This window comes from Dendrobates tinctorius, unplaced genomic scaffold (genome assembly GCF_039654945.1).
Source record: "Dendrobates tinctorius isolate UK_male_01 unplaced genomic scaffold, ASM3965494v1 ptg000075l, whole genome shotgun sequence".
NCBI classification, from domain to species: Eukaryota; Metazoa; Chordata; class Amphibia; order Anura; family Dendrobatidae; genus Dendrobates; species Dendrobates tinctorius.
In genome coordinates, this window is record NW_027361743.1 from 45,042,495 (window position 1) to 45,111,886 (window position 69,392).

General features: G+C 55.6%; 1 long non-coding RNA gene across 1 annotated transcript; it reads right to left on the bottom strand.

The window, feature by feature from the left end:
- Positions 1–18,393: 18,393 nt before the first annotated feature.
- On the bottom strand, positions 18,394–22,221 carry LOC141096542 (uncharacterized). Its single transcript, XR_012233710.1, has 2 exons — positions 20,449–22,221; positions 18,394–19,857 (listed from the first exon to the last, which is right to left on the bottom strand). It is a non-coding gene; the product is annotated as an uncharacterized lncRNA (long non-coding RNA).
- Positions 22,222–69,392: the final 47,171 nt, after the last annotated feature.

Here is a 69,392-nt window from a genome sequence, read left to right on the forward strand (position 1 = left end):
TATCTTGCTACTGGACTACATTCTTGTTCTGGACTATTGCATCCTCAGTGTGGTGGATTGTTTATGGACCTTCTAATTTTGCCTGTAGTAAAGGTCTTGGGATTGTTCACCCTTCCCTCGCTCTGTTGATTGTGTGGTATCGGAGGACCGCGTGACAGCTACAAACATAACATACTAGAAAAAACGAAACAAAACCACACCCAAATCACAAATGTCTGACACACACGTTGCTGAGTAGCCAATGGCAAGATAGGATGCTTAAGAAAAAAGACTATCTGTTTTTCTATTTAAGGAATTGCAGCATTTTCTGTGTCTTAATACAGCAGAGAATATGGGTTATTTAGCATGCCTTTTTATATGTTTGTGCTGAGTAGATGCATGACACTCCTAGTCTATGTGGGCAATTGCTTAGTTGCACTTTATTATATGAGCACTTTATTAAATATTGTAGGGTAAGCTCTTAGATAGTTGTTATTTAACATTATCTAGGTAGTGGAATTTTTGGCTAACCAGTATTTTATATGGCCCAGTATACGGGATAACTGGCTGGTTCAAGAATACCTTCTGGTGAGGGTCAGTCTAAACATTTACATTTTCTATTGGGTCCAATATCCCTACAAAGGAGTATGTGTATTATACCACAGTCAATTAAGGCATTTTTCTTGACTCAATCTAGGAGTACTATAGAATAATAGTCTTTTTTTCATAAGCATCCTAACTTGCCATTGGCTACTCAGCAACATATGTGTGTCAGACATTTGTGATTCAGGTGCGGTTTTGTTTCGTTTTTTCTAGTATGTTATGTTTGTAGCCCTTTATTTATAAGGGACTACTTATAAGATATCCATAAATAAATAAACGAGAAAGATTAATTGTGGGAAATAAATTATCCCTACTTGTGGTGACTTTTTTCAAATCCTACCTGAGAAATAGGTGCTGTTAATATTTTTTGTGATATATCTAGTTAATTGAGGAAATAATAAAGATCATTTTTTATGGGTGTTTTCTCTATGGTGTTGTAGTCAAGTATACCCAGCTGATTATAAGTGATTGAGGTGTTTTTTTGAAGTGTCACAGCAGCAGTGACCTGGTCTGTGGCCCTGGGCATCCAATAAAAGGGATAGTGAAAAAGGGATAATAAAGTTTGTAATAAAGTGTTCGTGACGCCACCTGTGGTATTCAGTCAGGGGACCGATGCTGCTATGCAGATCCTCTGGGATGATGATAGGGCAGCAAAGATGGTAAAGCTCTCCACAGGTAGAGCTGTATCCCAGGGCAGTTTGGATGATGATGTTAAAGGTGAGGTTGGTGAATGCATTGCAGGGCAGGTGACGCAGGAATGATTAGGCTGGAGGCGCTGTGTGAGGCTGGGGGGCGCTGTGTGAGGCTGGGGGGCGCTGTGTGTGAGGCTGGGGGGCGCTGTGTGAGGCTGGGGGGCGCTGTGTGTGAGGCTGGGGGGCGCTGTGTGTGAGGCTGGGGGGCGCTGTGTGAGGCTGGGGGTTGCTGTGTGAGGCTGGGGGTTGCTGTGTGAGGCTGGAGGCGCTGTGTGAGGCTGGGGGGCGCTGTGTGTGAGGCTGGGGGGCGCTGTGTGAGGCTGGGGGTTGCTGTGTGAGGCTGGGGGGCACTGTGTGAGGCTGGAGGCGCTGTGTGAGGCTGGGGGGCGCTGTGTGATGCTGGGGAGGCGCTGTGTGTGAGGCTGGGGGGCGCTGTGTGTGAGGCTGGGGGGCGCTGTGTGAGGAATGAAGTATGGTGCGGTGTAATGCTGGGTCACCTGGGTGCGCTACATGCAGTGTCTCTGTCGGGGCTTATGTACAGCCCAGTACGGTGACACCAGTGGACATTGTTATGTCATCCTGTGAGGATGAATGAGGAGAAATCAGGCGCCATGATGACATGTACCGCAAGTCTCCGGCACAGGCACAGTGCCGGACAGTGGACACACATCGCAGCTCAGAAGAGGGGCGGGACACAGCATAGGCTCCTCCCCCTACAGTACCGCTTGTGGGCGGGGCCTGCCGCTCGCTAATTATGGGGAAGCCGGGCTGATTTCTAGGGACGCCAGTGAATGCGGCGTGATTTCCGCTCCGGGGGAGACTCGGGCTCCCTGGATACTCTGGAGGAGGCGGCCCTTATCCCCTGCAGTGACTGTCAGCGTCATCGCTCTGCTGCCGCATCTCACTGTCTCAGGAGTTGTGATCCTTGTCAGAGTGTGTGCACACACTGCGGATTCTGCTGCGGGTCCGCAGCAGTTTTTTCTGAGGTGTACAGTACCATTATACCCTATGGGAATAAAAAACCGCTGTGCATGTCAATTCATTCTGCACATTCTGCTGTGGTTTGCCATCTCCTCCATTGAGATGCAAAACCGCAGAGCAATCTGCAGATAAACCGCAGGTTTTTTGACCTGCAGATTTACCTGCGGATTTTACCAAGTCCGCGCTGCCAAATCCGCACTACAATCCGCAGCGTGTGCACATACCCTTAGGCTATGTGCCCACGTAGTTTTTAGGTGCTGCGGATTTCTCCCTGCGGTTTATCTGCGGATTATCCTGCAGTTTTGCCCTGCGGTTTCTCACCTCACAATGGTGAAGGTAGGAAACCACAGCGGAATCCACACAAAGAACTGACATGCTAGCTCTGTGGCATTAATGGTGCTATATTAACGAGTAAAATAAATAAAAGAAAAAGTGCAACCAACCGTAAAACCAGATATACCACAGGGCTATATTCTTCATTCAACTGTTGTGTCAGGGTTGCACTGACAATCATTAGATTCAATGTTGCAATTTTATTTATAAAGTAACTTTATAATGTTTACCAGACTTTTTGCTGAGTTGGGTCTGTCGAGATTTTTATCATTTCGCTGGACCACTAATCAAGACTCACATTGGCAGTGTTAACAAAGTCCAAGGCAGAATAGGGAGCTGCTACAGATATCTGAAGGGCCAAGTTCACTTATGAGGCTTCTTCTTGTGCATTTTTTTCAGGATTTCGAGCATTTTTCACAGCAGCTTTTCTAATCATTTTTGGTGTTTACCCTTTTTTAATTTTGCACAGTTTGCTTGTTTTCTTGGAGTTTTTCTAATCTTAAATGAAGACGGGTAAAATGCCATAAAAACACTGTACCCATAGAATGCTGCTGAACCCCAAAAATGCCACAAATCAAATCATCTCATCTGTAATTTGTTTGATATTTCACTATTATCAGATGATTCTTGGTGCCCGAACTGTTGGCAGCATGAATCAGAGTCCGCCTCCATTATGGTAGCCATGTATGTTTTACTCTGAAATGCTGTGACGTTTTAGAAAAAACATAATTTAACATCCGGCAGCGGACAATGCATCTAGGATAACTAGTCCAGGAAGCCGGCCCAGGGAGGCTTCTCCTTACCCCGCGCCTCTGGATTGAAAGGTCTCTTCCTATATTCACAGATAGGGAAACCTGTCAGTCTAGGGCAGTGGGGCGGGCGTGGAAACATCACTGGAAACCTGCCTCTTCATCCATGCTTCGGGCTGCATGAATCAGTTGTCAGGTTCTCTTTAAAATAATCTGGCAAAAGAAATCACAAACAAAAACGCTATAAAAAATTCTGGCATAAATGCCTTGAAAAGTTGCAAAATGTAGGCGCCAGTCGTAATTTGTGCCTAAATTTTGCAACTATTGGTGTCTTTACGAAATTTTCTTCCACTTCATCCAAAATGGATGGAGCTGGGGCGGAGCAGGGGTGCGGCGGCCGCCACTTGTGAAATTTATGATGAACATCAGGGTTCACTATGCCACATGAATCAGGGGTGTCTGACTCCAGCATGTGCTTCCTCCCCCTCAACAAGAGTGGCGTGAACGTTGGTGTTGGTGTATCGGACCCTGTGTGTCAGACCTTCCTTACATGGATGGCCCATTGATGTAAATTCCATGTAATCTATCACTTATCTTATGGTACTGATCCTCAACCTGTGACACGAGTATTGAAAGGAAGCTGTCAGAGCCTGCTGGGAGTTATAGTTTCCCCACAAATTGGATACCACCGCCTTACAGCCTGTTCATCCACTGGTGATACGAGATGCTCTCTAGGGCTTTCAGCATTAGAACCACAGGCTCCAAGTGCCTGAGACTAAGGTGCGATACTAGACACAGGTTACACACAAGAGGCGTCGCGTGTTTCTAGACAAAATCTGCGCATTTTCCTATTCCTGTATCAGCCTGTATCAGCCTTATGTGGATTAAACCTTATAACAGTTGGTAAATGTATGTATCCATTCGTTTGGAATGTACAGTAGTCATAACATGAATGACGGCAATTAAAAACGTTAGTACTTAATTTGAAATAAATGAGAATTAATCTCTAGTTTTGCAATAGTGGCCTGTTCTAACCTCAACACCATTTATTTACTTGTGGCGGCCATATTACCTTCAATAGTTAATAAGTTCTGCCGGTTACAGGGAGGGGTGTAGTGTTCTCAGTAACACCAGTGATCAAAAACTTATTCAAATCACCAATGTAAATCTGATACAAAAATTGCAACAGGATCTGTTACAGTGTGAGGCTGGGGGCACAGTGTGAGGCTGGGGGGCGGTGTGTGAGGCTGTGAGCTGAGTGAGGCTGGGGGGCAGTGTGTGAGGCTAGAGGCGCTGTGTGAGGCTGGGGGGCGCTATGTGAGACTGGGGGGCGCGGTGTGAGGCTGGGGGGGCGCGGTGTGAGGCTGGGGGAGGCTGTGTGAGGCAGAGGGGGTGCGGTGTGAGGCTGGGGGGCGCTGTGTGAGGCTAGGAGGTGCTGTGTGAGGCTGGGGGGGTGCTGTGTGAGGCTGGGGGGGTGCTGTGTGAGGCTGGAGGTGCTGTGTGAGGGTGGAGGGCGCTGTGTGAGGGTGGAGGGCGCTGAGTGAGGCTGGAGGCGCTGTGTGAGGCTGGAGGTGCTGTGTGAGGGTGGAGGCGCTGTGTGAGGCTGAGGGGTATTGTGTGAGGCTGGGGGGCGCTGTGTGAGGCTGGAGGCACTGTGTGAGGCTGGAGGCGATGTGTGAGACTGGAGGCGATGTGTGAGGCTGGGCGGCGCTGTGTGACGCTGGGGGACGCTGTGTGTGAGGCTGGAGGCACTGTGAGGCTGGGGGAGCTGTGTGTGGCTGGGGGGCACTGTGTGTGAGGCTGGAGGCGCTGTGTGAGGCTGGGAGGCACTGTGTGAGGCTGGAGGGTGCTGTGTGAGGCTGGAGGGCGCTGTGTGAGGCTGGGGGTTGCTGTGTGAGGCTGGGGGGCGCTGTGTGAGGCTGGAGGCGCTGTGTGAGGCGAGAGGCGCTGTGTGAGGCTGGGGGGCGCTATGTGAGACTGGGGGGCGCGGTGTGAGGCTGGGGGGGCGCGGTGTGAGGCTGGGGGAGGCTGTGTGAGGCAGAGGGGGTGCGGTGTGAGGCTGGGGGGCGCTGTGTGAGGCTAGGAGGCGCTGTGTGAGGCTGGGGGGGTGCTGTGTGAGGCTGGGGGGGTGCTGTGTGAGGCTGGAGGTGCTGTGTGAGGGTGGAGGGCGCTGTGTGAGGGTGGAGGGCGCTGAGTGAGGCTGGAGGCGCTGTGTGAGGCTGGAGGTGCTGTGTGAGGGTGGAGGCGCTGTGTGAGGCTGAGGGGTATTGTGTGAGGCTGGGGGGCGCTGTGTGAGGCTGGAGGCACTGTGTGAGGCTGGAGGCGATGTGTGAGACTGGAGGCGATGTGTGAGGCTGGGCGGCGCTGTGTGACGCTGGGGGACGCTGTGTGTGAGGCTGGAGGCACTGTGAGGCTGGGGGAGCTGTGTGTGGCTGGGGGGCACTGTGTGTGAGGCTGGAGGCGCTGTGTGAGGCTGGGAGGCACTGTGTGAGGCTGGAGGGTGCTGTGTGAGGCTGGAGGGCGCTGTGTGAGGCTGGGGGCGCTGTGTGAGGCTGGGGGCGCTGTGTGAGGCTGGGGGGCCCTATGTGAGGCTGGAGGTGCTGTGTGAGGCTGGAGGCGCTGTGTGAGGCTGGAGGCGCTGTGTGAGGCTGGAGGGCGCTGTGTGTGAGGCTTGAGGCGCTGTGTGAGGCTGGGGGGCGCTGTGTGAGGCTGGAGGCGATGTGTGAGGCTGGATGCGATGTTTGAGCCTGGAGGCGATGTGTGAGGCTGGAGGGCGATGTGTGAGGCTGGAGGACGCTGTGTGAGGCTGAAGGCGCTGTTAGGCTGGGGGGCGCTGTGTGAGGTTGGAGGCGCTGTGTGAGGCTGGAGGCGCTGTGTGAGGCTGGGGGGTGCTGTGTGAGGCTGGGGGGCGCTGTATGTGAGGCTGGGGGGCGCTGTGTGAGGCTGGAGGCATTGTGTGAGGCTGGGGGCGCTGTGTGAGGCTGGAGGCGCTGTGTGAGGCTGGGGGGCGCTGTGTGAGGTTGGGGGCGCTGTGTGAGGCTGGAGGCGCTGTGTGAGGCTGGGGGGTGCTGTGTGAGGTTGGAGGCGCTGTGTGAGGCTGGAGGCGCTGTGTGTGAGGGTGGAGGCGCTGTGTGAGGCTGGAGTCGGTGTGAAGCTGGGGGGCGCTGTGTGAGGTTGGAGGCGCTGTGTGAGGTTGAGGCGCTGTGTGAGGCTGGAGGCGCTGTGTGAGGCTGGAGGCACTGTGTGTGAGGCTGGAGGCGCTGTGTGTGAGGCTGGAGGCACTGTGTGAGGCTGGGGGGCGCGGTGTGAGGCTGGAGGCGCTGTGTGTGAGGCTGGAGGCGCTGTGTGAGGCTGGGGGGCGCTGTGTGAGGCTGGGGGCGCTGTATGAAGCTGGGGGCGCTGTGTGAGGCTGGGGGCACTGTGTGAGGCTGGGGGGCGCTGTGTGAGGTTGGAGGCGCTGTGAGGCTGGAGGCGCTGTGTGAGGTTGGAGGCGCTGTGTGAGGCTGGAGGCGCTGTGTGTGAGGCTGGAGGCGTTATGTGTGAGGCTGGAGGCGCTGTGAGGCTGGGTGGCGCTGTGTGAGGCTGGAGGCGCTGTGTGAGGCTGGAGGGGCTGTGTGAGGCTGGAGGCGCTGTGTGAGGTTGGAGGCGCTGTGTGAGGCTGGGGGTGCTGTGTGTGAGGCTGGAGGCGCTGTGTGAGGCTGGAGGGGCTGTGTGAGGCTGGGGGCGCTGTGTGAGGCTGGAGGCGCTGTGTGAGGCTTGGGGCGCTGTGTGAGGCTGGGGGGGCGCTGTGAGAGGTTGGAGGTGCTGTGTGAGGCTGGGGACGCTGTGTGAGGCTGGGGGGCGCTGTGTGAGGTTGGGGGCGCTGTGTGAGGCTGGAGGCGCTGTGAGGCTGGGGGGGCGCTATGTGAGGTTGGAGGCGCTGTGTGAGGCTGGAGGCGCTGTGTGAGGCTGGAGGGCGCGGTGTGAGGCTGGGGGGCGCTGTGTGAGGTTGGAGGTGCTGTGTGAGGTTGGAGGCGCTGTGTGAGGCTGGGGGGCGCTGTGTGAGGTTAGGGGCGTTGTGTGAGGCTGGAGACGCTGTGTGAGGCTGGAGGCGCTGTGTGTGAGGTTGGAGGCGATGTGTAAGGCTGGAGGCGCTGTGTGTGAGGGTGGAGGCGCTGTGTGAGGCTGGAGGCGCTGTGTGTGAGGGTGGAGGCGCTGTGTGAGGCTGGAGGCGCTGTGTGAGGCTGGGGGCGCTGTGTGAGGTTGGAGGCGCTGTGTGAGGCTGGGGGGCACTGTGTGAGGCTGGAGGCGCTGTGTGAGGCTGGAGGCGCTATGTGTGAGGCTGGAGGCGCTGTGTGAGGCTGGAGGAGCTGTGTGAAGCTGGGGGGCGTGGTGTGAGGCTGGAGGCGCTGTGTGAGGCTGGAGGCGCTGTGTGAGGCTGGGGGGCGCTGTGTGAGGCTGGGGGGCGCTGTGTGAGGCTGGGGGGCGCTGTGTGAGGCTGGAGGCGCTGTGTTAGGCTGGGGACGCTATGTGAGGCTGGAGGCGCTGTGTGAGGCTGGGGGGCGCTGTGTGAGGCTGGAGGCGCTGTGTGAGGCTGGAGGCGCTGTGTGAGGCTGGGGGGCGCTGTGTGAGGCTGGGGGGGCGCTGTGTGAGGCTGGAGGCGCTGTGTCAGGCTGGGGGGCGCTGTGTGAGGCTGGGGGCGCTGTGTGAGGCTGGGGGCGCTGTGTGAGGCTGGAGGCGCTGTGTGAGGCTGGGGGCGCTGTGTGAGGCTGGAGGCGCTGTGTGAGGCTGGGGGCTCTGTGTGAGGCTGGAGGCGCTGTGTGAGGCTGGAGGCGCTGTGTGAGGATGGGGGGCGCTGTGTGAGGCTGGGGGCGCTGTGTTAGGCTGGGGACGCTGTGTGAGGCTGGAGGCGCTTGTGAGGCTGGAGGGCGCTGTGTGAGGCTGGAGGCGCTGTGTGAGGCTGGAGGCGCTGTGTGAGGCTGGAGGTGCTGTGTTAGGCTGGGGACGCTGTGTGAGGCTGGGGGGGCGCTGTGTGAGGCTGGAGGCGCTGTGTGAGGCTGGGGGGCGCTGTGTGAGGCTGGAGGTGCTGTGTGAGGCTGGGGGGCGCTGTATGAGGCTGGGGGGCGCTGTGTGAGGCTGGAGGCGCTGTTTTAGGCTGGGGACGCTGTGTGAGGCTGGAGGCGCTGTGTGAGGCTGGGGGGCGCTGTGTGAGGCTGGAAGCGCTGTGTGAGACTGGGGAGCGCTGTGTGAGGCTGGGGACGCTGTGTGAGGCTGGAGGCGCTGTGTGAGGCAGGGGGTGCTGTGTGAGGTTGGAGGCGCTGTGTGAGGCTGGGGGGCGCTGTGTGAGGTTGGGGGCGTTGTGTGAGGCTGGAGACGCTGTGTGAGGCTGGAGGCGCTGTGTGTGAGGTTGGAGGCGCTGTGTGAGGCTGGAGGCACTGTGTGTGAGGGTGGAGGCGCTGTGTGAGGCTGGAGGCACTGTGTGTGAGGGTGGAGGCGCTGAGTGCGGCTGGAGGCGCTGTGTGAGGCTGGGGGGAGCTGTGTGAGGTTGGAGGCGCTGTGTGAGGCTGGGGGGCGCTGTGTGAGGCTGGAGGCGCTGTGTGAGGCTGGAGGCGCTGTGTGAGGCTGGGGGGCGCTGTGTGAGGCTGGAGGTGCTGTGTGAGGCTGGAGGCGCTGTGTGAGGCTGGAGGCGCTGTGTTAGGCTGGGGACGCTGTGTGAGGCTGGAGGTGCTGTGTGAGGCTGGGGGGCACTGTGTGAGGCTGGAGGCGCTGTGTGAGGCTGGGGGGCGCTGTATGAGGCTGGGGGGCGCTGTGTGAGGCTGGAGGCGCTGTGTGAGGCTGGGCGGCGCTGTGTGAGGCTAGAGGCGCTGTGTGAGGCTGGGGGGCGCTGTGTGAGGCTGGGGGGGCGCTGTGTGAGGCTGGAGGCGCTGTGTGAGGCTGGGGGGCGCTGTGTGAGGCTGGAGGCGCTGTGTGAGGCTTGGGGGTGCTGTATGAGGCTGGGGGGCGCTGTGTGAGGCTGGAGGCGCTGTGTTAGGCTGGGGACGCTGTGTGAGGCTGGAGGCGCTGTGTGAGGCTGGGGGGCGCTGTGTGAGGCTGGAGGCGCTGTGTGAGGCTGGGGGGCGCTGTGTGAGGCTGGAGGCGCTGTGTGAGGCAGGGGGTGCTGTGTGAGGTTGGAGGCGCTGTGTGAGGCTGGGGGGCGCTGTGTGACCTTGGGGGAGTTGTGTGAGGCTGGAGACGCTGTGTGAGGCTGGAGGCGCTGTGTGTGAGGTTGGAGGCGCTGTGTGAGGCTGGAGGCACTGTGTGTGAGGGTGGAGGTGCTGTGTGAGGCTGGAGGCACTGTGTGTGAGGGTGGAGGCGCTGTGTGAGGCTGGAGGCGCTGTGTGAGGCTGGGGGGCGCTGTGTGAGGTTGAAGGCGCTGTGTGAGGCTGGGGGGCGCTGTGTGAGGCTGGAGGCGCTGTGTGTGAGGCTGGAGGAGCTGTGGGGGAGGCTGGAGGCGCTGTGTGAGGCTGGGGGGCACGGTGCGAGGCTGGAGGCGCTGTGTGAGGCTGGGGGGCGCTGTGTGAGGCTGAGGGGCGCTGTGTGAGGCTGGAGGCGCTGTGTTAGGCTGGGGACGCTGTGTGAGGCTGGAGGCGCTGAGTGAGGCTGGGGGGCGCTGTGTGAGGCTGGAGGCGCTGTGTGAGGCAGGAGGCGCTGTGTGAGGCTGGGGGGCGCTGTGTGAGGCTGGGGGGGCGCTGTGTGAGGCTGGGGGGCACTGTGTGAGGCTGGGGGCGCTGTGTGAGGCTGGGGGCGCTGTGTGAGGCTGGGGGCGCTGTGTGAGGCTGGAGGCGCTGTGTGGGCTGGGGGCGCTGTGTGAGGCTGGAGGCGCTGTGTGAGGCTGGGGGGCGCTGTGTGAGGCTGGGGGCGCTGTGTTAGGCTGGGGACGCTGTGTGAGGCTGGAGGCGCTGTGTGAGGCTGGAGGCGCTGTGTGAGGCTGGGGGGCGCTGTGTGAGGCTGGAGGCGCTGTGTGAGGCTGGAGGCGCTGTGTGAGGCTGGAGGCGCTGTATGAGGCTGGGGGGCGCTGTGTGAGGCTGGAGGCGCTGTGTTAGGCTGGGGACGCTGTGTGAGGCTGGAGGCGCTGTGTGAGGCTGGGGACGCTGTGTGAGGCTGCAGGCGCTGTGTGAGGCTGGGGGGCGCTGTGTGAAGCTGGAGGCGCTGTGTGAGGCTGGGGGGCGCTGTGTGAGGCTGGGGGCGCTGTGTGAGGCTGGGGGGCGCGGTGTGAGGCTGGGGGCGCTGTGTGAGGCTGGAGGCGCTGTGTGAGGCTGGGGGACGCTGTATGAGGCTGGGGGGCGCTGTGTGAGGCTGGAGGCGCTGTGTTAGGCTGGGGACGCTGTGTGAGGCTGGAGGCGCTGTGTGAGGCTGGGGGGCGCTGTGTGAGGCTGGAGGGCGCTGTGTGAGGCTGGGGGGCGCTGTGTGAGGCTGGGGAGGCGCTGTGTGAGGCTGGAGGTGCTGTGTGAGGCTGGGGGGCGCTGTGTGAGGCTGGGGGGGCGCTGTGTGAGGCAGGAGGCGCTGTGTGAGGCTGGGGGGCGCTGTGTGAGGCTAGAGGCGCTGTGTGAGGCTGGGGGGCGCTGTGTGAGGCTGGGGGGCGCTGTGTGAGGCTGGAGGCGCTGTGTTAGGCTGGGGACGCTGTGTGAGGCTGGAGGCGCTGTGTTAGGCTGGGGACGCTGTGTGAGGCTGGAGGCGCTGTGTGAGGCTGGGGGGCGCTGTGTGAGGCTGGGGGTTGCTGTGTGAGGCTGGGGGCGCTGTGTGAGGCTGGAGGCGCTGTGTGAGGCCGGAGGACGCTGTGTGAGGCTGGGGAGGCGCTGTGTGTGAGGCTGGGGGGCGCTGTGTGTGAGGCTGGGGGGCGCTGTGTGAGGCTGGGGGTTGTTGTGTTAGGCTGGGGGGCGCTGTGTGAGGCTGGGGGTTGCTGTGTGAGGCTGGGGGGCGCTGTGTGAGGCTGGAGGAGCTGTGTGAGGATGGGGGGCGCTGTGTGATACTGGGGAGGCGCTGTGTGTGAGGCTGGGGGGCGCTGTGTGAGGCTGGAGGCGCTGTGTGAGGCAAGAGGTGCTGTGTTAGGCTGGGGACGCTGTGTGAGGCTGGAGGCGCTGTGTGAGGCTGGGGGGTGCTGTGTGAGGCTGGAGGCGCTGTGTGAGGCTGGGGGGTGCTGTATGAGGCTGGGGGGCACTGTGTGAGGCTGGAGGCGCTGTGTTAGGCTGGGGATGCTGTGTGAGGCTGGAGGTGCTGTGTGAGGCTGGGGGGCGCTGTGTGAGGCTGGAGGCGCTATGTGAGGCTGGAGGCGTTTTGTTAGGCTGGGGACGCTGTGTGAGGCTGGAGGCGCTTTGTGAGGCTAGGGGGGCGCTGTGTGAGGCTGGAGGCGCTGTGTTAGGCTGGGGACGCTGTGTGAGGCTGGAGGCGCTGTGTGAGGCTGGGGGGCGCTGTGTGAGGCTGGGGGTTGCTGTGTGAGGCTGGGGGGCGCTGTGTGAGGCTGGAGGCGCTGTGTGAGGCTGGAGGGCGCTGTGTGAGGCTGGGGAGGCGCTGTGTGTGAGGCTGGAGGGCGCTGTGTGTGAGGCTGGGGGGCGCTGTGTGAGGCTGGGGGTTGCTGTGTGAGGCTGAGGGGCGCTGTGTGAGGCTGGAGGCGCTGTGTGAGGCTGGGGGGCGCTGTGTGATGCTGGGGAGGAGCTGTGTGTGAGGCTGGGGGGCGCTGTGTGAGGCTGGAGGCGCTGTGTGAGGCAAGAGGCGCTGTGTTAGGCTGGGGACGCTGTGTGAGGCTGGAGGCGCTATGTGAGGCTGGGGGGTGCTGTGTGAGGCTGGAGGCGCTGTGTGAGGCTGGGGGGTGCTGTATGAGGCTGGGGGGCGCTGTGTGAGGCTGGAGGCGCTGTATTAGGCTGGGGACGCTGTGTGAGGCTGGAGGCGCTGTGTGAGGCTGGGGGGCGCTGTGTGAGGCTGGAGGCGCTGTGTGAGGCTGGGGGGCGCTGTGTGAGGCTGGGGGGGCGCTGTGTGAGGCTGGAGGTGCTGTGTGAGGCTGGGGGGCGCTTTGTGAGGCTGGAGGCGCTGTGTGAGGCTGGGGGGCGCTGTGTGAGGCTGGGGGGCGCTGTGTGAGGCTGGAGGCGCTGTGTTAGGCTGGGGACGCTGTGTGAGGCTGGAGGCGCTGTGTGAGGCTGGGGGGCGCTGTGTGAGGCTGGAGGCGCTGTGTGAGGCTGGGGGGCGCTGTGTGAGGGTGGGGACGCTGTGTGAGGCTGCAGGCGCTGTGTGAGGCTGGGGGGCGCTGTGTGAGTCTGGAGGCGCTGTGTGAGGCTGGGGGGCGTTGTGTGAGGCTGGAGGCGCTGTGTGAGGCTGGGGGGAGCTGTATGAGGCTGGGGGGCGCTGTGTGAGGCTGGGGGGCGCTGTGTGAGGCTGGGGGGGCGCTGTGTGAGGCTGGAGACGCTGTGTGAGGCTGGGGGGCGCTGTGTGAGGCTGGAGGCGCTGTGTGAGGCTGGGGGAAGCTGTATGAGGCTGGGGGGCGCTGTGTGAGGCTGGAGGGGCTGTGTTAGGCTGGGGACGCTGTGTGAGGCTGGAGGCGCTGTGTGAGGCTGGGGGGCGCTGTGTGAGGCTGGAGGCGCTGTGTGAGGCTGGGGGGCGCTGTGTGAGGCTCGGGACGCTGTGTGAGGCTGGAGGCGCTGTGTGAGGCTGGGGGCGCTGTGTGAGGTTGGAGGCGCTGTGTGAGGCTGGGGGGCGCTGTGTGAGGTTGGGGGCGTTGTGTGAGGCTGGAGGCGCTGTGTGTGAGGGTGGAGGCGCTGTGTGAGGCTGGAGGCGCCGTTTGTGAGGGTGGAGGCGCTGTGTGAGGCTGGAGGCGCTGTGTGAGGCTGGGGGGCGCTGTGTGAGGTTGGAGGCGCTGTGTGAGGCTGGGGGGTGCTGTGTGAGGCTGGAGGCGCTGTGTGTGAGGCTGGAGGCGCTGTGTGAGGCTGGAGGCGCTGTGTGTGAGGCTGGAGGCGCTGTGTGAGGCTGGAGGCGCTGTGTGAGGCTGGAGGCGCTGTGTGAGGCTGGGGGGCGCTGTGTGAGGCTGGAGGCGCTGTTAGGCTGGGGACGCTGTGTGAGGCTGGAGGCGCTGTGTGAGGCTGGGGGGGCGCTGTGTGAGGCTGGAGGCGCTGTGTGAGGCTGGAGGTGCTGTGTGAGGCTGGGGGGCGCTGTGTGAGGCTGGGGGGGCGCTGTGTGAGGCTGGGGGGCGCTGTGTGAGGCTGGGGGCGCTGTGTGAGGCTGGGGGTTGCTGTGTGAGGCTGGGGGGCGCTGTGTGAGGCTGGAGGCGCTGTGTGAGGCTGGAGGGCGCTGTGTGAGGCTGGGGAGGCGCTGTGTGTGAGGCTGGGGGGCGCTGTGTGTGAGGCTGGGGGGCGCTGTGTGAGGCTGGGGGTTGCTGTGTGAGGCTGGGGGGCGGAGTGTGAGGCTGGGGGTTGCTGTGTGAGGCTGAGGGGCGCTGTGTGAGGCTGGAGGCGCTGTGTGAGGCTGGGGGGCGCTGTGTGATGCTGGGGAGGAGCTGTGTGTGAGGCTGGGGGGCGCTGTGTGAGGCTGGAGGCGCTGTGTGAGGCAAGAGGCGCTGTGTTAGGCTGGGGACGCTGTGTGAGGCTGGAGGCGCTATGTGAGGCTGGGGGGTGCTGTGTGAGGCTGGAGGCGCTGTGTGAGGCTGGGGGGCGCTGTATGAGGCTGGGGGGCGCTGTGTGAGGCTGGAGGCGCTGTATTAGGCTGGGGACGCTGTGTGAGGCTGGAGGCGCTGTGTGAGGCTGGGGGGCGCTGTGTGAGGCTGGAGGCGCTGTGTGAGGCTGGGGGGCGCTGTGTGAGGCTGGGGGGGCGCTGTGTGAGGCTGGAGGTGCTGTGTGAGGCTGGGGGGCGCTTTGTGAGGCTGGAGGCGCTGTGTGAGGCTGGGGGGCGCTGTGTGAGGCTGGGGGGCGCTGTGTGAGGCTGGAGGCGCTGTGTTAGGCTGGGGACGCTGTGTGAGGCTGGAGGCGCTGTGTGAGGCTGGGGGGCGCTGTGTGAGGCTGGAGGCGCTGTGTGAGGCTGGGGGGCGCTGTGTGAGGGTGGGGACGCTGTGTGAGTCTGCAGGCGCTGTGTGAGGCTGGGGGGCGCTGTGTGAGGCTGGAGGCGCTGTGTGAGGCTGGGGGGCGTTGTGTGAGGCTGGAGGCGCTGTGTGAGGCTGGGGGGAGCTGTATGAGGCTGGGGGGCGCTGTGTGAGGCTGGGGGGCGCTGTGTGAGGCTGGGGGGGCGCTGTGTGAGGCTGGAGACGCTGTGTGAGGCTGGGGGGCGCTGTGTGAGGCTGGAGGCGCTGTGTGAGGCTGGGGGAAGCTGTATGAGGCTGGGGGGCGCTGTGTGAGGCTGGAGGCGCTGTGTTAGGCTGGGGACGCTGTGTGAGGCTGGAGGCGCTGTGTGAGGCTGGGGGGCGCTGTGTGAGGCTGGAGGCGCTGTGTGAGGCTGGGGGGCGCTGTGTGAGGCTCGGGACGCTGTGTGAGGCTGGAGGCGCTGTGTGAGGCTGGGGGCGCTGTGTGAGGTTGGAGGCGCTGTGTGAGGCTGGGGGGCGCTGTGTGAGGTTGGGGGCGTTGTGTGAGGCTGGAGGCGCTGTGTGTGAGGGTGGAGGCGCTGTGTGAGGCTGGAGGCGCCGTTTGTGAGGGTGGAGGCGCTGTGTGAGGCTGGAGGCGCTGTGTGAGGCTGGGGGGCGCTGTGTGAGGTTGGAGGCGCTGTGTGAGGCTGGGGGGTGCTGTGTGAGGCTGGAGGCGCTGTGTGTGAGGCTGGAGGCGCTGTGTGAGGCTGGAGGCGCTGTGTGTGAGGCTGGAGGCGCTGTGTGAGGCTGGAGGCGCTGTGTGAGGCTGGAGGCGCTGTGTGAGGCTGGGGGGCGCTGTGTGAGGCTGGAGGCGCTGTTAGGCTGGGGACGCTGTGTGAGGCTGGAGGCGCTGTGTGAGGCTGGGGGGGCGCTGTGTGAGGCTGGAGGCGCTGTGTGAGGCTGGAGGTGCTGTGTGAGGCTGGGGGGCGCTGTGTGAGGCTGGGGGGGCGCTGTGTGAGGCTGGGGGGCGCTGTGTGAGGCTGGGGGCGCTGTGTGAGGCTGGGGGCGCTGTGTGAGGCTGGGGCGCTGTGTGAGGCTGGGGGCGCTGTGTGAGGCTGGAGGCGCTGTCTGGGCTGGGGGCGCTGTGTGAGGCTGGAGGCGCTGTGTGAGGCTGGAGGCGCTGTGTGAGGCTGGGGGGCGCTGTGTGAGGCTGGGGGCGCTGTGTTAGGCTGGGGACGCTGTGTGAGGCTGGAGGCGCTGTGTGAGGCTGGTGTGCGCTGTGTGAGGCTGGAGGCGCTGTGTGAGGCTGGAGGCGCTGTGTGAGGCTGGAGGCGCTGTGTTAGGCTGGGGACGCTGTGTGAGGCTGGAGGCGCTGTGTGAGGCTGGGGGGCGCTGTGTGAGGCTGCAGGCGCTGTGTGAAGCTGGGGGGCGCTGTATGAGGCTGGGGGGCGCTGTGTGAGGCTGGAGGCACTGTGTTAGGCTGGGGACGCTGTGTGAGGCTGGAGGCGCTGTGTGAGGCTGGGGGGCGCTGTGTGAGGCTGGAGGCGCTGTGTGAGGCTGGGGGGCGCTGTGTGAGGCTGGGGGGGCGCTTTGTGAGGCTGGAGGCGCTGTGTGAGGCTGGGGGGCGCTGTGTGAGGCTGGAGGCGTTGTGTGAGGCTGGGGGGCGCTGTATGAGGCTGGGGGGCGCTGTGTGAGGCTGGAGGCGCTGTTTTAGGCTGGGGACGCTGTGTGAGGCTGGAGGCGCTGTGTGAGGCTGGGGGGCGCTGTGTGAGGCTGGAGGCGCTGTGTGAGGCTGGGGGGTGCTGTGTGAGGCTGGGGACGCTGTGTGAGGCTGGAGGCGCTGTGTGAGGCTGGGGGGCGGTGTGTGAAGCTGGAGGCGCTGTGTGATGCTGGGGGGCGCTGTGTGAGGCTGGTGGGCGCTGTGTGAGGCTGGGGGCGCTGTGTGAGGCTGGAGGCGCTGTGTGAGGCTGGGGGGCGCTGTATGAGGCTGGGGGGCGCTGTGTGAGGCTGGAGGCGCTGTGTTAGGCTGGGGACGCTGTGTGAGGCTGGAGGCGCTGTGTGAGGCTGGGGGGCGCTGTGTGAGGCTGGAGGCGCTGTGTGAGGCTGGGGGGCGCTGTGTGAGGCTGGGGGGGCGCTGTGTGAGGCTGGAGGTGCTGTGCGAGGCTGGGGGGCGCTGTGTGAGGCTGGAGGCGCTGTCTGAGGCTGGGGGGCGCTGTGTGAGGCTGGGGGGCGCTGTGTGAGGCTGGGGGGCGCTGTGTGAGGCTGGAGGCACTGTGTTAGGCTGGGGACGCTGTGTGAGGCTGGAGGCGCTGTGTGAGGCTGGGGGGCGCTGTGTGAGGCTGGAGGCGCTGTGTTAGGCTGGGGACGCTGTGTGAGGCTGGAGGCGCTGTGTGAGGCTGGGGGGCGCTGTGTGAGGCTGGGGGTTGCTGTGTGAGGCTGGGGGCGCTGTGTGAGGCTGGAGGCGCTGTGTGAGGCTGGAGGGCGCTGTGTGAGGCTGGGGAGGCGCTGTGTGTGAGGCTGGGGGGTACTGTGTGTGAGGCTGGGGGGCGCTGTGTGAGGCTGGGGGTTGCTGTGTGAGGCTGGGGGGCGCTGTGTGAGGCTGGAGGCACTGTGTTAGGCTGGGGACGCTGTGTGAGGCTGGAGGCGCTGTGTGAGGCTGGGGGGCGCTGTGTGAGGCTGGAGGCGCTGTGTTAGGCTGGGGACGCTGTGTGAGGCTGGAGGCGCTGTGTGAGGCTGGGGGGCGCTGTGTGAGGCTGGGGGTTGCTGTGTGAGGCTGGGGGCGCTGTGTGAGGCTGGAGGCGCTGTGTGAGGCTGGAGGGCGCTGTGTGAGGCTGGGGAGGCGCTGTGTGTGAGGCTGGGGGGTACTGTGTGTGAGGCTGGGGGGCGCTGTGTGAGGCTGGGGGTTGCTGTGTGAGGCTGGGGGGCACTGTGTGAGGCTGGTGGGCGCTGTGTGAGGCTGGAGACGCTGTGTGAGGCTGGAGGCGCTGTGTGAGGCTGGGGGGCGCTGTGTGAGGCTGGGGGGCGCTGTGTGAGGCTAGAGGCGCTGTGTGAGGCTGGGGGGCGCTGTATGAGGCTGGGAGGCGCTGTGTGAGGCTGGAGGCGCTGTGTTAGGCTGGGGACGCTGTGTGAGGCTGGAGGCGCTGTGTGAGGCTGGGGGGCGCTGTGTGAGGCTGGAGGCGCTGTGTGAGGCTGGAGGCGCTGTCTGGGCTGGGGGCGCTGTGTGAGGCTGGAGGCGCTGTGTGAGGCTGGAGGCGCTGTGTGAGGCTGGGGGGCGCTGTGTGAGGCTGGGGGCGCTGTGTTAGGCTGGGGACGCTGTGGGAGGCTGGAGGCGCTGTGTGAGGCTGGGGAGGCGCTGTGTGTGAGGCTGGGGGGCGCTGTGTGAGGCTGGGGGGCGCTGTGTGAGGCTGGGGGGCGCTGTGTGAGGCTGGGGGTTGCTGTGTGAGGCTGGGGGGCGCTGTGTGAGGCTGGGGGTTGCAGTGTGAGGCTGGGGGGCGCTGTGTGAGGCTGGGGGGCGCTGTGTGAGGCTGGAGGCGCTGTGTTAGGCTGGGGACGCTGTGTGAGGCTGGAGGCGCTGTGTGAGGCTGGGGGTTGCTGTGTGAGGCTGGGGGTTGCTGTGTGAGGCTGGGGGGCTGCTGTGTGAGGCTGGGGGCTGCTGTGTGAGGCTGGAGGCGCTGTGTGAGGCTGGGGGTTGCTGTGTGAGGCTGGTGGCTGCTGTGTGAGGCTGGGGGCTGCTGTGTGAGGCTGGGGGTTGCTGTGTGAGGCTGGGGGGCGCTGTGTGATGCTGGGGAGGCGCTGTGTGTGAGGCTGGGGGGCGCTGTGTGAGGCTGGGGGTTGCTGTGTGAGGCTGGAGGCGCTGTGTGAGGCTGGGGAGGAGCTGTGTGTGAGGCTGGGGGGCACTGTGTGAGGTTCGAGGCGCTGTGTGAGGCTGGGGGGCGCTGTGTGAGGCTTGTCGGGATCCCTCAGATTACTCTTTCTTCTGAAGGACCGATGTTCTTGGGTGTGAAGCATCATATGTCTCTAATTAAATCAGCTCCGTCGAGAAGAACTACACAGACACCAGCTGTATGGTACAACTCAGGATGCCTCCAAGACGCCTCTGGCTTATCAGTTAGGCTTCCGTCTTTTATAGTAAAGAATTTAAACATTTTACAGACATGCGCAGTACAAATGATTTTACAACTTGTTTTCGACAAAGAAAGTCATTTAGGCGAAAAAGCAGAGGTATTTGACCTTGGTTCACAAGGGAGATGTCTGAGACATCTCCTCGAAGAACAGATAAGGTTTTAAACAAGAGAATGCAACATAGACAGAACTCAATTTAACTCCTTCAGTTCCTATCATTCCCCCCTTTGACATCTTCATTTTCCACAATCTGGAACACTGGATCCTGCAACAACAGCGGATAGTGGCTCGTTCACCAGGTACTATCCCAGGCCGATGGGTTGCCCAAGGGAGACAGGTCTTCTACCTTCTCCATCCCCCAGATACTGAAGCCACGTCCATCATTGCAAGAGTACGCTCCTTCATGCCAGAAATGAGATGTCAATCTAGGACTCAAAGGAATAATAGTTAAATTCTTGTTGTTTACAGTCAAACTTCCTTATCTATTTCTACATCTTTTCTTGCATACAGAGATACACCAAAAAAACAAGTTTCAATAGCACATATATTACGAAGATACAAACAACAATACGTAATAGACTTAGTATAATCCCAGTTATCCAGCCTCCAATACCCTTAAACCAATTAGCTGGATTAAGAAAGGAGAATGTATCTGACCACCAACTATCCTTAGTACGATCATTGTCTTTATTGTACTGATCTCTAAGTTTTTGAACATCCTCTATTTTTGATTTTAACTTTAAACTACTGTTGGGATCTATATAATGACAGCAAGCTGGTCCGATGACTTGACACATACCTCCTTGCGCTGCAGTTAAATAATCTAATACTATGGTATGCTGATTAGTGACTATGATGAGCTGATTTTGGACAGCAACGGTGGTGTCCAATATATCCAATATATCCCATATTTGGTCATCTAAGTAATCTGTAGCCCTGACTAATTTATCCCACATTTGAGTAATCATAGGATAAATAAAAATAGAGCTGACAATTTTATTAGCCACACTCATCTGCACTATATGTGGTCTCCCAGAGGGACGAGGTGTATTGTCAGCAGCTCTTTTGTACAACGTGTGTTTAGGTATGCTCTGAGTATTCAACTGGTCATTCGGAATAACAAAGGTAGCTGGAGTCAAACGACCCAGAGTACAAGCACCTCTTACCCCTACTGGCAACCATTTATATGCATTGTCTCCACATACCCAGTACATGTCACTAGGTAGGTCCCATAGGGCTGAATGTTGTAATACCAGTCTATGAACTAAATCTATGAACGCAGATACATTCTGAAGCATACACCAATTTGGAAGTTGTCCTAAAGGGCTACACTACCCTACATCGGGATTTCCACAGGTGGGAGTTCCTTTCTCATATCCAGATGACTCGTTGCAAGGTATATTACCTGAAATATTAAAACAAGTTTCATTATTGCCCTGGGGAAATAAATTGGAATACTCCCAGGACGTGTTATGCAACCTTCTTTCTAGCAGTATTGGTTTGAAGGCATCAGTAGAGTGGGAAGTTACATTAAAACTAACTTGTAGGCCATACATTGGAATTTGCCCCAGGTAGGTTAATCGAGTTCTATTCCTGGGTACCCAAGCCCCCCCTTTATATGCCAGATATTGAAGGTATGTATTACTTCCTGAAAGATTACCCTGCCACCAAGGGTATCCTACCCATCCCACAATAGGTATACCAACAGTTGTGTTCCATAACTTCACATTATTTGTGGCATTATTAGCAAGTGTATCAGAACAACTGGTCCAGGCAAATAATTCCTCGGGTGGCATAGGAATAACAAGGAACGGAATACTAGTGGCCGATACTGGTGAATGTGTGCAGATCCAGCAAATGATTTGACCAATCATTCAGTAATTTTTCATGATGTTGTATAAACTTATTATTCAAGGACATTGGAGAATTTAGATTGTCCCACGCAGCTACCATTATTACAGATAATGCAACAAAACCAAACCAAAACATTATGCACTCTTATGCTTTGTTAACTCCTGTGGCTAGTTTGCAATGCGATGCGTGGATCCAGGTTGGTCGTCCTTCCAACTTAACAGAAGTAGGCGTTGTTAGGAGTACTTGGTAAGGTCCTTGATATCGGGGTTCAAGGGTCTTTCTGGAGTGTTTCTTGACATATACGTAATCACCAGGTTGTAGACAGTGAGTTCCTTCCACACTATCTGGATCTGGAATGGAAGAGAAAACTAGAGAATGCATTTGAGTTAAATGCTTTTGCAACTGGATTACATAACTTGTCAAATTATCCACATTAAGTGTTAAGACCTGTGGGTAGTACAACCCTGTGTTCGGTGGTCTTCCAAACAGTATCTCGAAGGGTGACAGTTTAGTTTTCCCCGTGGGTGTGTACCTTACTGAGAATAATGCTAATGGGAGACACTCTGGCCATGGTCTATGGGTCTGCTCCATGGTTTTCTGTATTTTCAATTTCAGTGTCCCGTTCATTCTTTCTACCTTCCCTGAACTCTGTGGGTGGTAGGGTGTATGAAATGCTTGTTCTACACCTATCATTTGCATTACATTTTGCATTACCTCAGCAGTAAAGTGTGTACCTCTGTCTGATTCAATTGTTTCAGGGACACCGAATCGTGGTACTAGTTCCATCACCAGTTTCTTTGCAGTGGCTCGAGCTGTAGCCGTTTTCACCGGGTAGGCCTCTGGCCATCCAGAGAAGAGATCTACACATACTAGGATATTTGCATACACTCCTACCTTGGTAGCTGTATGTCGTCAATCTGCCGTCTCTGAAACGGGTAGAGAGGCCTAGGTGTCGCTTTCTTAGGGACTTTTACTGTTTTACCTGGGTTGTGCTGTGCACAGATGAGGCATGATTGTACAAGTTTCGCGGCTGCGCAACTGAAGCCAGGAGCGATCCAGAAGGCATCTACCATGGCACACATGTGACTTTTTGAGGTGTGATTGGGGCCATGTGCTGCTTGCGCCATGATTGGGTACAGGGACTTTGGTGGGCACATTTTATCCTTATTCTCCCATACTCCATTTGAGTTCAGCTCAGCTCCCAGTCTCCTTCGGTGTACCTTCTCTGTTTGGGCAGCCTTTTGCTGGAGGGATTTCAGGACATCTAGACCCAATGTGGCTGGAATACGCTGACTCCCCGCCACCGTCCACTGCTCTCTCTAGGCCGCCTTGTGCTATTTTAGCAGCCTCGTTTGCCCTTCTATTGCCCTCTACCTCCACGGAGTCACCTTTGTGTGTGCTTTTACCTTGACAATGCCAACCTGGACTGGTAACATCAATGCCTCCATCAATTGTTTCACCAGCTCTGCATTTTTAATGGGCTTCGAATCTGTGAAAATATTAGCGACTTTACCTGCAGCGGCTCTACACGCCTCAGTGAGTGCCTTCAACTCTGCCTCCTGCGCCGACATGTGAGGAGAGAGTGGTTCCGCTCGGATTACCTCATGTGAGGATACTACTGCATATCCAGTGTAGAATCGTCCATCCTGGTGGTATCTGGGGCCATCTACAAAAAAGAAACTCAAAGTCTGCATTAGGAACAGGTTTTTCATGAATGTGTGCAAACCCAACTGTCTCCTGACTCATCAGTTCTATGCAGACATGTTCATGCGTCATGTCAAAGTATCCTTCCTCACTTGCCAATACGGTCACCAATTCCCCCTTTTCTGAATCCACAGGCAGGAGGGTGGCTGGATTCAGAACGTTACATCTTTTGAGGAGTGACATACTCAGGAATTAGTAGGGCACACTCAAGTCGGAGCTGTCTGGCCCTAGACAGATGTTTTGGTTGAACTTGTAGGAGTATGGCATGGATGTCATGTGTCATCTCACATGCCTTTCCTATTACGTCTCCACTTTTTTCCTTGTGCTCCAGCATACATGACAGGTCGTTTTATTATCCTTGTTTGCTCAATTTCTTTAGCTACCTTAAGGAGGTCTTTCGGATCTACACGTCTCCATTCAGGTCTGGCTGTCTGTACTGCGTCTCGTAAGTCTTTGTTCATACCGTCAATGAATGCATTCACCAGTATTCTAACATCAAGTGGGTTTATGCAAATGTACCCCATGTCTGCCCATTTCAGCTGTAACCGTCCAAGGTATATCTCTACTCTCTCTCCTTTTTGCTGTGTCACATTAGTCAGGAGTACAGACTGCTCTGATTGTTCCACTGCAGCCCATTGTCTTAGTGACTCACAGTACATCTCCCCAGATCGTGCAGATTTATCATCCATGCCCCAAGCCTGATTCTTTGTCACATCTGTGTGTCTTAATTATATGATCTAGTGCGTCACCTGCCTTTAAACTCACCAACCTCTCTAAGTCTGCCCAGGTACACTTATATGTCTGCTGTACTTCCTTTATGTGTCTGTAAAACGGGAATGGTTGGTCTTCAGGGGCAGGCAGCTGCTTCAGCAAAGCTAGCTGGTCAGAGGGGCTCCAGGGATAATACACCTGCATCTTTCTTATTCTAGTCACACTTCTAGGTCCTGATGAGGTTGGCCGTCTGATGTCTACTGTCAGCTTACTCCTCAAGGGCCAATGTCCCCACTACCCACTATCCACACTATTATGTCAGCTTCTTATGATCTTGTCTGGATAGGATTTAGTGCAATTCTCTTAGGTCAGTAGCACAGGTCACACAAGTAGCTATTCAGTCTGGGTTTGTCTGAGTCTGACCACAGTGTTTACAAGTCCATCTGTTTTGTCTGGGTCTCTGGTTACACTTTGTCAATCAAACATTCATAATACACCTTCCACACTGCTGCACATTCTCAAGCATCATTTATTCACTTGCTATTTTCTTCCCTTGTCTGTGCCTTTTTGTACATCCAAACATTCACACTCTGGTATTTTTGCCTTTTTCAATATTTGTCCCACTTGTTTTACTGCTTCCTTCCTTCTCTGTCTCTTGTAATTTGACACAATTTGCTATACAAATCAATCACACAACTAGAAGCAGGTTCAAACACATTAATGACCAAGCAATCACTTACAATTCCCTTCTAAATTAGGCACCATATCTTACTTTTAACTTCCAATCTTCAATTAAGTACTGTTGCTTTAAAATGCACAAATCTTTCAGCGTGTACCTTACGGATAGAATTACAGAGAATTTTGAGCACAACTCACACTCAGCAGAGATAAGAGCGAAGGGAGAAGAAAAACTACGCAGCTCCATCCTTCACCCCTCCCGTCAGAATGCAGCGTCGTCCTTCACAGAATTCTGTAGTTCTTTAGACTTATCAAAATCAATTTCTACAAAGAAACTCAAAATCACGGGATTTCACTGTAAGGGCAGATAACTGTATAATGAGATTAACCATGCCTTGCCCTTTTTCTGGCCAAATGCATTCAGGAAACTTTACAATGTAATGCCACATATAACACGAACTATATCATTACTCAATTCATTCAGTCTCAGATGTAGATTTGAAATATCTATAACGCATCTGTCCGGGATTCCACCACAACTAGAAAGGTCACAAATCTCTTGACACAAAAATGATGTGTGATGATTCATTCATACGTGCTCATTCACTGATTTTTTTTTTTTTTTTTTTTTACTCAATTACTCATCTCTCATCTTATTCAGAGGTTCTCATAGACATATATACAAGGATTCACACAGCCTGCCTATCTTGCACTTTGGATTTGATTAATACTTTTTCCAGGTTCTTTGCTGCACTACTTCCATATCTATCCTCAATTATATCACATAACCGATTTCCTTCTTCAGGTGTCTTTCCCTGACTGTTCCCCATTTTATCTTTTATTCTTATCCTGTTTCTCTTGTTGTCTTCCTGTTAGTCCCCTGCCTTAGGTGGTGTATTGGGTAAGCTCAAGACTAGGCTCTACTATACCTCGTTACCTTCTTCCTAAGGTGCTAACAGGCTAAATGGAGTGTCTGTTCCTCGGTGTACTACGTGTTTCGTGTACTTATATGCTATGTAGCATCCGAACAGAAATACTCCCACAACACACAGGATTGTAAATAAAGTGTCCATCTACTGGGGTTCTTCAGTCATATCCTGTCACAGGCTCATTTCACGGTCCTGTGCTCATTCGGTCACACTCTTATCTGTCACAAGGTTTATTCGTAAAGGGTGTTGATTTAAGCTTAGGCGGTGACCTCCCCGAAAGGACGCTGTCACATGGCCCAGTTAGGCAATATCACCACTCTTTGAACGAATACCTACTGTGCAGCTTATTTTTCTACTTTCCACAACCTTTCAAATCAAAGTAGCCATTCAACAACCTCCTCTATTCCTAGTGCGGAATCGTCTATTGTGAAAAACTTGTCCGTCCGGGCTGCGCAGTATGAACTGTTCACCCAGCCTTATATTCCATAATGTCAGACCTCTCCCATTTTGATTTGCATCAGCTCTTTTTCTAAAAATAGCTGTGCACACACAGAACCTACAGTAACCTCTCATTCGAGCAGAAATTACATATGCGTGTCACACCCGATTTCCTCAGAGTTCTTATATGGACCTGATTTTACGGCCCCCTCCTCTACTAGATTCCCCTTTATACGGACCTTAGTTATAATGATAGATTATGAAGAGCAGAGAAGAGAAAAATTGATCTCTTACCTGGCCAGGTGTTTAGGTCTGCTGTTCACAATTTCATCAGTAACTGGAGTGGTCTGTAGATCGGGTAGTCTTGGAGAGGTGCCTATATCAGGTCCCTGTTCGGGCGCCAGGAAACTGTCGGGATCCCTCAGATTACTCTTTCATCTGAAGGACCGATGTTCTTGGGTGTGAAGCATCATATGTCTCTAATTAAATCAGCTCCGTCGAGAAGAACTACACAGACACCAGCTGTATGGTACAACTCAGGATGCCTCCAAGACGCCTCTGGCTTATCAGTTAGGCTTCCGTCTTTTATAGTAAAGAATTTAAACATTTTACAGACATGCGCAGTACAAATGATTTTACAACTTGTTTTCGACAAAGAAAGTCATTTAGGCGAAAAAGCAGAGGTATTTGACCTTGGTTCACAAGGGAGATGTCTGAGACATCTCCTCGAAGAACAGATAAGGTTTTAAACAAGAGAATGCAACATAGACAGAACTCAATTTAACTCCTTCAGTTCCTATCAGGCTGGGGGCTGCTGTGTGAGGCTGGGGGTTGCTGTGTGAGGCTGGGGGGCGCTGTGTGAGGCTGGGGGTTGCTGTGTGAGGCTGGGGGGCTGCTGTGTGAGGCTGGGGGCTGCTGTGTGAGGCTGGGGGTTGCTGTGTGAGGCTGGGGGGCGCTGTGTGAGGCTGGGGGTTGCTGTGTGAGGCTGGGGGGCTGCTGTGTGAGGCTGGGGGTTGCTGTGTGAGGCTGGGGGCTGCTGTGTGAGGCTGGGGGCTGCTGTGTGAGACTGGGGGTTGCTGTGTGAGGCTGGGGGGCGCTGTGTGAGGCTGGGGGTTGCTGTGTGAGGCTGGGGGGCGCTGTGTGAGGCTGGGGGGCGCTGTGTGAGGCTGGGGGTTGCTGTGTGAGGCTGGGGGGCGCTGTGTGAGGCTGGGGGGCGCTGTGTGAGGCTGGGGGGCGCTGTGTGAGGCTGGGGGTTGCTGTGTGATGCTGGGGAGGCGCTGTGTGTGAGGCTGGGGGTCGCTGTGTGAGGCTGGGGGGGCGCTGTGTGAGGCTGGGGGGCGCTGTGTGAGGCTGGGGGGCACTGTGTGTGAGGCTGGGGGTCGCTGTGTGAGGCTGGGGGGCGCTGTGTGAGGCTGGGGGTTGCTGTGTGAGGCTGGGGGGCGCTGTGTGAGGCTGGGGGTTGCTGTGTGAGGCTGGGGGGCTGCTGTGTGAGGCTGGGGGCTGCTGTGTGAGGCTGGAGGCGCTGTGTGAGGCTGGGGGTTGCTGTGTGAGGCTGGGGGCTGCTGTGTGAGGCTGGGGGCTGCTGTGTGAGGCTGGGGGTTGCTGTGTGAGGCTGGGGGGCTCTGTGTGATGCTGGGGAGGCGCTGTGTGTGAGGCTGGGGGGCGCTGTGTGAGGCTGGGGGTTGCTGTGTGAGGCTGGAGGCGCTGTGTGAGGCTGGGGAGGCGCTGTGTGTGAGGCTGGGGGGCACTGTGTGAGGCTGGGAGGCGCTGTGTGAGGCTGGGGGGCGCTGTGTGAGGCTGGGGGGCGCTGTGTGTGAGGCTGGGGGGCGCTGTGTGTGAGGCTGGGGGGCGCTTTGTGAGGCTGGGGGCTGCTGTGTGAGGCTGGGGGCTGCTGTGTGAGGCTGGGGGTTGCTGTGTGAGGCTGGGGGGTGCTGTGTGAGGCTGGGGGGCGCTGTGTGAGGCTGGGGGTTGCTGTGTGATGCTGGGGAGGCGCTGTGTGTGAGGCTGGGGGTCGCTGTGTGAGGCTGGCGGGGCGCTGTGTGAGGCTGGGGGGCGCTGTGTGAGGCTGGGGGGCGCTGTGTGTGAGGCTGGGGGTCGCTGTGTGAGGCTGGGGGGCGCTGTGTGAGGCTGGGGGGCGCTGTGTGAGGCTGGGGGGCGCTGTGTGAGGCTGGGGGTTGCTGTGTGAGGCTGGGGGGCGCTGTGTGAGGCTGGGGGTTGCTGTGTGAGGCTGGGGGGCTGCTGTGTGAGGCTGGGGGCTGCTGTGTGAGGCTGGAATCGCTGTGTGAGGCTGGGGGTTGCTGTGTGAGGCTGGGGGCTGCTGTGTGAGGCTGGGGGCTACTGTGTGAGGCTGGGGGTTGCTGTGTGAGGCTGGGGGGCGCTGTGTGATGCTGGGGAGGCGCTGTGTGTGAGGCTGGGGGTTGCTGTGTGAGGCTGGGGGTTGCTGTGTGAGGCTGGGGGGCGCTGTGTGAGGCTGGGGGGGCGCTGTGTGAGGCTGGGGGTTGCTGTGTGAGGCTGGGGGGCGCTGTGTGAGGCTGGGCGTTGCTGTGTGATGCTGGGGAGGCGCTGTGTGTGAGGCTGGGGGTCGCTGTGTGAGGCTGGGGGGCGCTGTGTGAGGCTGGGGGGCGCTGTGTGTGAGGCTGGGGGTCGCTGTGTGAGGCTGGGGGGCGCTGTGTGAGGCTGGGGGGCGCTGTGTGAGGCTGGGGGGCGCTGTGTGAGGCTGGGGGTTGCTGTGTGAGGCTGGGGGGCGCTGTGTGAGGCTGGGGGTTGCTGTGTGAGGCTGGGGGGCTGCTGTGTGAGGCTGGGGGCTGCTGTGTGAGGCTGGAGGCGCTGTGTGAGGCTGGGGGTTGCTGTGTGAGGCTGGGGGCTGCTGTGTGAGGCTGGGGGCTACTGTGTGAGGCTGGGGGTTGCTGTGTGAGGCTGGGGGGCGCTGTGTGATGCTGGGGAGGCACTGTGTGTGAGGCTGGGGGTTGCTGTGTGAGGCTGGGGGTTGCTGTGTGAGGCTGGGGGCGCTGTGTGAGGCTGGGGGGGCGCTGTGTGAGGCTGGGGGTTGCTGTGTGAGGCTGGGGGGCGCTGTGTGAGGCTGGGGGTTGCTGTGTGAGGCTGGGGGGCTGCTGTGTGAGGCTGGGGGCTGCTGTGTGAGGCTGGAGGCGCTGTGTGAGGCTGGGGGTTGGTGTGTGAGGCTGGGGGCTGCTGTGTGAGGCTGGGGGCTGCTGTGTGAGGCTGGGGGTTGCTGTGTGAGGCTGGGGGGCGCTGTGTGATGCTGGGGAGGCGCTGTGTGTGAGGCTGGGGGGCGCTGTGTGAGGCTGGGGGTTGCTGTGTGAGGCTGGGGAGGCGCTGTGTATGAGGCTGGTAGGCGCTGTGTGAGGCTGGGGGGCGCTGTGTGAGGCTGGGGGGCGCTGTGTGTGAGGCTGGGGGGCGCTGTGTGTGAGGCTGGGGGCTGCTGTGTGAGGCTGGAGGCGCTGTGTGAGGCTGGGGAGGTGCTGTGTGAGGCTGGGGGGCGCTGTGTGTGAGGCTGGGGGGCGCTGTGTGAGGCTGGGGGTTGCTGTGTGAGGCTGGAGGCGCTGTGTGAGGCTGGGGAGGCGCTGTGTGAGGCTGGGAGGCGCTGTGTGAGGCTGGGGGGCGCTGTGTGTGAGGCTGGGGGGCGCTGTGTGTGAGGCTGCGGGGCGCTGTGTGAGGCTGGGGGCTGCTGTGTGAGGCTGGGGGCTGCTGTGTGAGGCTGGGGGCTGCTGTGTGAGGCTGGGGGTTGCTGTGTGAGGCTGGGGGACGCTGTGTGATGCTGGGGAGGCGCTGTGTGTGAGGCTGGGAGGTGCTGTGTGAGGCTGGGGGTTGCTGTGTGAGGCTGGAGGCGCTGTGTGAGGCTGGGGAGGCGCTGTGTGTGAGGCTGGGGGTTGCTGTGTGAGGCTGGGAGGCGCTGTGTGAGGCTGGGGGGCGCTGTGTGAGGCTGGAGGGCGCTGTGTGAGGCTGGGGGGCGCTGTGTGTGAGGCTGGGGGGCGCTGTGTGAGAGGCTGGGGGGCGCTGTGTGAGGCTGGGGGCTGCTGTGTGAGGCTGGGGGCTGCTGTGTGAGGCTGGTGGTTGCTGTGTGAGGCTGGGGGGTGCTGTGTGAGGCTGGGGGGCGCTGTGTGAGGCTGGGGGTTGCTGTGTGATGCTGGGGAGGCGCTGTGAGGCTGGGGGTCGCTGTGTGAGGCTGGGGGGCGCTGTGTGAGGCTGGGGGCGCTGTGTGAGGCTGGGGGGGCGCTGTGTGAGGCTGGGGGTTGCTGTGTGAGGCTGGGGGGCGCTGTGTGAGGCTGGGGGTTGCTGTGTGAGGCTGGGGGTTGGTGTGTGAGGCTGGGGGCTGCTGTGTGAGGCTGGGGGCTGCTGTGTGAGGCTGGGGGTTGCTGTGTGAGGCTGGGGGGCGCTGTGTGATGCTGGGGAGGCGCTGTGTGTGAGGCTGGGGGGCGCTGTGTGAGGCTGGGGGTTGCTGTGTGAGGCTGGGGAGGCGCTGTGTATGAGGCTGGTAGGCGCTGTGTGAGGCTGGGGGGCGCTGTGTGAGGCTGGGGGGCGCTGTGTGTGAGGCTGGGGGGCGCTGTGTGTGAGGCTGGGGGCTGCTGTGTGAGGCTGGAGGCGCTGTGTGAGGCTGGGGAGGTGCTGTGTGAGGCTGGGGGGCGCTGTGTGTGAGGCTGGGGGGCGCTGTGTGAGGCTGGGGGTTGCTGTGTGAGGCTGGAGGCGCTGTGTGAGGCTGGGGAGGCGCTGTGTGAGGCTGGGAGGCGCTGTGTGAGGCTGGGGGGCGCTGTGTGTGAGGCTGGGGGGCGCTGTGTGTGAGGCTGCGGGGCGCTGTGTGAGGCTGGGGGCTGCTGTGTGAGGCTGGGGGCTGCTGTGTGAGGCTGGGGGCTGCTGTGTGAGGCTGGGGGTTGCTGTGTGAGGCTGGGGGACGCTGTGTGATGCTGGGGAGGCGCTGTGTGTGAGGCTGGGAGGTGCTGTGTGAGGCTGGGGGTTGCTGTGTGAGGCTGGAGGCGCTGTGTGAGGCTGGGGAGGCGCTGTGTGTGAGGCTGGGGGTTGCTGTGTGAGGCTGGGAGGCGCTGTGTGAGGCTGGGGGGCGCTGTGTGAGGCTGGAGGGCGCTGTGTGAGGCTGGGGGGCGCTGTGTGTGAGGCTGGGGGGCGCTGTGTGAGAGGCTGGGGGGCGCTGTGTGAGGCTGGGGGCTGCTGTGTGAGGCTGGGGGCTGCTGTGTGAGGCTGGTGGTTGCTGTGTGAGGCTGGGGGGTGCTGTGTGAGGCTGGGGGGCGCTGTGTGAGGCTGGGGGTTGCTGTGTGATGCTGGGGAGGCGCTGTGAGGCTGGGGGTCGCTGTGTGAGGCTGGGGGGCGCTGTGTGAGGCTGGGGGGCGCTGTGTGAGGCTGTGGGGCGCTGTGTGAGGCTGGGGGTTGCTGTGTGAGGCTGGAGGCGCTGTGTGAGGCTGGGGAGGCGCTGTGTGTGAGGCTGGGGGGCACTGTGTGAGGCTGGGAGGCGCTGTGTGAGGCTGGGGGGCGCTGTGTGTGAGGCTGGGGGGCGCTGTGTGAGAGGCTGGGGGGCGCTGTGTGAGGCTGGGGGCTGCTGTGTGAGGCTGGGGGCTGCTGTGTGAGGCTGGTGGTTGCTGTGTGAGGCTGGGGGGCGCTGTGTGAGGCTGGGGGGCGCTGTGTGAGGCTGGGGGTTGCTGTGTGATGCTGGGGAGGCGCTGTGTGTGAGGCTGGGGGTCGCTGTGTGAGGCTGGGGGGCGCTGTGTGAGGCTGGGGGGCGCTGTGTGAGGCTGGGGGGCGCTGTGTGAGGCTGGGGGTTGCTGTGTGAGGCTGGGGGGCGCTGTGTGAGGCTGGGGGTTGCTGTGTGAGGCTGGGGGCTGCTGTGTGAGGCTGGAGGCGCTGTGTGAGGCTGGGGGTTGCTGTGTGAGGCTGGGGGCTGCTGTGTGAGGCTGGGGGCTGCTGTGTGAGGCTGGGGGTTGCTGTGTGAGGCTGGGGGGCGCTGTGTGATGCTGGGGAGGCGCTGTGTGTGAGGCTGGGGGTTGCTGTGTGAGGCTGGGGGGCGCTGTGTGAGGCTGGGGGGCGCTGTGTGAGGCTGGGGGGCGCTGTGTGAGGCTGGGGGTTGCTGTGTGAGGCTGGGGGCTGCTGTGTGAGGCTGGGGGTTGCTGTGTGAGGCTGGGGGGCGCTGTGTGATGCTGGGGAGGCGCTGTGTGTGAGGCTGGGGGGCGCTGTGTGAGGCTGGGGGTTGCTGTGTGAGGCTGGGGAGGCGCTGTGTGTGAGGCTGGGAGGCGCTGTGTGAGGCTGGGGGGCGCTGTGTGAGGCTGGGGGGCGCTGTGTGTGAGGCTGGGGGGCGCTGTGTGAGGCTGGGGGCTGCTGTGTGAGGCTGGAGGCGCTGTGTGAGGCTGGGAGGCGCTGTGTGTGAGGCTGGGGGTCGCTGTGTGAGGCTGGGGAGGCGCTGTGTGAGGCTGGGGGTTGCTGTGTGAGGGTGGGGGGCGCTGTGTGTGAGGCTGGGGGGCGCTGTGTGAGGCTGGGGGTTGCTGTGTGAGGCTGGAGGCGCTGTGTGAGGCTGGGAGGCGCTGTGTGAGGCTGGGGGTTGCTGTGTGAGGCTGGGGGGCGCTGTGTGTGAGGCTGGGGGGCGCTGTGTGAGGCTGGGGGGCGCTGTGTGAGGCTGGGGGTTGCTGTGTGAGGCTGGAGGCGCTGTGTGAGGCTGGGGAGGCGCTGTGTGAGGCTGGGGGGCGCTGTGTGATGCTGAGGGGCGCTGTGTGAGGCTGGGGGGCGCTGTGTGAGGCTGGGGGGCGCTGTGTGAGGCTGGGGAGGCGCTGTGTGAGGCTGGGGGTTGCTGTGTGAGGCTGGGGGGCGCTGTGTGAGGCTGGGGGGCGCTGTGTGTGAGGCTGGGGGTTGCTGTGTGAGGCTGGAGGCGCTGTGTGAGGCTGGGGGGCGCTGTGTGAGGCTGGGGGGCGCTGTGTGAGGCTGGGGGGCGCTGTGTGTGAGGCTGGGGAGGCGCTGTGTGTGAGGCTGGGGGTTGCTGTGTGAGGCTGGGGGGCGCTGTGTGAGGCTGGGGGGCGCTGTGTGAGGCTGGGGGGCGCTGTGTGAGGCTGGGGGGCGCTGTGTGAGGCTGGGGGCTGCTGTGTGAGGCTGGGGGTTGCTGTTTGAGGCTGGGGGGCGCTGTGTGATGCTGGAGAGGCGCTGTGTGTGAGGCTGGGGATTGCTGTGTGAGGCTGGGGGTTGCTGTGTGAGGCTGGGGGCTGCTGTGTGAGGCTGGGGGCTGCTGTGTGAGGCTGGGGGTTGCTGTGTGAGGCTGGGGGGCGCTGTGTGATGCTGGGGAGGCGCTGTGTGTGAGGCTGGGGGTTGCTGTGTGAGGCTGGGGGTTGCTGTGTGAGGCTGGGGGGCTCTGTGTGAGGCTGGGGGGCGCTGTGTGAGGCTGGGGGTTGCTGTGTGAGGCTGGGGGCTGCTGTGTGAGGCTGGGGGCTGCTGTGTGAGGCTGGGGGTTGCTGTGTGAGGCTGGGGGGCGCTGTGTGATGCTGGGGAGGCGCTGTGTGTGAGGCTGGGGGCGCTGTGTGAGGCTGGGGGTTGCTGTGTGAGGCTGGAGGCGCTGTGTGAGGCTGGGGAGGCGCTGTGTGTGAGGCTGGGAGGCGCTGTGTGAGTGTAAAATAATGCATATCCTGTAAAATACTCAGGACTAGTTACCAGATAAAAATATAGTGGTTTATTTGGATTCTTCCATCAAAGAAAGGTTATTACAGAAAAACAGGTGAATAAAAATAAGTGAAAGAGATATTGTCCATTGTTCATAGCAAATCAGCATGTATTCTTCTTTCTCTCCGGGATCTCACATGGCAAATGGCGTCTGTCTCTCAGTTCGGCTTCTTCGTACTAAAGTAACATACCAGCTGTTGAGTTATGTCATCTTGCGTCTGTGTCTCATGATGGTGAGGGAAGAAGACAGCACCCTCTACAGTTAGCCATGAATTATATACGTCTCTTGAAACACGTGATCTCGGTATATATGGAGTTTGACATTTACCTCAAGGCTAAACTTAAATATGTAGTGAGCTGACATTTCTACCATGAGCCAAGCTTAAAAATAGCCTATGTCATGTAAGCTAAAGCATTCTACAGAACTGGGTGTAATAAGAAATTAACGGATTATTAATATTTAACAATTCCCCCTTTTGAGGGAGACAGACATTAATTGGAACCCTCAAAATATAACAAGATCTTTTTTTCTTCTTTTCTTCTTCTTTGACAAAATAATTTAATATCAATAACAATAATAATATCAGATTACCGTTATAAGTACTCAATGACATAATTGATGTGAATTCATGTTATGGTAAGCCGTGAACAATATTCATATAAAATATGTATAATTATACTTCCCTAAGTCTAAATTGAGGCATCTCAGGTCCAGTCATCATCATCTGATGTCATCTGGTCTTCATTTTGATGTCTTCTATCTTCTTCTTGATTCTTTTAAGAACACAGTTTTTCTATAGCATATAGATGTTGTAGAAATCGTGTTGTGTAAAAATTAAAGTTCATAAATTCAAATGTTGATAAGAAACAAAGTCTATAGATGAAATGCAGCTTTAATATCTGTGCAGTGTCACCTTTAAAAACCTGGGCTTACATTGGCTCGCCTTGGATATTCTGGAATCCTCCATCGGTACTGGTCTTTGAACAGGTGTGACGTCTTTGGTCAGCAAAGCAAGGGTTAAAATGACTCTTCCTTGCTAAACATAGCACCATAACCAGTCCTTGTCCTAATGCACAGGACATATGTCAGGGTTGTAGCTTCCTGACAATTACCTTATTGTTCACCAGCTTTACATGGAAGCTTTACAGGTGATTGAAAACTTCTGGAACTTGATAAGAACGAGATAACACAGTTCACATCAGCATCGTAGGATCATCGTCCTCTGGTTGTCAGGTTAGACACTTTAATTGTGACTGTCAGTGGTGGATACTGCACTTGTAATTAACACAGTCTTACTGAGAAGTCATAGCTTTGTTACCTTCTGGGACTTCTGGATCGTGGCATTCTTCTTCTTGCAACTGATAAGAATCAATTTTAATATGAAAAGTCTTTATTAACGTAATTTCAGTATCTTGCTTGAAGTCTTCATTCCCTAGTCTATACCAAATCCGGTAATTTTCCTATCCTATAATATCACAGCGTACCATAGCAATCAGTAATATCCATATAATTATTATCAGAATTTGTACCGTATATGGATTTCAATGTTTGAAATAATAAACCAATAATAAGTGATAATACATTATTATCCATATTCTTCATGTGATAGAACATTTTTTTATGTCTTAGGTGTAATTACCTTTTTCAACCCATAGGTGTCACTGTGTTTTATGTAACCAGTGTTTTTATCTTTATTTATAAGGAATATATTTATTATACTAATAATATGTAGGAATGTATAGCCATGAACCAAAATAAGAATATATGAGTGAGCGAATGAATGAATAAAAGAATTGTTGCATATAACTCAGAAGTGAAACATTTTCCTTAGTAATAGAACCATATAATTGCTATATTTAATGAAGCAATATTCTCAGTAGATATTACTTTACTAAATATTGGTGAAAGAATTAAAAATAATGAAAAATAAGAATAAAAATAAAAATAAGAATAAGGCCTTTATGTTGATGCAGAGTAGTTATGTCTTCAGTAACATATACCCTTAATATTTCCATGATCTGGATTATTTCATAATTGTCATAAACTTGTGTTATCAAAATATTCAAATCATGCAACTTTGCATGTAATATTCCTCTTACTGTAAGGAAATGACTCTTTATAATACTTATTATTATACCCAATACTTATACCATTGTACCTTATTAATATTTTTTTTCCTATTAAAATGTGTGAAGAAGAGGTATTAATCAAATGTGATGATGTAGTCAGGATCAAAAACATATTTTCCCCCTTAATACCAAAAAATATTGTTCTATGAAATAATTCATTTATCAAAACCAAAATTAAAAATAATTAATTTATAAATTGTGTAAATATTATACTTGCTTATACCATTATTTGTCTGAAGATGTGTAACCATCAAAATTAATTTGAATATCATAAAATTATCCTTTGGAAAAATTAATTTGCATAAACCATTTTGATGTGCGATTGCACTTTGCACTTATCCACTATTAACTAAATCAAGAAATAATAATTACTATAGAAATATAGAAATATATGTTGTATAGATAATATTTCATTATGTATCTTAATATTCTATTAATTTAACTGATCTGCATATTTCTCCTAAAGATAAAAGCTTTTGGGGTTTTTTTTTTTTCCTTTCTCTCATGCATTCAGGATCCTGAGGCCTCACAAACATATCACATTACTCGCTCAGCAGCTGCTCATACACTCAGTCACTGTCACTCAGACTGTGTCACATATTAAGTTTAAACCAAATACCCCACATACGAAGGTGTGATGAATACACGTATTTTAACCCAAATTATCCTAATTATCAATGCATTGTAAACTATTCCAATTTAGTCTCTTAATATTTCTTTGAATATTCCTCCACATTACATAAATATATGTTGTATAGCTATACTTGACATTTAGGCCTGGGAAAAAAAAATTCCATTGGTTTGCAAAAGTTGAGACCCCCTTGAAAATTCTTTCCCTATGGAACAGGGACATAGTATACTGGTCTGGTATACTTATTATTAGAACAAGGTTGAAATTTTCACCTGTTGAGGTTGTCATTCAAGCCATGCAGGAAAAGGCATACACCCAGAACACATTTAAAAATGCAATTAGTTATTTCCTTTTAAGGGTTAGATATATAAAATCATGCAATTATTGCAACTTCCTGTGTCAATAAAGGCATAAATCCTTATAAGAGAATTTTTCCCGATTAAGTCCTGCTTTGAAATGAAAATTCTAAGGAAACATAAAAAATAAGGTTAATATCATATTCATAATTCTATATATTATTACTGATGTAGATTTTAATTTTCATTAAAAAAAAAATACAGTTCTACTATTTCCACTTCTACAAACACTCTATATATACTGTATGACTATGTATATATCCACAAACCATAAAACTACAGGATTATACTCTATAAAATAATTACATATAACTCACTAATTGTATAACACTGTTACACAAAATATATATATATATAATTACTTTTCCTAGCCAATTCCTACACCCATACTTATTTCTCTGCAAAAAATATCCTGAAAGGTTCTTGCCATTTTAAAGCTGATAGATTCTTGGAGCAGAGTATTCAGTTTACAGGCCATGATGTCACTCACCACCTGTTTCTGTCTGTTAAATTCGGCCATCTTGGTTACAGAAAGAAAATCAGAACTCATCATTTTTCTTAATTCAATTTGTGTCTTTTCGGTGTTCTTTTGCATCATTCCATATGGCTTATAACAAACATGTGATCTCCTTTGTACTTCATATATTTGGGGAAAACTCATTTTAGAAGGTTTTGCTAATACAGGCTTCTGATAAGATTTTACTCTGCCTGTCTTTCCAAAATTAGCACAATTTACTTTCCTTTCACGATTCTCGTGTTTTCTGGCAAAATCAAGGGATTGCGCACATTCAAACAATGAATCTTTTTGTGACGCAATAACACGAGATGCAGGATTTAGAAACCAAAATTTGCTTACAAAACTCCTTATGAGGGACGGTGTTTTGACATTCTCACTCAGCATTCTATACAAACGTTCATATATGGACATGAACGTAAAAATACATTCCTTCCGACCAATCCTTAATTTTTGAAGAATATCAATATCTGGATGATTTTCATTTGATGAACAAAAAATGAGAATTTTTAATCTGTCCTTATCAGTTAAATTCTCATGTGTCTCACCAGATAACTTTAAAGTCAATCTCCTAGCAAAGTTTACAGGGATCCACATTTTGAACAACTGATTCTTCTCCTCGTTAGATAAATCAAATTTATCAACACAACTTTCAAAAATCTCAGAGTTTCTACAAACATCTATTTTGTTGTCATAAGCAGGAATTATTTGGCATATTTTTATCAAATTCTTCCTCACGCTACTTCGGATTTGGGCCTGTGAGTCTTCTATTTTTAGTGGTACGTCTTTCCCTTGTACGTCCTCTACGTCAGTTCTGAAGTCTCCTCCTACTTCTCCATCTTGTTCCACGTCTGCAAGGTCACCTTCAATGACTGCTACAGACACTTGATTACAGTCAATCTCCCTAACTTTACAGCCAATCTCGAGAACATCACAACAATCATTTTTGGATTTCTCTGACACAGATCTATGAAATATATCTACCATCTGTAGAATATTTTTTAATCTCTCTCTTTCTCTATTGAAAAACTTAGAATCTAACCTCTGATTCTCGAGTTCACACTCGGCATATAAACTTAACCATAAAACTTCTGAATTAGAATTGTATACAGACTTAAATTTCAATTTACTCTGCTTAGCAAGACAATTAATGACATCCATTTTATCTTACCTTGAAATGTCTCAGCTTGTTCCTTTGATGGACAACGCTGGGCTCTTGTCTTGGTTTCAGCACGTCTAGCACTTTGGCACTTGTAGTACTTCTCAATCTATCTGGCAAGCAATTCTTACTTCTAGGTTCTGTGTGATTCTTGTAAGTAGTGGAATTCCCGATAACTTGCACATATGATTTGACGTTAGCAAAGTCCAATCCCCCGTGTGGGCAAGTTGAGGGAAATCCGCAAAAAAGTACAAAAATTCAGATCTGGCTGGCTCTCCAATGTAAAATAATGCATATCCTGTAAAATACTCAGGACTAGTTACCAGATAAAAATATAGTGGTTTATTTGGATTCTTCCATCAAAGAAAGGTTATTACAGAAAAACAGGTGAATAAAAATAAGTGAAAGAGATATTGTCCATTGTTCATAGCAAAGCAGCATGTATTCTTCTTTCTCTCCGGGATCTCACATGGCAAATGGCGTCTGTCTCTCAGTTCGGCTTCTTCGTACTAAAGTAACATACCAGCTGTTGAGTTATGTCATCTTGCGTCTGTGTCTCATGATGGTGAGGGAAGAAGACAGCACCCTCCACAGTTAGCCATGAATTATATACGTCTCTTGAAACACGTGATCTCGGTATATATGGAGTTTGACATTTACCTCAAGGCTAAACTTAAATATGTAGTGAGCTGACATTTCTACCATGAGCCAAGCTTAAAAATAGCCTATGTCATGTAAGCTAAAGCATTCTACAGAACTGGGTGTAATAAGAAATTAACGGATTATTAATATTTAACAGTGAGGCTGGGGGGCGCTGTGTGTGAGGCTGGGGGGCGCTGTGTGTGAGGCTGGGGGGCGCTGTGTGAGGCTGGGGGCTGCTGTGTGAGGCTGGAGGCGCTGTGTGAGGCTGGGGAGGCGCTGTGTGAGGCTGGGAGGCGCTGTGTGAGGCTGGGGAGGCGCTGTGTGTGAGGCTGGGGGGCGCTGTGTGTGAGGCTGGGGGTCGCTGTGTGAGGCTGGGGAGGCGCTGTGTGAGGCTGGGGGTTGCTGTGTGAGGGTAGGGGGCGCTGTGTGTGAGGCTGGGGGGCGCTGTGTGAAGCTGGGGGTTGCTGTGTGAGGCTGGAGGCGCTGTGTGAGGCTGGGAGGCGCTGTGTGAGGCTGGGGGTTGCTGTGTGAGGCTGGGGGGCGCTGTGTGTGAGGCTGGGGGGCGCTGTGTGAGGCTGGGGGGCGCTGTGTGAGGCTGGGGGTTGCTGTGTGAGGCTGGAGGCGCTGTGTGAGGCTGGGGGGCGCTGTGTGTAAGGCTGGGGGTTGCTGTGTGAGGCTGGGGGTTGCTGTGTGAGGCTGGGGGGCGCTGTGTGAGGCTGGGGGTTGCTGTGTGAGGCTGGGGGCTGCTGTGTGAGGCTGGGGGCTGCTGTGTGAGGCTGGGGGTTGCTGTGTGAGGATGGGGGGCGCTGTGTGAGGCTGGGGGGCGCTGTGTGTGAGGCTGGGGAGGCGCTGTGTGTGAGGCTGGGGGGCGCTGTGTGAGGCTGGAGGCGCTGTGTGAGGCTGGGGGTTGCTGTGTGAGGCTGGGGGGCGCTGTGTGTGAGGCTGGGGAGGCGCTGTGTGTGAGGCTGGGGGCTGCTGTGTGAGGCTGGAGGCGCTGTGTGAGGCTGGGGGGCGCTGTGTGAGGCTGGGGGGCGCTGTGTGAGGCTGGGGGGCGCTGTGTGATGCTGGGGAGGCGCTGTGTGTGAGGTGTGGGGGCGCTGTGTGAGGCTGGGGGTTGCTGTGTGAGGCTGGAGGCGCTGTGTGAGGCTGGGGAGGCGCTGTGTGTGAGGCTGGGAGGCGCTGTGTGAGGCTGGGGGGCGCTGTGTGAGGCTGGGGGGCGCTGTGTGTGAGGCTGGGGGGCGCTGTGTGAGGCTGGGGGCTGCTGTGTGAGGCTGGAGGCGCTGTGTGAGGCTGGGGAGGCGCTGTGTGAGGCTGGGAGGGGCTGTGTGAGGCTGGGGAGGCGCTGTGTGTGAGGCTGGGGGGCGCTGTGTGTGAGGCTGGGGGTCGCTGTGTGAGGCTGGGGAGGCGCTGTGTGAGGCTGGGGGTTGCTGTGTGAGGGTGGGGGGCGCTGTGTGTGAGGCTGGGGGGCGCTGTGTGAGGCTGGGGGTTGCTGTGTGAGGCTGGAGGCGCTGTGTGAGGCTGGGAGGCGCTGTGTGAGGCTGGGGGTTGCTGTGTGAGGCTGGGGGGCGCTGTGTGATGCTGGGGAGGCGCTGTGTGTAAGGCTGGGGGTTGCTGTGTGAGGCTGGGGGTTGCTGTGTGAGGCTGGGGGGCGCTGTGTGAGGCTGGGGGTTGCTGTGTGAGGCTGGGGGCTGCTGTGTGAGGCTGGGGGCTGCTGTGTGAGGCTGGGGGTTGCTGTGTGAGGCTGGGGGGCGCTGTGTGAGGCTGGGGGGCGCTGTGTGTGAGGCTGGGGAGGCGCTGTGTGTGAGGCTGGGGGGCGCTGTGTGAGGCTGGAGGTGCTGTGTGAGGCTGGGGGTTGCTGTGTGAGGCTGGGGGGCGCTGTGTGTGAGGCTGGGGAGGCGCTGTGTGTGAGGCTGGGGGCTGCTGTGTGAGGCTGGAGGCGCTGTGTGAGGCTGGGGGGCGCTGTGTGAGGCTGGGGGGCGCTGTGTGAGGCTGGGGGGCGCTGTGTGAGGCTGGGGGGCGCTGTGTGAGGCTGGGGGGCGCTGTGTGATGCTGGGGAGGCGCTGTGTGTGAGGTGTGGGGGCGCTGTGTGAGGCTGGGGGTTGCTGTGTGAGGCTGGAGGCGCTGTGTGAGGCTGGGGAGGCGCTGTGTGTGAGGCTGGGAGGCGCTGTGTGAGGCTGGGGGGCGCTGTGTGAGGCTGGGGTGCGCTGTGTGTGAGGCTGGTGGGCGCTGTGTGAGGCTGGGGGCTGCTGTGTGAGGCTGGAGGCGCTGTGTGAGGCTGGGGAGGCGCTGTGTGAGGCTGGGAGGGGCTGTGTGAGGCTGGGGAGGCGCTGTGTGTGAGGCTGGGGGGCGCTGTGTGTGAGGCTGGGGGTCGCTGTGTGAGGCTGGGGAGGCGCTGTGTGAGGCTGGGGGTTGCTGTGTGAGGGTGGGGGGCGCTGTGTGTGAGGCTGGGGGGCGCTGTGTGAGGCTGGGGGTTGCTGTGTGAGGCTGGAGGCGCTGTGTGAGGCTGGGAGGCGCTGTGTGAGGCTGGGGGTTGCTGTGTGAGGCTGGGGGGCGCTGTGTGATGCTGGGGAGGCGCTGTGTGTAAGGCTGGGGGTTGCTGTGTGAGGCTGGGGGTTGCTGTGTGAGGCTGGGGGGCGCTGTGTGAGGCTGGGGGTTGCTGTGTGAGGCTGGGGGCTGCTGTTTGAGGCTGGGGGCTGCTGTGTGAGGCTGGGGGTTGCTGTGTGAGGCTGGGGGGCGCTGTGTGAGGCTGAGGGGCGCTGTGTGTGAGGCTGGGGAGGCGCTGTGTGTGAGGCTGGGGGTTGCTGTGTGAGGCTGGGGGGCGCTGTGTGTGAGGCTGAGGAGGCGCTGTGTGTGAGGCTGGGGGCTGCTGTGTGAGGCTGGGGGTTGCTGTGTGAGGCTGGGGGGTGCTGTGTGATGCTGGGGAGGCGCTGTGTGTGAGGCTGGGGGTTGCTGTGTGAGGCTGGGGGTTGCTGTGTGAGGCTGGGGGGCGCTGTGTGAGGCTGGGGGGCGCTGTGTGAGGCTGGGGGTTGCTGTGTGAGGCTGGGGGCTGCTGTGTGAGGCTGGGGGCTGCTGTGTGAGGCTGGGGGTTGCTGTGTGAGGCTGGGGGGCGCTGTGTGATGCTGGGGAGGCGCTGTGTGTGAGGCTGGGGGCGCTGTGTGAGGCTGGGGGTTGCTGTGTGAGGCTGGAGGCGCTGTGTGAGGCTGGGGAGGCGCTGTGTGTGAGGCTGGGAGGCGCTGTGTGAGGCTGGGGGGCGCTGTGTGTGAGGCTGGGGGGCGCTGTGTGTGAGGCTGTGGGGCGCTGTGTGAGGCTGGGGGCTGCTGTGTGAGGCTGGAGGCGCTGTGTGAGGCTGGGGAGGCGCTGTGTGAGGCTGGGAGGCGCTGTGTGAGGCTGGGGAGGCGCTGTGTGTGAGGCTGGGGAGGCGCTGTGTGTGAGGCTGGGGGGCGCTGTGTGTGAGGCTGGGGGTCGCTGTGTGAGGCTGGGGAGGCGCTGTGTGAGGCTGGGGGTTGCTGTGTGAGGGTGGGGGGCGCTGTGTGTGAGGCTGGGTGGCGCTGTGTGAGGCTGGGGGTTGCTGTGTGAGGCTGGAGGCGCTGTGTGAGGCTGGGAGGCGCTGTGTGAGGCTGGGGGTTGCTGTGTGAGGCTGGGGGGCGCTGTGTGTGAGGCTGGGGGGCGCTGTGTGAGGCTGGGGGGCGCTGTGTGAGGCTGGGGGTTGCTGTGTGAGGCTGGAGGCGCTGTGTGAGGCTGGGGAGGCGCTGTGTGAGGCTGGGGGGCGCTGTGTGATGCTGGGGGGCGCTGTGTGAGGCTGGGGGGCGCTGTGTGAGGCTGGGGGGCGCTGTGTGAGGCTGGGGAGGCGCTGTGTGAGGCTGGGGGTTGCTGTGTGAGGCTGGGGGGCGCTGTGTGAGGCTGGGGGGCGCTGTGTGTGAGGCTGGGGGTTGCTGTGTGAGGCTGGAGGCGCTGTGTGAGGCTGGGGGGCGCTGTGTGAGGCTGGGGGGCGCTGTGTGAGGCTGGGGAGGCGCTGTGTGTGAGGCTGGGGGTTGCTGTGTGAGGCTGGGGGGCGCTGTCTGAGGCTGGGGGACGCTGTGTGAGGCTGGGGGGCGCTGTGTGAGGCTGGGGGCTGCTGTGTGAGGCTGGGGGTTGCTGTGTGAGGCTGGGGGGCGCTGTGTGATGCTGGGGAGGTGCTGTGTGTGATGCTGGGGGTTGCTGTGTGAGGCTGGGGGTTGCTGTGTGAGGCTGGGGGCTGCTGTGTGAGGCTGGGGGCTGCTGTGTGAGGCTGGGGGTTGCTGTGTGAGGCTGGGGGGCGCTGTGTGATGCTGGGGAGGCGCTGTGTGTGAGGCTGGGGGTTGCTGTGTGAGGCTGGGGGTTGCTGTGTGAGGCTGGGGGGTGCTGTGTGAGGCTGGGGGGCGCTGTGTGAGGCTGGGGGTTGCTGTGTGAGGCTGGGGGCTGCTGTGTGAGGCTGGGGGCTGCTGTGTGAGGCTGGGGGTTGCTGTGTGAGGCTGGGGGGCGCTGTGTGATGCTGGGGAGGCGCTGTGTGTGAGGCTGGGGGGCGCTGTATGAGGCTGGGGGTTGCTGTGTGAGGCTGGAGGCGCTGTGTGTGAGGCTGGGGAGGCGCTGTGTGTGAGGCTGGGAGGCGCTGTGTGAGGCTGGGGGGCGCTGTGTGAGGCTGGGGGGCGCTGTGTGTGAGGCTGGGGGGCGCTGTGTGAGGCTGGGGGCTGCTGTGTGAGGCTGGAGGCGCTGTGTGAGGCTGGGGAGGCGCTGTGTGAGGCTGGGAGGCGCTGTGTGAGGCTGGGGAGGCGCTGTGTGTGAGGCTGGGGGGCGCTGTGTGTGAGGCTGGGGGTCGCTGTGTGAGGCTGGGGAGGCGCTGTGTGAGGCTGGGGGTTGCTGTGTGAGGGTGGGGGGCGCTGTGTGTGAGGCAGGGGGGCGCTGTGTGAGGCTGGGGGTTGCTGTGTGAGGCTGGAGGCGCTGTGTGAGGCTGGGAGGCACTGTGTGAGGCTGGGGGTTGCTGTGTGAGGCTGGGGGGCGCTGTGTGATGCTGAGGAGGCGCTGTGTGTAAGGCTGGGAGTTGCTGTGTGAGGCTGGGGGTTGCTGTGTGAGGCTGGGGGGCGCTGTGTGAGGCTGGGGGTTGCTGTGTGAGGCTGGGGGCTGCTGTGTGAGGCTGGGGGCTGCTGTGTGAGGCTGGGGGTTGCTGTGTGAGGCTGGGGGGCGCTGTGTGAGGCTGGGGGGCGCTGTGTGTGAGGCTGGGGAGGCGCTGTGTGTGAGGCTGGGGGGCGCTGTGTGAGGCTGGAGGCGCTGTGTGAGGCTGGGGGTTGCTGTGTGAGGCTGGGGGGCGCTGTGTGTGAGGCTGGGGAGGCGCTGTGTGTGAGGCTGGGGGCTGCTGTGTGAGGCTGGGGGTTGCTGTGTGAGGCTGGGGGGCGCTGTGTGATGCTGGGGAGGCGCTGTGTGTGAGGCTGGGGGTTGCTGTGTGAGGCTGGGGGTTGCTGTGTGAGGCTGGGGGGCGCTGTGTGAGGCTGGGGGGCGCTGTGTGAGGCTGGGGGTTGCTGTGTGAGGCTGGGGGCTGCTGTGTGAGGCTGGGGGCTGCTGTGTGTGAGGCTGGGGAGGCGCTGTGTGTGAGGCTGGGGGTTGCTGTGTGAGGCTGGGGGGCGCTGTGTGAGGCTGGGGGACGCTGTGTGAGGCTGGGGGGCGCTGTGTGAGGCTGGGGGCTGCTGTGTGAGGCTGGGGGTTGCTGTGTGAGGCTGGGGGGCGCTGTGTGATGCTGGGGAGGCGCTGTGTGTGAGGCTGGGGGGCGCTGTGTGAGGCTGGGGGTTGCTGTGTGAGGCTGGGGGCTGCTGTGTGAGGCTGGGGGTTGCTGTGTGAGGCTGGGGGGCGCTGTGTGATGCTGGGGAGGTGCTGTGTGTGATGCTGGGGGGCGCTGTGTGTGAGGCTGGGGGCGCTGTGTGAGGCTGGGGGCTGCTGTGTGAGGCTGGAGGCGCTGTGTGAGGCTGGGGAGGCGCTGTGTGAGGCTGGGGGGCGCTGTGTGATGCTGGGGAGGCGCTGTGTGTGAGGCTGGGGGTTGCTGTGTGAGGCTGGGGGTTGCTGTGTGAGGCTGGGGGGTGCTGTGTGAGGCTGGGGGGCGCTGTGTGAGGCTGGGGGTTGCTGTGTGAGGCTGGGGGCTGCTGTGTGAGGCTGGGGGCTGCTGTGTGAGGCTGGGGGTTGCTGTGTGAGGCTGGGGGGCGCTGTGTGATGCTGGGGAGGCGCTGTGTGTGAGGCTGGGGGGCGCTGTGTGAGGCTGGGGGTTGCTGTGTGAGGCTGGAGGCGCTGTGTGTGAGGCTGGGGAGGCGCTGTGTGTGAGGCTGGGGGGCGCTGTGTGAGGCTGGAGGCGCTGTGTGAGGCTGGGGGTTGCTGTGTGAGGCTGGGGGGCGCTGTGTGTGAGGCTGGGGAGGCGCTGTGTGTGAGGCTGGGCGCTGCTGTGTGAGGCTGGGGGTTGCTGTGTGAGGCTGGGGGGCGCTGTGTGATGCTGGGGAGGCGCTGTGTGTGAGGCTGGGGGTTGCTGTGTGAGGCTGGGGGTTGCTGTGTGAGGCTGGGGGGCGCTGTGTGAGGCTGGGGGGCGCTGTGTGAGGCTGGGGGTTGCTGTGTGAGGCTGGGGGCTGCTGTGTGAGGCTGGGGGCTGCTGTGTGTGAGGCTGGGGAGGCGCTGTGTGTGAGGCTGGGGGTTGCTGTGTGAGGCTGGGGGGCGCTGTGTGAGGCTGGGGGACGCTGTGTGAGGCTGGGGGGCGCTGTGTGAGGCTGGGGGCTGCTGTGTGAGGCTGGGGGTTGCTGTGTGAGGCTGGGGGGCGCTGTGTGATGCTGGGGAGGCGCTGTGTGTGAGGCTGGGGGGCGCTGTGTGAGGCTGGGGGTTGCTGTGTGAGGCTGGGGGCTGCTGTGTGAGGCTGGGGGTTGCTGTGTGAGGCTGGGGGGCGCTGTGTGATGCTGGGGAGGTGCTGTGTGTGATGCTGGGGGGCGCTGTGTGTGAGGCTGGGGGCGCTGTGTGAGGCTGGGGGCTGCTGTGTGAGGCTGGAGGCGCTGTGTGAGGCTGGGGAGGCGCTGTGTGAGGCTGGGGGGCGCTGTGTGATGCTGGGGAGGCGCTGTGTGTGAGGCTGGGGGTTGCTGTGTGAGGCTGGGGGTTGCTGTGTGAGGCTGGGGGGTGCTGTGTGAGGCTGGGGGGCGCTGTGTGAGGCTGGGGGTTGCTGTGTGAGGCTGGGGGCTGCTGTGTGAGGCTGGGGGCTGCTGTGTGAGGCTGGGGGTTGCTGTGTGAGGCTGGGGGGCGCTGTGTGATGCTGGGGAGGCGCTGTGTGTGAGGCTGGGGGGCGCTGTGTGAGGCTGGGGGTTGCTGTGTGAGGCTGGAGGCGCTGTGTGTGAGGCTGGGGAGGCGCTGTGTGTGAGGCTGGGAGGCGCTGTGTGAGGCTGGGGGCTGCTGTGTGAGGCTGGGGGTTGCTGTGTGAGGCTGGGGGGCGCTGTGTGAGGCTGGGGGGCGCTGTGTGTGAGGCTGGGGAGGCGCTGTGTGTGAGGCTGGGGAGCGCTGTGTGAGGCTGGAGGCGCTGTGTGAGGCTGGGGGGCGCTGTGTGAGGCTGGAGGCGCTGTGTGAGGCTGGGGAGGCGCTGTGTGTGAGGCTGGGAGGCGCTGTGTGAGGCTGGGTGGCGCTGTGTGAGGCTGGGGGGCGCTGTGTGTGAGGCTGGGGGGCGCTGTGTGAGGCTGGGGGCTGCTGTGTGAGGCTGGAGGCGCTGTGTGAGGCTGGGGAGGCGCTGTGTGAGGCTGGGAGGCGCTGTGTGAGGCTGGGGAGGCGCTGTGTGTGAGGCTGGGGGGCGCTGTGTGAGGGTGGGGGGCGCTGTGTGTGAGGCTGGGGGGCGCTGTGTGAGGCTGGGGGTTGCTGTGTGAGGGTGGGGGGCGCTGTGTGAGGCTGGGGGTTGCTGTGTGAGGCTGGGGGGCGCTGTGTGTAAGGCTGGGGGTTGCTGTGTGAGGCTGGGGGTTGCTGTGTGAGGCTGGGGGCTGCTGTGTGAGGCTGGGGGTTGCTGTGTGAGGCTGGGGGGCTGCTGTGTGAGGCTGGGGGCTGCTGTGTGAGGCTGGGGGTTGCTGTGTGAGGCTGGGGGGCGCTGTGTGAGGCTGGGGGGCGCTGTGTGTGAGGCTGGGGAGGCGCTGTGTGTGAGGCTGGGGGGCGCTGTGTGAGGCTGGAGGCGCTGTGTGAGGCTGGGAGGCGCTGTGTGAGGCTGGGGGTTGCTGTGTGAGGCTGGGGGGCGCTGTATGATGCTGGGGAGGCGCTGTGTGTAAGGCTGGGGGTTGCTGTGTGAGGCTGGGGGTTGCTGTGTGAGGCTGGGGGGCGCTGTGTGAGGCTGGGGGTTGCTGTGTGAGGCTGGGGGCTGCTGTGTGAGGCTGGGGGTTGCTGTGTGAGGCTGGGGGGCGCTGTGTGAGGCTGGGGGGCGCTGTGTGTGAGGCTGGGGAGGCGCTGTGTGTGAGGCTGGGGGGCGCTGTGTGAGGCTGGAGGCGCTGTGTGAGGCTGGGAGGCGCTGTGTGAGGCTGGGGGGCGCTGTGTGAGGCTGGGGGGCGCTGTGTGTGAGGCTGGGGGGCGCTGTGTGAGGCTGGGGGCTGCTGTGTGAGGCTGGAGGCGCTGTGTGAGGCTGGGGAGGCGCTGTGTGAGGCTGGGAGGCGCTGTGTGAGGCTGGGGAGGCGCTGTGTGTGAGGCTGGGGGGCGCTGTGTGAGGGTGGGGGGAGCTGTGTGTGAGGCTGGGGGGCGCTGTGTGAGGCTGGGGGTTGCTGTGTGAGGGTGGGGGGCGCTGTGTGAGGCTGGGGGGCGCTGTGTGAGGCTGGGGGTTGCTGTGTGAGGCTGGGGGGCGCTGTGTGATGCTGAGGAGGCGCTGTGTGTAAGGCTGGGGGTTGCTGTGTGAGGCTGGGGGTTGCTGTGTGAGGCTGGGGGGCGCTGTGTGTAAGGCTGGGGGTTGCTGTGTGAGGCTGGGGGTTGCTGTGTGAGGCTGGGGGCTGCTGTGTGAGGCTGGGGGTTGCTGTGTGAGGCTGGGGGGCTGCTGTGTGAGGCTGGGGGCTGCTGTGTGAGGCTGGGGGTTGCTGTGTGAGGCTGGGGGGCGCTGTGTGAGGCTGGGGGGCGCTGTGTGTGAGGCTGGGGAGGCGCTGTGTGTGAGGCTGGGGGGCGCTGTGTGAGGCTGGAGGCGCTGTGTGAGGCTGGGAGGCGCTGTGTGAGGCTGGGGGTTGCTGTGTGAGGCTGGGGGGCGCTGTATGATGCTGGGGAGGCGCTGTGTGTAAGGCTGGGGGTTGCTGTGTGAGGCTGGGGGTTGCTGTGTGAGGCTGGGGGGCGCTGTGTGAGGCTGGGGGTTGCTGTGTGAGGCTGGGGGCTGCTGTGTGAGGCTGGGGGTTGCTGTGTGAGGCTGGGGGGCGCTGTGTGAGGCTGGGGGGCGCTGTGTGTGAGGCTGGGGAGGCGCTGTGTGTGAGGCTGGGGGGCGCTGTGTGAGGCTGGAGGCGCTGTGTGAGGCTGGGGGGCGCTGTGTGAGGCCGGAGGCGCTGTGTGAGGCTGGGGAGGCGCTGTGTGTGAGGCTGGGAGGCGCTGTGTGAGGCTGGGGGGAGCTGTGTGAGGCTGGGTGGCGCTGTGTGTGAGGCTGGGGGGCGCTGTGTGAGGCTGGGGGCTGCTGTGTGAGGCTGGAGGCGCTGTGTGAGGCTGGGGAGGCGCTGTGTGAGGCTGGGAGGCGCTGTGTGAGGCTGGGGAGGCGCTGTGTGTGAGGCTGGGGGGCGCTGTGTGTGAGGCTGGGGGTCGCTGTGTGAGGCTGGGGAGGCACTGTGTGAGGCTGGGGGTTCCTGTGTGAGGGTGGGGGGCGCTGTGTGTGAGGCTGGGGGGCGCTGTGTGAGGCTGGGGGTTGCTGTGTGAGGCTGGAGGCGCTGTGTGAGGCTGGGGGTTGCTGTGTGAGGCTGGGGGGCGCTGTGTGATGCTGGGGAGGCGCTGTGTGTAAGGCTGGGGGTTGCTGTGTGAGGCTGGGGGTTGCTGTGTGAGGCTGGGGGGCGCTGTGTGAGGCTGGGGGTTGCTGTGTGAGGCTGGGGGCTGCTGTGTGAGGCTGGGGGCTGCTGTGTGAGGCTGGGGGTTGCTGTGTGAGGCTGGGGGGCGCTGTGTGAGGCTGGGGGGCGCTGTGTGTGAGGCTGGGGAGGCGCTGTGTGTGAGGCTGGGGGGCGCTGTGTGAGGCTGGAGGCGCTGTGTGAGGCTGGGGGTTGCTGTGTGAGGCTGGGGGACGCTGTGTGTGAGGCTGGGGGCTGCTGTGTGAGGCTGGGGGTTGCTGTGTGAGGCTGGGGGGCGCTGTGTGTGAGGCTGGGGAGGCGCTGTGTGTGAGGCTGGGGGGCGCTGTGTGAGGCTGGAGGCACTGTGTGAGGCTGGGGGGCGCTGTGTGAGGCTGGGGGACGCTGTGTGTGAGGCTGGGGGCTGCTGTGTGAGGCTGGAGGCGCTGTGTGAGGCTGGGGGGCGCTGTGTGAGGCTGGGGGGCGCTGTGTGAGGCTGGGGGGCGCTGTGTGTGAGGCTGGGGAGGCGCTGTGTGTGAGGCTGGGGGGCGCTGTGTGTGAGGCTGGGGGGCGCTGTGTGTGATGCTGGGGGGCGCTGTGTGAGGCTGGGGGGCGCTGTGTGAGGCTGGGGGGCGCTGTGTGAGGAATGAAGTATGGTGCGGTGTAATGCTGGGTCACCTGGGTGCGCTACATGCAGTGTCTCTGTCCGGGCTTATGTACGGCCCAGTACGGTGACACCAGTGGACATTGTTATGTCATCCTGTGAGGATGAATGAGGAGAAATCAGGCGCCATGATGACATGTAGCGCAAGTCTCCGGCACAGGCACAGCGCCGTACAGTGGACACACATCGCAGCTCAGAAGAGGGGCGGGACACAGCATAGGCTCCTCCCCCTACAGTACCGCTTGTGGGCGGGGCCTGCCGCACGCTAATTATGGGGACGCCGGGCTGATTTCTAGGGACGCCAGTGAATGCGGCGTGATTTCTGCTCTGGGGGAGACTCGGGCTCCCTGGTTACTCTGGAGGAGGCGGCCTTTACCCCCTGCAGTGACTGTCAGCGTCATCGCTCTGCTGCCGCATCTCACAGTCTCAGGAGTTGTGATCCTTGTCAGAGTGTGTGCACACACTGCGGATTCTGCTGCGGTGTACAGTACCATTATTCTCTATGGGAATAAAAAACCGCAGTGCAGACGGTGCAGATTTTTCCGCGCGGTTTTTCTGTGGTTTTGAAACCGCAGAAAGAATTGACATGTCAATTCTTTCTGCGCATTCTGCTGCGGTCTGCCATCTCCTCCATTGAGGAGATGCAAAACCGCAGAGCAATCTGCAGATAAACCGCAGGTTTTTTGACCTGCAGATTTACCTGCGGATTTTACAAAATCCGCGCTGCCAAATCCGCACTACAATCCGCAGCGTGTGCACATACCCTTAGGCTATGTGCCCACGTAGTTTTTAGGTGCTGCGGATTTCTCCCTGCGGTTTATCTGCAGATTATCCTGCGGTTTTGCCCTGCGGTTTCTCACCTCACAATGGTGAAGGTAGGAAACCACAGTGGAATCCGCACAAAGAATTGATATGCTGCGGATTGTAACCCGCAGCAAATCCGCATGGAAAAATCCGCAGCATGTGCACAGCGTTTTTTTTATTTCCATAGGAAATAAAGGTACTTACTGTACACCGCAGCAGAATCTGCAGCGTGTGCACCAGAGGCGTAGGGTTTTGATTCAGGGGGGGGCGAAACTTCTGAGTGGGCCCCTAAACAGAGAACCTCAGCAGATGACCGTGCTGTTGAAAAAATAATAATCTTTATATAGCGCTAGCATATTCCAAAGCGCTTTACTGTTTTCACTCATTATCATCTCTGTCCTCATTGGGGCTCACAATCTAAATTCCCTATCAGTATGTCTTTGGAATGTGGGAGGAAACCAGAGTACTCAGAGGAAACCCACGCAAACACAGGGAGAACATACAAACTCCTTGCAGATGTTGTCCTTGGTGGGATTCAAACCCAGGACTCCAGCGCTGCAATGCTATCCACTGAGCCACCATGCTGCCCATATATAATCTCTATATATATATATTCCGTTATTGCAGCGTCAGCGCGGCCCCCCAGTGCTCGCCGCAATAATGGAAGAGAGAGCGTAACATGACGCTCCCTCTCCCATCATTACCCTCTTCCTCTGACACGAGGGGGCAGCATGATATACATTTACATTTACCAGTGAAGCAATCTGTACAGTCACAACCAACAATGGCTTCCCCCAAAGTGTTGACCCCAGGAGTGGCTTTATAATCGTTTATGTAATAGAAGTCTCTGGGGGGACCCTCCAGATCCACATCATTTTCTACAAAAAGCATTCCATTATTGTTTTTTTTCCTGTTCAGCTCTTCTTCCCATCTCTTGAGTGCAATTCGTTGTTTAGCCTTTTTGATTATATAGTCAGCAACCGAATGATCCAAACATTTAATGCTGTTTTTAAACACTTTTGTTTTACCAGGCTTTTGATGAGATAAATAGTTGAAGAGGTCACTGTAAAACTGCTTCAAAAGTGATGAACATTTAAGGTTTTGTTTGGGTTCCCATGTATTATGTGACTCTGGCCATCCCTTCCATTTCACAAGGAAATATTCAATACCCTGTTCTATTTTGTGGTTACAGATATATTCCACGTCATAGTCTTTCAGATTCTTCCTAGTAATCCCGAGGCATTGGCAGATGAGCAACTCTTTTCGACATAATTCTTGAAGTGTTTCATTGGAAGCAAGGCATGGCACACACCAAGCTCCACGCGTAGCGGCCATCTTGTGCCGCCGCCAATCACATCGCCCTGGCCTGACGTCATGAGGAAGGGGCAGCATGATACCCTGTATGAGGGGGTAGTATGATACCCCGTATGGGGGGGGGCAGCATGATACCCCGTATGATAGGGGCAGCATGATACCCTGTATGATGGGGGGTAGTAGGATACCCCTCATGAGGGAGGGCAGCATAATACCCTATATAAGGGAGGGCAGCATGATACCCCATGAGGGGGGCAGCATGATACCCTATGAAGGAGGCTGCATTATATTCTGAAGGGGCTACATTATCCCATATGAAGGGGGCTACATTATAGAGAAAGAAAGAACAGAGAGAGAGAGAAAAAACAGAAAAAAAAGAACAGAGAGCGAAAGAAAGGAAAGAAAGAACAGAGAGAAAGAAAGAACAGAGAGAGAAAGAAAGAACAGAGAGAGAAAGAAAGAACAGAGAGAAAGAGAAAGAAAGATTAGAGAGAAAGGGGAAAGAAAGAACAGAGCGAAAGAAAGAGCAGAAAGAGAAAGGAAGAGGGGAAAGAACAGAGAGAAAGAAAGAACAGAGAGAGAGAAAGAAAGTACAGAGAGAGAAAGAAAGAACAGAGAGAGAGAGAAAGATTCTATAAAGATACTATAGCAGCCCGGCTCCCATTGTAGTGCCCACCTGAGCCTCCCGGTGCAGAACATATCATGATCCGCTCACATGGCCGAGATCCCCGAGTTCAAGGCGATCCCGCTGTCCGCGCTGTCGGAGGAGACGGTGATGGATCTGAAGCATTCCTTGAAGTGCCTCCATGGTCCCGTCACAATCTCCTCCCAAAATTACCTCATTTCCAGTCAGCTTCCAGCACGTCACTTCCGGTGGAACGTCACGTGCGAATTTTAAAGTGCTCCTCGGGGCTCTGCCGTGTACTCCTGTGTCCGTGGGAAAAGTAAGCTCCCGACCGGGGCAGACTCTCTCTCAAAATCGAGACGGTTGGGAGGTATGAATGCTCCCCACCATACACCTTGAACACGCATAGCTCCGCACACCTCATACACACGGTTCTGCTTTCTATGCCTCGTACACACGCGGCTCCACTTCGTACACCTTGCATACACACAGCTCCACTCAGTACACACATGGCTTCACTCCGTAGACCTCTTACACATGCGTCTCTGCTCTGTACACCTTGTACACACGCAGCCACGCTCTGTACACCTTGTACACACGGCTCCACTCCGTAAACCTTGTACACATGCGGCTTTGCTCCATACACCTCGTACACACGCAGTTCCGCTCTGTACATCTCGTACACACGTGGCTCCGATCCGCACACCTCGTAAACACGTGGCTCCGCTCTGTACACCTCGTACACACACGGCTCGGCTCCGTACACCTCGTACACACGCGGCTCCGCTCTGTACACCTACACCTCATACACACGCGACTCCGGTCCGTACACCTCGTACACACGCGACTCCGGTCCGTACACCTCGTACACACGCGGCTCCGCTCCATACACATCGTTCACACGCGGCTCCGCTCCGTACACCTCATACACAGGCGGCTCCGCTCCGTACACCTCGTACACACACGTCTCCACTCCGTACACACACGGCTCCACTCCGTACACCTCGTACCCACACGGCTCCGCTCCGTACATCTCATACACACGGCTCTGCTACATGCACCCTGTAAACCCCTCACCCCACACATAAACTTCTCATCCAGCACCATGACAAATAGCACACTAGCACAGCAGAGTCCTGCATAGTGCATACAGTCAGTGAGGCCCCTGATCATGTGACCTCGACTGTGGGCGAGAAGAGAACATAGCAGCAAAGAGCAGGGAGATGATCGATTTTCCCTGCTCTGCCGCAGATACAGTTTACAGTAGCGTAAATCTGGGTGGGCCCACTCAGAGCATGGGTTCGGGGCCACCACCTCCTCTGCCCCCCAGGTAGCTACGCTACTGGTGTGCACATACCCTAACAGGTGTGACAGGTGGAGATTACACTCCTATCATTGAGGTTATGTCAGGGCTTGCTTTGTGTTATGTTTATTTTTTCATAATCTAATATATAATTACCAATAAAATCTGTCACACACTTCCGGCGCTTGTGTCGCTTCCACATGCACCACGACCGGAAGTACGCCGACCGCCATATTGGAACACCCAAGTTATGGGTATTCCGATATGGCGGCCGGGATTCAATGAGCGCCCAGGATTCAAATCCCCCGCCCCGCCGGCTGAGCCAATGAGCGTTGCTGCATGGGATTTGAATCCCCGCCAAGCCGCGCGGCTCCGCTCTTTGGCTGAGCTGTCTGCCAGCTGAGGCTTGGCGGGAGATTCAAATCCCGCGCAGGACTGCTCATTGGCTCAGCCGGCGGGGCATTACATACTGTACGTTCCTGACTGGGAGGAGCGTTGCCGCGGCACTTCTCTTCTCACCAGAGACCGGGGCAGGAGTGCGGTGCCGGAATCGCGCATACGCATAGCGCTTTCCAGCGCCATTTTACTGAAGACACATTTGCCGTGTGCCTTTCTTCCCTGTGTGCCAGCGCTGTCACCATCTGCCGGAGGCCGGGGAGGAGTTTGGGGGGAAGAGTGTGGCGCCGCAGTACGCGCATGCCCATACCGCGCTGTCTGGCGCCACACTCTTCCCCCCAAACTCCTCCCCGGCCTCCGGCAGATGGTGACAGCGCTGGCACACAGGAAAGAAAGGTACGTATAAGTGTTTTTTTTTTGTATGTGTGCAGTTTAATAGGGGTGAGGGGACCATGCATACCAGGATAGGGGGGTGAGAGGGCCATGCCTACCAGGATAGGGGGGAGAGGGGACCATGCATACCAGGATAGGGGGGTGAGAGGACCATGCATACCAGGGTAGGGGGGTGAGAGGACCATGCATATCAGGAGACAAAGGGGTGAGAGGGCCATGCATACCAGGATAGGGGGTGAGAGGGCCATGCATACCAGGATAAGGGGGTGAGAAGACCATGTATACCAGGATAGGGTGGTGAGAAGACCATGCATGTCAGGATAGGGGGTGAGAAGGCCATGCATACCAGGATATGGTGGTAAGAAGACCATGCATACCAGGATAAGGGGGTGAGAGGACCATGCATACCAGGATAGGGGGGTGAGAAGACCATGCATACCAGGATAGGGGGGTGAGAGGACCATGCATGTCAGGATAGGGGGGTGAGAGGGCCATGCATACCAGGTTATGGTGGTAAGAAGACCATGCATACCAGGATAAGGGGGTGAGAGGACCATGCATACCAGGATAAGGGGGTGAGAGGACCATGCATACCAGAATAGGGGGGTGAGAGGACCATGCATACCAGGAGACAAAGGGGTGAGAGGGCCATGCATGCATTCAAATCCCGCGGGGCACCGCTCATTGGCTCAGCCAGCGGGGTGGGGGATTCAAAATCCCCCAACAAAGCCACACGGCACTGCTCATTTCACCGCACTCCCGATGCAATAGCATCGGGCCTATTTCTAGTATTTGTATAATCACCATTATGGGGTCTGTACGATCGTCCTCTGATTTCCTTATATTTCATTTTTTGGGGGACCAAAAACCATTGATTTTTATGTTTTATTAGTTTTATTCTGACTCATGGATATGTAGAACGTATGGTGCCTGGATAGACCTCTCTTTCTGGGCCCTTTCCGTATCGACCTGTACTCACGTTCATACCGATTAATCAGACAGCTTAACTCAGCCACGATCTCATGTAAGAAGACTCCAGGAAAAGAGGGATGCTTTAACTGAAATTCTTGTATTATGATGAAAGCAGCAGGTAAAAAGGAATATTCTTCAGAGGAAATGTAAGAAGATGCATACAGATGGAGGGACGATCACAAAATGGAGGATAAGGGAGGGAACAAACATACATCACAGGACTACAGGGAGAGAGTTGGGACAAAATACAGGGAAAGGCAAACTTCTGCCTAGCAACAAGGATACAACACAAGCAATGCAAATATTAAATGATTTCCCAAGTCGTGGGACATGACACTCCCCGTCTGAAATCCTTGGATTTCACGATGTCCTTAATTCTTCGAAGTCGTTCGAACCTGAAAAACAAGAGAAAAGAAAAACATGCATGCAACAATAAACATTTTTAAAGTCCAACTCGTTGTTGTTGACCCGTAGATCACACCGGAAGATAAGTCCAAGTCTATTAAACCCATCTTCAGATTGGGGAAGCCGCAAACATGCCAACTCTTCCACCAACCCAGCAATCCAATGGCAATGTTCAAAGTTCAATAAAACTGGGGGATGAGTAGGAATGCTCCCCGCCGTGAGCAACGTCCAGGAGCAATGTTCAGTTCATGTGACGTCCTCCTTTGGCAGTAGCAGCACGAGATCGGTGACCAGACGGAGGAAGGTTCGGGTAGAGCCTCCTTTTGTCACCTTAACTTCTGTCTTACGCGTCTTTCCGTCCTCGCTGGGCATGACCTTGGTGATAAGACCCATTGGCCAGTCGTTACGATGAGCCTCTTTGTCTTTTAAGAGAACAAGGTCTCCGGTAAAGGAATCAATTGCAATGTCCATTTCGTCTCTTACAACTTCAGCAATTTCTACTGCCAGTACTGCAGCGCAAAGTTCGAGTCTGGGTACAGAGTGTGCAGGCTTTGGAGTTAATTTGGCCTTACCCAGGATGAAACCACAATGCACCTTATTAGCTTCTAAGGTCTTCAGATAAGCTACTGCGGCTATGGCTTCTGTAGATGCATCACAGAAAATATGGACTTCTCTTCTGATTGCAGCCAAAGATGATCTTGGAGAATAACAACGTGGGACTTGGAGTTGCTCTAAGAACTTCAAGGACTTCTTCCATGTCTCCCACCTTTGCTGTTTCTGAGTCGGCAGCGGGGTGTCCCAATCAGTGTTCTCGGCAGTGAGCTGTCTTAACAGTATCTTGCCTTGAATAGTGATGGGTGCTACAAACCCAAGAGGATCGTAGATGCTGTTTATGATAGATAGGACTCCTCGTTTGGTAAAGGGTTTGTCACAGGGCGACACTTGGAAGGTGAAGGTGTCCTGTTTGATATCCCACAGTAGACCAAGGCTGCGCTGTGTGGGAGGAACATCATAACCTAGGTTGATGTCCTTTAGGTTCGTGGCATGGTCCTCGGATGGAAACGCGCTCATTACCTCTTGACTGTTAGAGATGATCTTGTGGAGTCTGAGGTTTGATGTGGATAGCATTTCCTGTGTCCTGGAGAGTAGGTCAATTGCCTCTTCACTTGTGGGCAAGGACTTGAGCCCGTCGTCTACGTAGAAGTTCTTCTCTTCGAATTGACGAGCATCGGATCCGTACTCTCTCTCACCTTCCTGGGCTGTCCGTCTCAGTCCGTAGATCGCCACAGCAGGTGAAGGACTGTTGCCGAAGACATGGACCTTCATCCGGTAGTCTATGACTTGATTGTTGACATTGTTGTCTTTGTGCCATAGGAACCTAAGATAGTTTCTGCTGTCTTCCTTCATGATGAAGCAATGAAACATCTGCTGAATGTCGGCCATTATAGCAACAGGTTCTTGTCTGAAGCGAATCAATACTCCAAGGAGGCTGTTGTTCAGGTTGGGTCCAGTTAGTAGCAGGTTGTTGAGAGAGAGGCCTTCATACTGAGCACTGGAGTCAAACACCACTCTGATCTGGTTAGGCTTGTGAGGGTGATAGACACCAAAGGATGGAAGGTACCAACATTCTTCTCCTTCCTTCAGTGGTGGCGCAGGTTCAGCATGATCTCTGTCAAAGATGTTCTGCATAAAGTCAATGAAATGCTTCTCCATCTCTGGTTTCCTCTTTAGGGTACACTTTAAGGATGAGAACCTTGCAGTTGCTTGCTGCAGGTTGTTCGGCAACCTCGCTCTTGGGAAACGAAAGGGTAAAGGAGCTACCCAACTGTTGGAGTCATCTTGAACAAATTCTTTGTCCATAACCTTTATGAATTCTTTATCTTCCCTTGTGGGTGCTAACTTGTTGTCTTCATTTGTGGAATCGAACACTGTTGACCCGAGGTTTTCGTCCCAGGGCTGGAGCATGTTCATGTTGTTGAAGGATTCCTGTTGCCTCTTGATGTTGCTCACTTTCTCTTTCACCCAGTAATGATGTGGGCATGGCTGAAAATGAGTGCTGCGACCATTTGGCAAGATGTGTGTTTTGTAAGAGGAGATGTTATTAGGTCTCTTCATCTTGAGTATGCAAACATTGCCTATAATTACCAAGCCTAGATCAAAGCGTTGGGCAAATGGTGCGTCGTGTGGTCCGTTAATTTGCTGACGTACCTTGTGCAGCCGGAGAATGTCTCTGCCAAGCAGAATCAGGATATCTGCGCTGTTGTTGAGGGCTGGTATCTTGTTTGCTATCCCCTTGAGATGTGGGTGATGAAGAGCAGCCTCTGGCGTTGGGATCTCTTCTCAATTGGATGGAATCTGGTTGCACTCGACAAGTGTAGGTAAGGGTATCTCTACGGTGTTTTCGAGGGATGTCGCTATAAGACCACTGGCCCTTCTCCCAGAGACCTCTGTAACACCGCTGCAGGTACTTAAGGTGTAAGGGTAAGCATTTCCCTTTAAGTTAAACATATCAAAGAGTTCTGACCTTGCAAGTGATCGGTTGCTCTAATCATCCAAGAGGACGTACACCTTCACGGCTTTCTCTGGGTGACCGTTGGGATATACGTTCACCAGGCAAATCTTCGCACAGGACTTGTCCCAGAGACTTTCTCCGCAGACTTCTGTGCATGAAGAAGATATTGTGGTATGACTTGCAGTTTGAGCTTCGTCCTCCCCGCCATGGCTCGTGGTGGGGGAAGGAGTACGTGTAGAGTCAGGACGGTATGGGTGGAGTGCTTGTACGTGATCCTCACTGTCACACTCCATACATTTAATTGTAGTTTTACAGTCTTTAGCAAGGTGTTCAGTAGAAGCACAACATCTGTAGCATACCCCGAACTTCTTTAGAAGTTCCTTGTGTTCTTGGAGCGGTTTCTTCCTGAAGCCGATGCACTTTTTTAAGGGATGTGGCTTCTTGTGGATGGGACACTCACGATTTGGGTTCTCTATCTTTTCACCCTTGTTGCTCTTGCCTGGGGCTGATGTTGGTAAGGGAAGAATATCCGTCTTCTTCACTGACACTGGACCCCTGCGGTTTCTGTCATTCGAGCGTGTGCTCACGTATTTAGAATTAGGTGAAGCTGGGCCACTGGATTCTCCGTAGGAAAAGCTTGGGTCGTTCTTACGCTCTGCAATGTCTTTTATAAACTCACAGAAGTAGGAGAACGGAGGAAATGACACTTGATGGTCTTTCTTGTATTTTGACCCTATTGTAGTCCACTTCTCTTGTACATTGTATGGTAGCTTGGAGATAATGGGGTTTACTCCACGAGCAGTGTCCAGGTAGCTGAGGCCAGGTAGGTGGGTGTCTGCCTTGGCCAGCTGGAGCTCTAACAGCAGGTCACTGAGCTCTAGGAACTTTGAATTGTCCTTGCTTGATATCTTTGGAAAACTCTGTAGTCGCTTGAACAGTGCATCCTCTATGGCTTCTGGACTGCCAAAGTTTCTCTCTAGTCTTTCCCATGCAGCCATGAGACCAGCCGTTGGATTACTGATATGTACAGACCTGAGTCTCTTGACACGCTCTGTGGATTGTGGTCCTAACCATCTGATCAGCAGGTCCAGCTCTTCCGCAGCAGTGATGTCGAGGTCACTAGTTACGGTTCTAAAGGCACTTTTCCAACCTCTGTAATTTTCAGGTTGGTCGTCGAACCTTGTGAGACCGGTTTTAGTAAGTTCACGGCGAATCATGTACCTTGTGAAGTCGGACATGTCTGTTCTTTCTGACTTAGGATGCACAATTGTAGGCTGAGCGGTGTTGTACATAGGGGTGGAGACGTCTTGGCCTTGAAACATGGGGAAGTATGGAGTGGCATATGCATTTAGTCCAGCAACTGGTTTGGTGGGTATAGTTTCTGCTACCTGCGGAGGTGGCACTGTGTGGTTGTCGAGGGTATAATGACCTGCCGGCATATTGGGTTGCATGTAGGTATTAGCCTGTGGAGTTTGGTGAGATGCAGGGTTTTGGCGCATACTGGAATATGAAGGAAGTTCAAGTTTGGGAGCATTGTACTGACCTTGAATGCAGGATTCTGTAAGTGGATCGGCATCCTGGTGCTCTGGAGAAGCGTCAACACCATCAGGAGTGTTGGTGATGATCTGCGGTTCGCCATCTTGGCTTAGCACGTAGTCTCTTGTGCGTTCAATAGGGTCTTCTGCCTCCATTTCACACAAACTGACGCTGTCTCTTTGACTCCCACTGATAGCCTGCTCGAGTACCTTTAATTCTGCCATGGCTGTTGCATGCTCACATTCCTTCTCTAGAGCTTCCTTTTCCGCTTTCACGCGTGCCACTTCTGCATCCATTTCTGCAGCAGCTGCATCCATTTCTGCTCTCTTTTGTGCAGCAGCTGCGTCCATTTCTGCTCTTTTTTGTGCAAAGGCAGCTTGTACCTTAGTAGTTTCAGCCTTAGCACGTGCTCTTATAAGCTGCTCAGTAAGAGTAGAACATTTTGATGAACTTGACCTAGATGAACGTTTTGAGTACTTACACGATTTGGATGAGCGAGTTGATGCATCTGGTGTCCGTGCGATTCTAGCCTCTATCTTGGCTTTAATGTCACGTACAGTGCAGTCTCTTTCAGAATTAAGCTGCTGGAAACTTTGCAATTCGTTTAAAGTCTCTGGGAGATTCAGTTTCTTCAGGAGAATAATGTATTGGTCACTCTTCTCCATACCACATTTGGTATGCTGTGCATAATTGTTCTAGGACTCCCTCTGGTGGTAACTCATGAGAAGCAGGCCTTGATGCAGTGTCTATATGACTCAGCACTTTCTTCCATACTGAAGACACATCACTATATAATTCACATTTTGCAGTCTCTAAATTCTCCATGACTTTCCATGTGGGTTTGACTGTACATTTTCCCCTTTCGCTAGATGGTGGATGGGGGTCTGGGTCTCTTTCCTGTGCTTGTAAGTCTGGTAGGGACATTGTATTCCTTGCTTCAGACATGATTAGATTGCAGGCAGGAAGAGTGGATGATGAGGGTTATACTTCTCACTGTTCAGCAACAGGAAATACACAGAGACTCTGCACAGAGTTGATACTTTGTATCTAATGCTGGAGCAGCTGCAGGGTCCTGTGTAATGATGGGAGTTATATTCCTCTCTGTTCAGCTGCAGTGTGTGGCTTCTATGCGTGCTGGGGTCTGGCTGGAACTGGGTTACAGTCTATCTGGGAAATGTCCTTTTCCACTGAGATTTAGCACAGACCTTGAGTTACTGTCTCTGAAGGCAGGTTATTCCTTTTTACTATTCTGACTCATGGATATGTAGAACGTATGGTGCCTGGATAGACCTCTCTTTCTGGGCCCTTTCCGTATCGACCTGTACTCACGTTCATACCGATTAATCAGACAGCTTAACTCAGCCACGATCTCATGTAAGAAGACTCCAGGAAAAGAGGGATGCTTTAACTGAAATTCTTGTATTATGATGAAAGCAGCAGGTAAAAAGGAATATTCTTCAGAGGACATGTAAGAAGATGCATACAGATGGAGGGACGATCACAAAATGGAGGATAAGGGAGGGAACAAACATACATCACAGGACTACAGGGAGAGAGTTGGGACAAAATACAGGGAAAGGCAAACTTCTGCCTAGCAACAAGGATACAACACAAGCAATGCAAATATTAAATGATTTCCCAAGTCGTGGGACATGACAAGTTTGGTCACTTATGTATGTGGCAATATAAAATATATATTTTTTATTGCTTAGATTTTAATAACGATCAAAGAAAACTGTGATTTTTAAACTATACCTTCACCCGTGTATGTGCGATGTTCCAGCTTTGTGAACCGTTCAGGTTTTTTCTTTACTATCCCGTGTCTGGAGTGCTGCCATTTTTTGCTCTCTGTATATAGAGGGTACTTGGTCGGTGCCCTTAGGGTCATACTCGTTTGCGTTTCCAACCCCTTAAATGCCACCGTCATAATTGCCAGGAGCACCTAAAGGGTTAAGCTGTTATCACAGGATTTAGCGCTATGTTCCCCTGAGGATTGTTTGTTGGGTTTTTGATGTTGCACATTTTCTGCACTATTTCTGCATCTAATAGATCACTTACGTTCTTGTGTGCTATTTTTTTTACATGTGTTTTTATTTAATTTGTTTTCTGCTTTTGGTATATCAGGTTATAAACCAAGCTTCTTTGTTTTTGACGCTTCCTGGTATTTGGCTTTAATAAAACCTTATTGATAGTCTGATGCAGATTACATGCGGTTCTTACCTGTGGATTTTAGTCATTACATTCAAGTCTATGGGGAAAATCCACAAATAAAATGCATATTTGCCACAAGAAAAATTAACATGTTGCGGATTTCAACAGTTTACACAGCATTGAAACAGTGGGCATGAGATTTCTATAAAACCTATTCACTTTGCTGGAACTGTGAGACGTTGCGGTTTTTGCCCATGACTCGTGGGAAATTAAAAGGAACCTGTCAGCAGTTTTGGCCGATATAAGCTGCGGCCACTGCCTTTCAGGGCTTATCTACAGCATTCTATAATGCTCTATATCTGCCCCGATCCGACCTGAAAGAGAAGAAAAATAAGTTTTATTATACTCACCCAGTTGTGGTCCGGTCCGATGGATGTTGCAGGTTCGGGTCTGGCACCCAGAGGCGTATCCAGGGGGGGCAGCCGGGGCATGTGCCCCGAGCGCAGCCAGCAGGGGGACGCAGTCGGGCCGCCTAATGCGGCGGCCCGCAGTGTCTCCCCTGGCGGCTGCATTCTGACAGCTGGTGCAGAGAAGCGGCAGCGCGCCGGCTCCCAGGGATCAATTGTACTGGCGTCTATACAGCCGCCAATACAATTGAAGCTCTGACCGCCGGGTCAGAGCGACACCAGCAGTGTGATCAGGTCATGTGATTACGCTGCTGACGTCACTCGCCTGCACCCAGAACACTGGTGTTAAGTGTGCTCCACTTTGGAGCTGAAGAAACCACCAAAGATTAAGGGGGGATTTGGAGTGGGGTTGGGGGGTTTTATAATGTGTGAGGGCATTTGGAGAGGGGAAGGGGGGTTATTTAATGTGTGGGGCATTTGCAGTGGGGATGGGGGGATATTTAATGTGTGGGGGGAATTGGCATGGGGGGTTATTTAATGAGTGGGGATGGGGGCACTTAATGTGTGGGGGGATCTAGAGTGGGGATGGGGGGTACTTAATATGTGGGGGAATTGGCATGGGGAATTGGGGTTCTTTAATGTGTGGGGCGATTTAGAGTGGGGATGGGGGGTTATTTAATGTGTGCGGGGAATTGGCATGGGGTATTTAATGTTTAGAGGGATTTGGAGTGGGGATTTAATGTGTAGGGGGTGTTAGGCGTCGGGTTCCTGCCACTGCACAGCAGGAATCCAGAGCCTTGCACCCAGCGGTCTCCCATTCTTCTTCGGCCACAGTGGAGCCTGCTCAGCAGATTCGTCGGTCCCGGCGCTCTGCCCAGGCCAACTCCGTGGGTTTGCTTGCTGCTGCCACCTCTGGCACAGCTATGACAATGCATGCTGCTCAGCAGCGAGATTCTCCAGGGACTAAGTCCTCATGTCGGGCCACTGAGCATGCCCTTGGAGTGATCTCCCATTGGAGATCGAGGGTCACGTGCTCAGGTCCTGCTCGTGTTCGGATTGGCCCATCCAAGAAACCAGGAAGGTCCCGGACGCCCATGGCTATAAAAGGTTCCCATGGCCGCTCTCCTATGCGCTAGTATAGGCTGTATTTACAGACTGTGTGGAGTGAGTGATATATGCACGTATGAATGTCTCTGGTGAATGACTCATTAAGAAACCCCTACCCTTGGTACGCATGTGTTGTGTTGTGCAGAGTAGCCTGCTAGCGCCCAGGCTTAGGCGTAGGTAGGTCTGAGTCAGGCATCTGGTCTCACTAGGGACTCGGCACGCCTCAGTGCACGTGCTCCATAGCCAGCGTCTATAGAGGCGATCGCGGCAGCGACGCTGCGCGTTCAGTGGGCCTAGAAGGACTCTAACCCCATGTCCTTAGGGTAGAGTTCTGTGGCCAAACACTGTGCGCTCTTTTGGCTGAGCTCTGTGAGTTAACAGGCTCCGACATCTACTTTCAGAGGTGGTGCGGCTCTGTGCAGTAACAGAGTTCGCCCTGTTCACATTGGGTGACGTAACCCACTTGTGACTGGTTTCACACCGCTTAATTCTTCTGCCATTACTTAGCAACATTGTACCACCTCTGCACAGTGGACCCTGGGCAGCGAACGCACCTACTATTATTTTATAATTTGGTGCATTCCGCCAGCCCTAACAGGGGGATTTGGAGTGGGGAGTGGGGATTTAATGTGTGTGGGGGGATTTGGAGTGGGGACGAGGGGATGTAATGTGTGGGGATTTGGAGTGGGGATGGGGGATTTAATGTGTGTGGGGAGATTTGGATTGGGGGATTTAATGTGTGGGGAGATTTGAGGACTCAAAATGAGGAGCATGTATGTATGACTGCATGTATGAGGAAATAGTATGGGGGGATGGGTGCAGACACAGTATGGTGAGTGCGGGGGATGGGTGCAGACAAAGTATGGTGAGTGCGGGGGATGGGTTCAGACAGTATGGAGAGCAAATGGATAAATGTATGTGGACATAGTATGAGTAGCGAAGGGAAAAATGTATGTGGGCACAGTATGGGGAGTGAGGGTGATGGGATGTGTGCAGACACAGTATAGGGGAGTCGGGTATGTGTGAGCAGACAGTATAGAGAGTGAGGGGGTAAATATATGAGGAGACAGTATGGTGAACAGGTGGGATGTTAGAGGAGACAGTATGAGGAGGGATGGGAATAGTGTGAGGCGACAGTATATTGTAGATATTTTTTATTTAGGAGCATTATAATGACACTTCTATCTTTAAAGGGATCGTGTGGAGATTTGCTGCAGAAGACCGGAGAAGATGGAAGTCTGCAGAGACAAGATGTGGATGAGAAAACTCATCATGGGGTCTGGACAAGAAGAAAAGAAGGAGAACGACTCCAGAGACGTCATCTATAAGGTACTTGGATGTAAATATTATGTGTGATACAGACTTATTCTCATGTTTTTATTTATGTTAGGAACATTAAAGGGGTTGTCCAAGTTTGTGCTGAGTCTGCAGTCATTCTATGTGACTGCAGACTTCTGAATTCTCACAGTGCTCACTGAACGCTGTTAGGATTCTCTCGTGCCAGTAATTTACATACATGTGGTCACATGCTGACTAGACACGTGTGGCCTTACTTAATGAAAATGAACTGAGCGAGGCCGGGCACGTCTAGTCGGAATGTGGCCAGAAGTATACAAATCACATGCTTGTGCTGACATGACCGTGTACTCTTGCCACCGGTATGGGAGAATACTAAAAGTGTGCAGTGCATTCGTTGTGAGAATTCAGAAGCCTGCAATGTCAGGATTCAGCGCTGTAAGTTCCAGCAGTCATCACATTGACACTTCACTCATATTCAATTTTCATACTTATGGTCCTGTGACAACAAGCTTCTCTTCCTGCTTCTCTGTTTTTCACTGAACATTGAGAGCATTAGGAAGAGCAGCTCGTCGGTACATGACTAAGTGTGGAAATCGCATATGTACTTGGGGTAGGGGGGCGCCGAACCGAATTCTTACCCCGGGTGCCAGACAGCCTAGATACACATCTGCTGGCACCTCCCGTCTTCTTGTGCCACCGCCCTCCTGCTTGCTTCATGGCTCCCGGGCATTGCGCTCCTGCGCAGGCATACTTCTCTGTTGAGGTCAGAGCAAAGTATTGCAGTGCGCAGGCGCTGGGTCTCTCTTACCTTTCCCTGTGTCTGTGCACTGCAGTACTTTGCTCTCTCCTCCACAGGGGAGAGAAGTACACCTGCGCAGGAGCGCGATGCCAGGGAGCCATGAAGCAAGCAGGAGGGCGGCATCGCAAGAAGATGGGATGCACCGGACCCGCGACACCCATCGGACCAGACTGCCCCCCCCCCCCGGGTGAATATAATAAAACTTGTTTTTCTTATCTTTCAGGTCGGACCAGGGGCTTATCTACAGCATTAAAGAATATAAGCCAGGTGTGCATTTTTCCCCATCCTGGTATGCATAGTTCCTTATCCCCATCCTTGTAGGCATGGCTCCTTACTCCTATCATTGTATGCGTGGCTCCTCATCCCTATCCTTGAATGCATGGCTCCTTATCCCCATCCTTGTATGTGTGAGGGAGGGCCAGGGCTGTAGTCATGACCGAGGCCAGCTGTTTAGTCATGCCCTGACATGAAAACATTGATCATTACTCAGCATACATGTGGCTTCACTTTCTGATCCATCAGGGTCTCCTCTGCGTTTCTGAAGGCTCCCTCTAGACGGATCCACACAAATCTAGACACAGTCCATTTAAACTTTCAAATGAACAACTTTACTGGTTTCCTTATGCATCACATCTATATTCAACACAGCATTAACAGCAGGTTCCACAATGCACATTTCTTCCTCTTTCCCCGTACTACTTTCCTTGTCACAAGGCATGTGCCCGTGTCGGACCGTATCATAAGGTTCCTCAGCGTCCTCCCTGTCCAGCTTTGCTACGGTTAGGTGTTCCCTCGTGTGTTTCACCCAAGACATAAGGGCATCATCCCACAAAGTCAGCTGCCACATGGTGAGAAACCTGTCCTTGTGCACTGTCTCTTGTGGTGATGCAGCATACTCCCTGTCCAAACTCACTGCGCTTGGTTCCCTCAGCCGTTTTGCCCCAGTTCTGAGGGCATCAGACCATGCGATAGGTTGCCACATTATGGAGCCACCTGCATCCCCGTACTGTCCTGGCCTTGTCCTTAGCCTCTGTTCCAACACTGCTGTAACCCGCTGCTGTTCTGGCCTGTTGCCCTGAATGGCTGGGCTTCTCTGTTGTGAGTTCATTTTCTGGTCTACCAGTTGTGAGTTCTCCTTCCAGGCTCCCTCTGGTGGTAACAGGAGGTAGTGAGGCTGATTTAATCAGTAGAGATCTGCCACCTGATAATGAGGATGACGATTGGACCTCAAGAATTTCAGACTGGATTTAAGTCAGCCGACGCCCTATTCTGGTGCTGGTGATTCCTTCTGGCTTTTCAGCTCTTGGTGTTCAGCTCTGTTCCAGTCATTTCAAGCTAAGTTTTTCTGCTAATGTTCACACTTGATTTTGTTGGTCTATTCAGTTTTTTGTGTGGTCAGCCTGCCCCGGCTGGGGCTGTGCTGAATTTCCACTCTTATTTATCTGTATTTGCCAATTTGCTTTTTGTCCCCTATTAGATTGACCTCTTTTTGCTCTGTCTCAGAATATTTCAGAGTGCTGATATAGTGGGAGAAGTCTAGTGACTTCAGGGTTAATTTTGTTATCAGAAGTGTTGGACATTATTTTTGTAGGGTTTTTGGCAGATTGCAGACAGTGTCTTTCCTTTCCTGTCCTTTCTAGTTAGTTTGGGCCCCATCTTTTGCTCAGCCTACTTTTCTGCCTGTGTTTGTGTTTTCATCTTGTTTCGCCGTCAATACATGTGTGGGGGCTGTCTTTCCTTTGGGGTCTGCTCTGGGGCAGTTAATTTTCCCCTTTCTTGCTTTAGGCTTATTTAGTCCTCCGGCGGTGACGAAGCATCTAGGATCATCGTAGGAACGCTCCACGGCTGCTGCTAGTTGTGTGGTTAGGATCAGGGATCTGCAATTTGCATAGTTACCAACCTCTCTGGTTTTCTGTGACTTAGCTTGTTTAGTTTTTTCCTCCTCGGTGACCCATTCATAACAGAATCACCAGCCATACTGCAGATTCTAGGGTACTCAAAAGCAGGAGAGGGTTGTTAAAATAGAAAAAAAAAAAAGTGTCAGAATTTTTTTTTTTAATGTATTTTTTCCTCTTTTTTCTCTGGGGCCGCAGGGGGATTTTTTTTCCCCTAATGGAGATTAAGCAATTGTCTGATCGTGTGGAGCAACTTGCTGCTGAAGTGCAGGGAATTTCCACCTACCTCATTCAGTCACATGCTGCTGAACCTAAGATCCCTACTCCTGATGTGTTTTCTGGGGATCGGTCTAAATTTCTGAATTTTAAGAATAATTGGAAATTATTTCTTGCCTTGAAGCCTAACTCATCGGGGAGCTCTGCGCAGCAGGTTAAAATTGTCATCTCCTTGCTGCGCGGCGATTCCCAGGATTGGGCTTTTTCTCTGACACCTGAAAATCCTATTCTGACTAATGTGGATGCATTTTTTCAAGCCTTGGGGTTGTTGCATGATGAACCTAATGCTGCTGATCAAGCTGAGAGAACCCTGTTGGCATTAAACCAGGGTCAGGATTCTGCAGAGTTATACTGTCAAAAGTTCCGAAAGTGGGCGGTCCTTACTACATGGATTGGCAGCTCTCTTTCGGAGGGGTTTATCAGAGACCGTAAAAAATGTTATGGTGGGATTTCCTGTTCCCTCTGTTCTGGATGATTCTATGTCATTAGCCATTCAAGTTGATCGGCGCTTACGTGAACGTAAAACTACATGGGAGGCGCTGCCACCGTTTGAACAAACGTCTGAACCTATGCAATGTGATGGGGTTTTGTCTAGGGCGCAACGTCTGGAGTTTAGAAGGCGTAATAAGCTGTGTTTTTTCTGTGGAGACGCCTCTCATACTATTTCTGTCTGCCCTAAACGAGAGAAATGTTTTGCACACACATTTGCTGTGGGCAGTGTACAACCTAAGTTCCTTTTGGCAATTACTCTGATCTACTCCTTATCCACGTTTTCCACTAAGGCTTTTGTGGATTCAGGAGCAGCGTTGAATCTGATGGATTTGGACTTTGCTAAACGTTGTGGTTTTTCCATGACGCCTCTGCGGACGCCTATTTCTTTGAGGGGTATTGATCTTACTCCTTTGGCGGAGAATAAACCTCAGTTTTGGACCCAGGTGATAATGCGAGTTACCCCAGACCACCAAGAAAATTGTAAATTTTTGGTGCTGCATAATTTGCATGATACTATTGTTCTGGGTTTTACCTGGTTGCAAACTCATAATCCAGTTTTGGATTGGAAATCTGTGTCTGTGGTGAGTTGGGGTTTTCAGTGTGTTCTTAGGGACGCCTCTGTTTTCTCCACCTCTCCTCAGTCTCATGATATTCCTGATTATCTGGCCGATTTTTCTGATGAGAGTGAGAGTAAGTCTTAGTGAGAGTAAGTCTGCATCTTTGCCTCCTCATAGGAGTTATGACTATGCAATTGAGTTGATGCCTGGGTGTAAATTTCCCAAGGGTCAGCTTTTCAACTTATCAGTACCCGAACATGATGCTATGCGATCCTATATTAAGGAGTCGCTGGAGATGGGTCATATTAGACCATCCTCGTCATCTTTAGGTGCTGGTTTTTTTTGTGGCCAAGAACGATGGTTCATTAAGACCGTGTATTGATTATCGTTCCCTTAACAAGATGACGGTTAAATATCAGTACCCGTTACCTCTGATGTCTGATTTATTCTCCAGAGTTAAGAGTGCCTGCTGGTTTACTAAGCTTGACCTCAGGGGGGCGTATAATCTTATTCGCATCAAGCACGGGGATGAATGGAAGACGGCGTTTAATACTCCGGAGGGACATTTTGAGTACCTGGTGATGCCTTTTGGGCTCACTAATGCCCCTTCTGTCTTCCAGTCCTTTATGAATGATATTTTCCGTGACTTTGTGGATAAGTTTTCGATCATTTATCTGGATGATATTTTGATCTTTTCTAGTGATTGGGATTCTCATGTGGAACACGTCCAGACTGTGTTCCGGTTTCGAGGGAGAATTCCCTGTTTGTTAAGGGATCGAAATGCCTCTTTGGTGTACAGAGGATTTCATTTTTGGGATTTATCTTGTCTCCGTCGACTATTGAAATGGACCCAGCCAAGGTACAGGCCATTTATGATTGGGTTCAGCTTACTTCTTTGAAGGCCATCCAGAAGTTTTTGGGTTTTGCTAATTTCTATTGTAAATTTATAGGTAATTTTTCTGGTATTGTAAAACCACTGACTGATCTGACCAAGAAGGGCGCTGATGTGCTGAATTGGTCTCCTGAGGCTGTCTCAGCATTTCAGGAGCTTAAGCGGAGATTTACTTCAGCTCCAGTTTTACGGCAACCTGATGTCTCACTCCCATTTCAGGTGGAGGTAGATGCTTCTGAGATTGGTGCAGGAGCTGTTTTGTCCCAAAAAGACCCTGTGACTTCTAAGATGAATCCCTGTGCCTTCTTTCTTCGAAAGTTCTCCCCATCTGAACGCAACTATGACGTGGGGAATTGGGAATTGTTGGCCATGAAATGGGCATTTGAGGAGTGGTGACATTGGTTGGAGGGAGCTAGACATCAAGTTGTGGTCCTCACCGATCACAAAAATTTGATTTATCTGTAGTCGGCCAAATGCTTGAATCCTAGACAGGCTAGATGGGCCTTGTTTTTCACGCATTTTAATTTTGTGGTCTCTTTTCTCCCAGGCACTAAGAATGTTAAGGCAGACGTCCTTTCTAGGAGTTTCTTTGCCGATTCTCTTAATGTGATCGAGCCTACTACAATCCTAGGTGAAGGGGTAGTTCTTTCTGCCATTTCGCCAGATTTGAGACGCGCCCGGGAGGAATTTCGGGAGGATAAACCTGAGCGTTGCCCTATGGGAAAATTGTATGTTCCTGACCAG